Source organism: Blennius ocellaris (assembly GCF_963422515.1).
Source record: "Blennius ocellaris genome assembly, chromosome: 1".
Lineage (NCBI taxonomy): Eukaryota > Metazoa > Chordata > Actinopteri > Blenniiformes > Blenniidae > Blennius > Blennius ocellaris.
This window is the reverse complement of record NC_137650.1, coordinates 25,913,558-25,968,867: the sequence shown is the minus strand read 5'-3', so window position 1 is coordinate 25,968,867 and position 55,310 is coordinate 25,913,558. Positions and strand designations below refer to the sequence as shown.

The following is a 55,310-nucleotide window of genomic DNA, read 5'->3' as shown; positions in this document are numbered from 1 at the left end:
GTGCTGACACTCTTCTGGGGGTCATTACAGTGTGAGCAACAATTTACTGGCAAGCTGAGATAGCTGTTACTTCAACTTGCAATGCAATTTTGCTCTGAGTCTGACAAGCAATCCAGTAATTATGTACAAGAGGGTATTAGCCCAAAAAGTGACACCCAGTTCATGAGCTGCTCCAACAACTAGATTCGCAAAGAAATAAATTCATGTGCAACTTTTGAACAAATGTTGGAAAATTAAGCGGAAAAACACACAGAATAAAGGAGGTTTTGTGGGTGGACAGTATTCACAGTGCTCCCAGGTTTCCTGGCTGATAGTACCCAAAGGTTTCAGTGGCCATCACGTGTTTCACAATGACATGGAACGGACGCTTGACATGCAGGCTTGGGGACATTTGGCCCTCTCACTTCTTATTCCCGATTCCTCATTTTCTCTGGACTCCACAAGCCCCAACCATCAGACTGCGCTGAGTATTATTAGACCACTGTGAATCACAAGGCACAAGGACTTGTGTGCGCATGCACATGCACACACACACACACACACACACACACACACACACACCTCTGTGGTATTAAATATATTTCTTCGCCTCAACTTCATAAACTCCCCATTTCCCAAAATTACACCAAAGCATACATTTACCCAAACACGTATACCCAAATAAGGCGCTTTGAGCCTCGATCCCACCGAATAACCGAGTTCCTCTTTCTTTTTGTATTGCTCAAGTCAAGACAAGTATGACTCAGTGTAGATATTAATCATGTTTTTTTTTTTGTTATCTTCACATCTCACACTGCACAGTCGTCTTGTCCGGGCCACAGTTAGTCTATTTTTAAAAATACAAGAACTTAAGACTTTCAGTGTTGAAAAACATGCTGTTTTGTTTGACTCTGGCAACTTAAAGCTGATGGGACATATGATGGTTTATCATGTGTTTGTCCAGCTTTTAAACTTTACTGGTTGGTTGGAAATATATGTAAACATGTTGACAAATGTGTCCAAATGTAGTCTCTGGTGCTGAATGAAAAGGGGTGGCCGATTTGGCACAATTCGATTTGCTGCTACTCCGAAGAGCTGATTTGGCAAACTGAGCTAAAAAGCAGACAAAATGGCTACAAATGTTAATACTCTGTAGTGTTATACAGTATAAAGACATTTGTTACATGACTGCTTTCAGAGCAAATGCCCAAAACCATCATTTGTGGTATAAAGTGCTTTGACAGGCACCACCTGCTGGTCAAGCAGTTTATGGAGAAAGTGGTGTGACACAGTGGTACTTTGGATGTTTTGCTGGACATGAGGTAGAGAAACTGGCCACTCTGGAGTCCAACCATGAGAGGAAGTGTAAATAAACAACTCATCATGACCTTCAATTGTTTATTCAACCCGTGTGTGGATGTTTGTGTTCATGATTTTGTTAGGGGCCCATTTGGACCCACAGCATTAAAAATCAATACAGCAAGAGCAATTTACTGAACACTTGACATACATTCACCTTGGATTAGGTCATACATGCAATTTCAACCTTTAAAGTTCAATTTAGCTAAATATATTGTTTCTTAAGCTAAATACAGACACCTCAACCATTAAAAAAAAAAAATAATAAAATAAATCATCCGGGTTTATACTCACATGAAGGGGATTTCTCTGTGAATGGTATTTATTACAGTGAAAAATGAAATACTATATTATGACTTTTTACAGCCGTTTACACTTGGACAGGCCAACTCCATTGCAGAGAAACAAAACAGCCGACGTCAGGACAGTGAGGAATGAGCATGTTGCATGTCTTCCAGTTGTCTGACCCTCTGCCTAATGCTACTTATGAGCATATCCAATCTCAACCTGCATATTATGAGATCAGGATCTGGGCTGAATGTGAGCCTGGAGGCGAGTGCAGTGGAGACCGATAGAAGAAGCACTGTAAAAGGAAAAAATAGCCACAAAACTGGCCTGAAAGCTGAGCTGATGGAGGTCAGTTCCAACTTACTCTTTAAACTCCAAGCCTCCCTGTGAAATGCCAGAGATATGACCTGCATATTCTGAGAAATCTTACTGCTCATCATCGCCCAATTTTCTCTCAATCAAACTTATTTGTTGGGCCGTCTGAGCAAAGTACACCCTTGCTGTCTTAATTCATTTCAGTGACGTCAACCTCGGGTCAACTCAAATTTATTCCTGTAGCACTTTAAAAACCACCACAGCTGAAACAAGAGCAATTGGAGGTTACTGACATCCGCCAAAGGTTCATGTAGTTTTTACGTAATCCTTAAAACTCTATATAATTAAATCCTGATCCCGGCTCCAAATCTGGGTCATCTCCAAAATTAAATGGGATCTTCCATGGCCCAATGGAATGGCCTCCGGTTTCCTCCCGGATGCTTTAAAGTAAAAATAAATAAATAAAAAAATATTATCTATCTGTGGTGAAAATTTCAACAAAATCTGTGCAGGAGTTTTGACGTAATCTCGCCAATAGATGCACAAACGGATGGATACGCCGAGAATTTTATTATTACCTTGGCGGACGTAACGATACACTGTACATAAATAATCATAAAGCAACATCTTGTTTTACAGTGAATTTGAATCTGGGGTAGAGTCACAGAACAGGAATGTGAGAGCTTAGAGGTAGGAGTTAGTTGCAGTTGTGTTCATGAAGAGCAAATGCAGAAACAAAATAGTTCACAAAACTATCCATTAATAGGCTCCCTTACATTGACTGTTCCATCATAACCATAACAATTACTCTAACATAACTATAATCCCGTGCCCAAAACTTCAATGTTGATTCTTAATTCAATATGAAATGAAAAACACAGACACATAAAAACACACTTTCTTGTTGCCGTCTCATACCATCAGCAAAATATCACAGGGATTTACATCTATATACCTCGAAGGCGGCCATAACTAGACTTCCCTAAACCAGTTTATCCCTGAAACATGACAGACAGACACACACACACACACCCTGCAGGTTGCGATGAAGCCTGTTTCGTCATCTTAGATAAGATTAGCTAGTCAGTTGGGTCGGCTCAGTGGGTCCCACTTGAGAACCGACTCCTCAGTCAATCTGTTGACCTGTCGCTAATCAACATAATCAGTTTCCCAATTCCAAACTGATTTTATCAGTAACACACACTTTTCTAGCTTTCTGTTGGTCTCGCAAAGTCAATATAATCTTTGTTTAAATCGCAGTTCATAGGATTTTAGAATACCTGCATACGGTTTTTATTATCTAATAAAGTTGTGTCAAACTTTTTGAAGGCATTGAAATTATAAAGATGGCAACTACTTTTTTTGTGTTTTCATAAAACTTCAAGTGTCTCATTTATCTAAACATGTCCCTTTCTATTTTTTTTTCTGAATAATTAAACTCCATAGGGAAGTGTTAATGTTTTTTTTAATAGCTGTTCTATGACTTGAGCTTCAATTAGCTCATAAATTTCAACTAAGACCTAAAAGAATCAGCAATATATTGGATTTAATTCAGGTTGCTTTCCTTATTTCTTCATTAAGAATGTATTAAAAACATGGACAATCAGAGCAAATTATAAGATTAAATTATTTCATACAAAATATTATGTAAATTTAGTAAAACATTAATAGTTATTTAAGAAAACTGTCGCTTTTGTAAGTCATTATTTCCTGTAAACTAGGTTTTGGTTCAAGTATTGATGGGATGATTACATTGCAGGTTTTACTCTGCCTCCTTTATGTTTCCCAGTGTAGCCAATAACAGCACAATGTGCAATTTTACTGAATGTCTGCACTGCAGCAGAACGCTGACACGGAAGCTGTAAAGTAAATATTGACGATAAGGATTTCATTGATGTGTATCTTCAGTGTTTTGATGTGTTTATTAGAGGGAGAGCTGCTATTGTGTCATATCATAATATTTTTTACATTTTTGATTACAAGAGTTCAGTGTTCTACTGTAACACTGACAGAGATCCAGGACGTGATAGTTTACCTGTGGTTGATAAGAAGTTGTGCGCTCTTGTCATTTTTACTGTTTCAAATGAAGAAACATTGAACATTGAAAATACGAGAGCTGATTCTCTGATTCTAAAAGTCGAGATCAAACGAGAATGCCTACCCGCTAACCTTTTTATCCCCCGCCGTAGCCGATAGGCCCCGAAGGGGGATCTTGAAACAGTCTCCGTACGTCCGTACGTCCGTCCGTTCGAACGTTTCTACCTATATCTCGGCAACCCCTGGGCCCACAGTGACCAAACTTCACATGTGGATACATCTCAGAGGGGGAAGGGATACTATGGTGACCTTGACCTAATTTGCATATTATGTAGGTCACAGGGTCACGAAGTACTTAAAAACACATTTTGGGCTCTGGAGGCCTGGGTTTTTGAGCTAGGGCTCTGAATTTTTATACACACCTACTAGTACTCTGGGGACACCCTCCAGCATACCAAGTGACCTGACCTTGACCTTGACCTTGAAGATTGGTAGGGTCTGAAGTTTGCTCGTCATGGTTGCAAAATTACGGAGCCCCTCTGGTGACATTGGTGAAAAAAAAATTAGTGCAATACTAGGCATACTCCTTTGCTACTACAAGAAATATGAAAGAATATTACTGTAGGAATTTGGAGAAAAGTACTCTTAAACTTGAATCTGTTGGTTGAAAATAATGATCTCTCGCCTGTTTTCAAAATGCAATAAAAAGGAATCCTTCCTAGGTTTATGCCTGATTCCACTTCAAGGCAATACTAGACATACTCCTTTGTTACTGCAAGCAATATCGAAGAATATTACTCTAGGGATTTGGAGTAAAGTACTCTTAAACTTGGAGCAAATTAACGGAAATAATGATTTCTCACACCTGTTTTCAAATTCCAATTAAAAAAGATTCTTCATAGGTTTATGCCTGGTTTCACTTCAGTGCAATACTAGATATAGTCCTTTACCAGTACCAGTAAGATCAAAGAATATTACTGTAGAAATTTGGAGAAAAGTAATGTCAAACTTGGATCTGTTGGTCGAAAATAATGGTCTTGCCTTCACTAATTTGCTCCAAGTTTAAAAGTACTTTTCTCCAAATTCCTACAGTGACATTCTTTGATGCTGCTTGTAGTAGTAAAGGAGTATGTGTAGTACTGCCTGAAGTGGAATCAGTCACTATTAAGGATTCCATTTTACTGCAGTTTGAAATTAGATGAGACCATCATTTTCGATCAACACATCCAAGTTTAAGAGTACTTTTCTCCAAATTTCTACAGTAATATTCTTTCATATTTCTTGTAGTAACAAAGGAGTATGCCTAGTATTGCGCTGAAGTGAAATTGGGTGTAAACCTATGAAGGATTCCGTTTTATTGCATTTTGAAATCAGACCATCTGTCTTTCTGTCAGCATTGCGGCCGTGCGCTGACCTGTGTTTTACCGTAAAGTCGTTAATAAAAGCGCAGTTAAAATTGAGTGCCGGCTCACTTGACGGCAGTTTAATAACGCGTGGTCACGACTTACTTATCTCGTTCCCACGCCTTAATAACGCGTGGCCACGCGATTAAGCAATAATTTTTTTTTCACCAATGTCACCAGAGGGGCTCCGTAAAAAATACATGTATTTTCATATAAACATTTCTCCTCATTTCTCAGCAGTTCCTGGGCCCGCAGTCACCAAACTTCACACATGGACACTCCACCTGGGGAGAAGGGGCACCATGGTGACCATGACCTAATTTGCATATCAGGTCACAGGGTCACTAAGTGCATAAAAACACCTTTTGGGCTCTGGAGACATATTTTGACATAGCTTATGAAGAAGACCTTTCAGATTCTACATAATTATCTACTAGGACCCATGGAACACCCTCTAGTGTACCAAGTGTGCTGCCTTAGAGCTGGCTTTGTGAGAAAATATAAAGCCCTCCGGCGGGGGATTAGCCGAGCAACGGCCTTCTTGTTACTGGGGTCACCACAACAAGTTAACACGCACAGTGGAATTATATTTGAGATTGAATGAACTTCTTTCTGCAAACGAGACTCAAACCTGCCACAGTCAAGATTGATTCAACTTGAGGTGCCAAGCACCAGAGAAACAATATCTAAAAAATAACAAGACATTTTACGCTCAAGTTACTTTTATTGATCCCCTTCAAGACCCGATGTTTCTGTATTTTGCATTTTACCAATCCAATTTTTAGGTCAACTTAACCCTCTGATGCATGAACTATGACAATCTGAGTCAATATGTCCTTTGAGTTTCACTTCTGTTTTCAAAAATACATTTCTTTTTAGCACTGCCAAGTTTCTAACATTGCCTTTTGTTAAGGCCTGAATAAAAAAACAAACAAAGGATGCATGCAACTGTGAAACTTACACCTGAGGCAGAGCTGCAACTTAATAGCTCTTCATATTTCTTTAAAGTTACAGGACTGGTTTGTACATGTGATTGCGATGGCCTTAATACATTTGCAGTCACAAAAATAGATGTAATAGTCTCTGCATATCTGAACACCCATCTGAAGTATGCGCTACACGTCAGCTCATCAAATCTGTATGTATGAAGGTTGTCAAAGCACCCAGCATTAGGTGGCTCACAGCTTTGCATGCAGATGTTTTTCGGTCTTTTGAGTGCATGCAGCTCGTGACCGCATGTACATACGTATTTCACCTCTGAGTTGAGGTCAGCGATCTCTTCCCTCAACATTAACTTCTCGGTCTCTGAGAAAAAAAGGCAAGTCTCCCTCAATCATCGTATAGATTTTCCAGACATGTTTTGCAGGCTTGTGTGCAGTCATGTTCCATGTGCGCATTTTACACAGCTCCCCCATCAACTTGATAAGGGAGCTGTTGTCACTGAAATCATCCTCGTGTTTGAGATTGATTGGTGAATATAAATTTCACATAGACTGGCACCCTGTGCATAGCGCAGCTGCACCCTGCCGTCACCTAGAGCCTGCTGGGACTGGCTTCTGTGACCTTTGACCCAAACACTGATATATAGAAGATGCATGGATGGATTTAAAAAGATTTAAAAAGCCTATTGACTTATTCTTAAATCAATAGGCTAAAAACATAAATGAAGCAAAGATATCCTGATTTACAAAAATAAACTGTCAAAATAAAAGAAGATCTTTTTAAATCTAAGATTCTTCTGAAATGGATGGATTGCTTGGTGAGGCATGTGTCACATTCATGACCGAAATCGATGGTTTTCCTCACTTTTCACAGATACAATTTGTGTGGAGCCACAAAATAGGTTTAACCTTTAAAATGAAGATAACACTGCTCTTAAAGGAGTATATAGAGTTTTTCTTAAATGCCATTTTCCAGATTAAATTCATGAGGAATTTTCATGTACAGGCCCCTGTGGCTGAAGCCAAAGTGACACAAAGGTCCACTGCACCATTGGCAAGAATTTCAATGAGGGGAGATTTTCAAAATACTTGCACAAAAAATGGTCTTTGTCATCTGGGTAGAATAAGAGTAACATAAGAAATAGTTAATGAAATGTTTTTATTTCAGAGGCAGGGAATACCAATATGTTTGAGTAAAAAGGTGATTGATGATATATTCATTGGTTGACTGGCAATTTTGGAAGCCAAAACTTTAGCATTTTGTTTGTCTTGTGTTTTGGAGCCAGAAGTGATGGGGAGAGGTTTGAACTCTTAGAACTGAACCTGTAACCTTCCAGTCAAACTGCTCTACCAGCTGAGCCATATCCATGGACTTTACATTCCCTGTGTGACCCTGTGTGACCCGAAATTGCCTATAGGTGTGCATGTGTGTGTTTGTCCCGTGATGGACTGGTGACCTGTCCAGTTTGTATCCTGCCCTCGCCCATAGTTAACTGGGATTGGCTCCTGCATCTTATGACCCTGCACAGGATTAGTATTAAAACTCATTTTAAAAAAACGATTTGTATTCCTTGGCTTTTAACCCAGATTGAGACTCCGCTCCTGTTTTTATTATTTCCATTTTATAGTTGAGTTGTTTGCAATTCGTGTTTTTAGGTGGTCATGTCTATTTATGAGCGGCACTTTGGCTCAGTTGTAGCTTTAAAGTGCTTTTACAAATACATTTCAACTGAGTATAGACATTACATTGTATCCATTTTCAAGTGGCTATAGTTGTTTTTAACCAATTGAGTTGTTTCACCCTGTTTGAGATGTATTAAACATGTCTCTCTTTTTCGGGGGGCCCTGCTTGGTTGACTACATGTGTTGTTTTGTTTTGGGGGAATATTTCACCTCTCAGCTGGCCTGAAGCTCCTCCTGGAAGTTTCTGGATCTCCGGTCAGGTCTGGGTGGGGGAATACCATGGCTTCCTGAAAATCAGTGCGTGGCGGGGCGGGATCCTGAGCTGCCTGCGTGTTTTCCTCCAGGATCCTGATACGTGGCTGTTTGGGAAAGCCTCTATGACCGATAGTAACTTGTGCGGCTCCCCCCGCAGCAGCAGCAGCAGCAGCAGCGGCGGCCGTCGCAGCTGGAGTCCCGGAGCTCCGCAGCCTGCCTCCATCAAACCGGCCTGGATGGCAGGGACACACCGGTGCACACTCTCCCGACACCACCAGGCACGTATCCCTCTCCCTCCCCGGCCACGATGTGGCTCCTCTCCCCGGCGTGTGAGTGAGTTTGTCCGCAGTAAGTTTGTGAAAGTGTCGACTGGTTGTAGCCGGATAGCTTCTGTTAGCATCCGTCTGTGGTGACTGCGTGTCGGAGGAGGCTAATTCCCGGGAGCCTGCTAACTTTTTATCCGCTACTTTTCTGAGTAAAAAAAAATAAAACCCAACGTTTTCTTTGTCTCTTTCGCAGCATTTATCCTCTTTTTTTCCAGTCTGTGATTTTAGTGTCGCAGTTGAAATACTGACTCCATGCGTTTGTCTGCCCTGCCAACTTCCAGACAGCCAAGTGATGAACTGCGTGTTTATTTAATGCCTGTTTGTATTCATGCACGCCAAGATTAATATGGAGAAATTGTTAATTTAATAAAAACGGCGCCACAAAGTAAGTAGTAAGTAAGTTTCCGTTTTAAATGTGACACATTGGAATAAAATGCATTCAGGAGGAAGTCTGTCTGGAAATGAGCTAATTCTGGAATCCGCTTCCAACTCACATGGTGAGTCTGCAGCAACAGCCGAGAGGATGGAAAAGTTTACACTTTTACATTAACTTGAGAGGAAAAACAACCTGTATCCCATGGAGATTTGACTAAATGCAACATTTCAATGCACATAGCTGTGGCGATGGGCTGCAGGAATAGCGCATGAATGTTTATAGAGGATACATCAGACTTTGGTTTGGTCATCCTTTACCTTGAAAACAGCATCACTTCTGACGAACGGTTGTTTTGAAACATGTTGAACCTTGTGGGGATGGAGTCTGATTCAGATCTTTCTGTCTTATCCACACAGACAGATTTATGTTAAGCTCAGGAGTCTTTTTTTGGGGGGGCACACCATCACCCCCAGGACTGTCTTGATCTTTGTTATGAAAAACGGTAGTTCTGCATTTTTAGATTTATTTTCCAAGACACCTTCCTGCTGATATTTAAGCAGCCAAAACCTTCTGCACAGTACTGCATTATTTTCCATAATACACATTGAAAGTGTAAATGTGTGAGGAGTTGTTTACTTAAAACATATTGTTCAACGTATCAACTTATTCTAAAGCCGTCAGCCATTAATGACTTAAAATTCATTCTTCACCAGAGGACACCCAACCCCAAACATACAGCCAATGTCGACAAGAACAATCTGTGGTGTAAAGAAAGGCAGAGATTCCTCGGCGTGATAGTGTGGCCAGCACAGCCGGTCTATCTCAACAAGGTGGAGTGTGTCTGAGGTTACCGGATGAGACAGAGGTTTCATCAAGCCTGCATCCACAGAAGCTCTGTGTTTCATTCCCAGAGGACGTTTGGGACAAATATTCCAAATATTCCAACAGAAACTGAGAACAAATGCTGGGTCACAAAAAAAGTGATCTTTGTTGGGTTCATACATGCTGCATTTTGTTATTTTTGCACAGTGCTTTTATATTTAAAGAACTAGGAAACACAGTAGTGGTATTATTGACAAAAAATTAACTTCAAATGAAAAAGTGAGGATTTCTGCCCAGTTGATAGACTGCAAAAGACGTCTACAAGGTTTAAAATTGTCCCTGTTGATAACGTGCATGCAGTGCAAATCATAGTAATTTCTGTGTCTGTCATTCTGGACTAAATCTGCAACAGGAGAGACTTTATTTAATCTGAAAGAGAAACCTTGGAAAGAGTCGTGTTGCATCTGTTGGATTTGTCACTGACAGTTTGTCAAATTATTTGGACAATATACACATAATGGATGCTGGGAAGTACTCTCAGATTCCCATTGTTTTCTAAACAACACAACCAACAGCAATAATGCTGAACACAATTATTTTGACGAAAGCACCCAAGGTATCAATTTAAAGCAAACAGACCTCCAGTCAGATGTGTAGTGCAGTCAATGCATTACTGAAGAATACAATCTGTTCTGATTTCTGCTGCTAAAAGACAAACATTTCTTTTATGGACTAGTTTCTAACTTGATGCTTTCTCTCAAAAATTGTATTCAAACGGTACAATCCATGTTCGATGGCGGGAGTCTTTCAAGCTGCAGTGACGTATACGTACAAGCAAAGACAAATCCTCTGGCTTTATGGGAACGGTGACATCTGTCACTGATCTTTTAGTTTTATTCATGATGGTTTGCTTAAAGGGTGCAGGTGAGGTCTGTTTGTCTCACACTGTGCTCCTCTTACAGCTGCACATGCTATTTGGACCGTGGGACAGATGAGAGGTGGAAGCTGTGGGAGGCCCAGCTGGGCTGTCACTGCTCTGTTTATCCCCATTGCCCTGCTGATGCTGACCTCCAAGGGGGCCTCAAGCAGCCAGAAGATGACACAAACGGCTATGGCTCACGCCACGGCCACGGCTGCAGGACCTGGCTCCGGCCTGACAGATGACCTCCCGGGCCTCCGGGCGGTAGCAGATTTCTTATCCAGTGAACAAGCTCATGTGTGGCTCCTGTCCCTGGTGGGCTCCGTTGCTGTGGGCCTCAGCGGGATTTTCCCTCTGCTTGTCATTCCCATTGAAGCCGGAGCAGCCCTCAAAACAGAAGGTAAGAGAGCAGCGTAATCTCTTTGTTATCACAGTGCTATCACTTTATTTTAATAACTGTAATGACGCTGCGGGGTGATTTAAGCTCGGCACAGCCATGCCGTTTTATGTTGGCATTAAAACTTACTTTAGTATTTTCATTGCATATTCATCATTGAGCACAGATGGCTCCATGTAAATGTTAAGCAGCTTTCAAATTGTTGAAAGCAGGAGAGTTCAGGGTTCAAATGTCTCCAATAAAAGGGAAAAAAAATATCAGCCTCATTAACCCAACAGACTGTACCACAATCTCGGTTGATACTGTGTGCATCACAGGAACTACAAACAGGCCGTCCTTCTGCTCCGGCCTCCACCATCCTCACACTGATCACCATGCCTGTAAAACTCAAAGGCCCCATTGTAAATCTCAGCTCTCGGCAGGACAAAACAACCTTCAGTGGGATCAACAAGTTGCTCTGTTGAATCTTTCTCAGCCGGGCCTGAAATCAGCTGCAGTCTCCTTCAATGATGTTGAAGGTTGTTGAGATTTGGGCTGGTATTTATTGAGGTCGGATGCGTTTTTGACATTGTGTTTGGGGGGCGATTGTCAAGCTGATTTTCAGAGAGCATACATTCGCTAACAAGTGGAGCCAGTGAAACAGGCATTCTTCACTTCCGGGGCCTTATACTCAGCCCTTGGAGACACATATTACTGTTGGAAAACCATCACGATGTGAACTTTGCATAATATGGGACCTTTTAAGGAACTTCCACACTGGGGCTGGAATTTCCCCCTTTAGGCACAAACATGGTCAAACACTTTCAGACGTGTACATACTTCTCCCTTTTCAGCCAGTAATGAGATGAACACTTTTGTATGTTTTTTTTTTTTAATCTGTGAGCGATGAGCTGCAGAATTACAGGTATGAAGATGTGCGTTGGCTCCCTGCTCACAGGTACAAGGCTTTTATAGTTGTCTTACAAAGTGGGTTTTAAATTTCCAGCAAACTGTCTTTTTTTTATACTTAGATTTTTCAAAAAGTCCAAATAGACTCTCATTGTCATTGTATCCGACACAACCACTTGGGATGAGGCCCTGGAGTCTACCCAGAGCTTGTTGAAGAGATTTCATCTTTATTTTTTCTTTATTTGCTGGCTCCCCATAGAAGAGCTTGAAGAAGTTGCAGTGGTTGTGGATTTCTGGGCTTCTTTGCTCGCCATATTCCCAGCTGGGCAGGAGATGGATGGATAGTCCCAATAGATTTATATTAGTGAACAGGAGGCATGTCAGACTGTCGGTCTGACAAATAAACTTGAAGGTGAGCAGGGAACTATTCGCACATTCATGGTTTGGTTCTGCCACTTGCAGTCTGTGAAAGTTGGCTAAACTGGAGCTAAACTCGTGCTTAAGGCCCACAATACTTTTATACGTCTCAATTCTTCAACACACAAAGACAGGGTGGCTATGAAGCTTTATAGAAGCCTGGTAATGATCCATCCATCCATCCATTTTTTTCCCACCACTTTATCTAACCAGCGGCCTAGAGAAGTTTATGAGCAGACAGGTTAAGAAAACAAGACTATAAAGCAGACAAATAGTATTTTTAATCATCATAAAACTGAATTACTGTATATAGTTTCTTAAATTTTGTGAGTACTTCTAATGCCCAATCACACACGGGGATTGGGCCCCCACTGGTGAGGCCCCCAAGCCTCACCAGGAATATTGCAGAGGTGAGAGTGCTAACCATTGTACTATAGCATAGTACAATGAAAATCCTTTCGTGTGAATCAGGGGTGTTTAATTAGAAAGGTTTTTAACACATGTAAAGACACGGGTCCTTATTAGCCGTCTTAGAAGTGCCACAGTAGCCAACTTTCACCCTTTTCACTTGAGACCATGCCACTGTGAAGCAAATTAGCACTGCCCTTATGCCAGGGTTTAAAAGAACAGAGCTGAGGTGCCATGAAAGAGTTTGTTTTGTAATTTCCTACATATGGCTGGTTGATTGCAATAAAGGCGAGAAAACTCAACAACATGCACCTCATTTCACTCATTGGCACGCGTGTGTGTTTCTGCTGTGACAGCACAACTTCACATGCAGACATCATCTGACCGGCTTTTACACAGTGTGGCAGAATAGAGATGCCTATACAGTAACTGTACATTTTATAAAGCCCAGCAGAAAACTGCTGTCTGTTCACAAAAGCCAGATGAATTTATAGAGTGACTGTTACGTGGAGGCTTCAGGTTTGAGGATCGTTGGGTTATTGTAGTTTATGACATAGTGGCTCCATAAGTGATGCCACTGCAAACAAGCTGGTTAGCAAAGCTCGCAGATTGTGCTCGGTATTCACACTATGTCTCTGCTTATACCATCTCCGTGTCAGATCAGTTTATTTGTTTGATGTCTGTATAAAACCATGAATGAGCACAATGTGGAGCTTCCATGGCCAAACGCAAACATTGTGAGTTATTACTATAGTTTGATCTTGGTAGCATTGTCCTGTTTTATTAGACATTATGGCTACTGAGTTGAAGTAGTCGCACTCAGCCCGAGGTCCCTGCAGGGCCGCACCCACAGGAGCGTGGCACTCCTGATGTATTTTAGGCTGGCTGACGGTTGTCAAGTGCAGTCCTGGCCGAGGTTAGTCACCACCAAAGGAAAATCTTCAAACACTCACATTTCAATGGAGCATGAGTAATCGTGGTCAGTACAAGCAGGCTGAGTCAGACCCCCGTTTATGTCTCTTTGAATTGATGAGATTAATTAATCAGTGAAATAAGACGGGCAACAGTACTGAGAGTTTTAAATTATTTGTGGCTATAAAGTAGCATTTTTCATGTGAAACTACGGGGAAAGCTCACTCAAAGTTTCATTACAAATCGTGGTCGGTCCCATGTTTCATCTGTTTTTTTGTGTTTTGTCAGCTGGAAGCCAGAAACTGAAGCAGCTCTTAAGCTTTGCTATTGGTGGTCTCCTTGGTGATGTATTCCTCCATCTCCTTCCTGAGGCGTGGGCGCTCTCTGGCTCCTCAGGTGGGTTTCCCATCCATCTATGCCGTCACCTCCTTCGCAGTTATGTGAACGCTGTTTCCTCTCTAACAGACTGAAGATTTGGTATTTCTTCATGGACTTTACGTTCTGATTGGTCCCTTTCAGACGGGGAAACACTGGACATATGCCTTTATTCTGATAACTGTGCATCACATTTTATGTGACTGTTATTTGTGTCAGTCTGATTGCTTATTTTGCATCATCTGCATAAAGCTAGTGAAAAGTATGTATATATTTTCAGTCGAGCTTTGGGTATTTTTGTTTTAATTTCCTGTACAGTCCCACTGTATTAAGATTTCTCCTGGGATTAATGCAGTATTTCAGTTCTCTTACTGTGACACTGTTTCACCTTTTCTTTTGTGCTAAACCCATGTGTTATAAGCTTTAGCACTATTTAATACAGGGTATATTACTGTCGCCCACTCATACTACATTTCCTCCTCCCAGTTTTATTTACAATCTGTCTGCTTCTCTTCCAGCTGGTAAACAGAACCATTACATGGCCCCGGGCTTGTGGGTAATCATCGGCCTGCTGGCCTTCCTAATCCTGGAGAAAATGTTTCCAGACCAGGACAGCCTTGAGGATCCCACCTCAGATTCTGACCTGAATTTTAACTCTGCTGTGAGTGTGTGTGTTTGCTGAAATATAACTACTTCTCTCTTTTTTTTTCTTCTTTTTTTTTTAAAGGACGCTGCACCCTCATATTCCTTGGAAGTCTCAGCACACACACACACACACACACACACACACACACACACACACACACACACACACGTCAATACAAGCCTTCACATATTTCTGCTCCGCTCCGTGCAGAATGCGTTTATGCTTGGTCTGCATCTTTGTGTCAGTTGAGTTTTGATGACTGCTATAACCGAGAGTTCACGACAATAGTTGGACTCCAAGGGACAGGCGCTATTTTGCCTCCTCCGAGAAAGATGGTCAGACCTTCTACAGACTGTTTTCCTCAGGAAAGGTCTGTCATAACAACAATCAAAGTTGTGTTTTTATGTAAACACGATCTAAATAATCTAAATATCGACATCTTAATTAGCTTTCTCTTGCATTAATTACTACTACTTCTTTGTTACCATGAGGGAGGTTGTCTGAGTCTGGTTGTTTCAGTCTCTTAGTCTGGACTAAAGCAGAACTAGAAACATGGATTTAAATAGAATTTTAATCCATGATTGGAAAGACCGTGGATTGTTCTACCTTCTCGCTTGGAAAAAGTGTGGGGCCCACTTTAATCCAAGTCATGTTCGCTGGGCTTCAGCCCCTGACCAACCGAATCCAGAATAAACCAGGTGGAGACGATAGATGTTATGAAGTGTTTCGTCCTGAATCCCAGTATTCACTACATTTTCACCATTTATTTAAACAGTGTGTTGGAGTTTTTTTTAATGACACACTTTACGTCACACAACTTTTACGACTTCCACAACAAAGTCTTGTGCAGCGTTATTTTGCACTCGTGAAGTTATTTTAGTGGCTGAGAACACACAGGGAGCTTATAAAATGTAACCGGGAATCCAAACGAGGGCAGAAATTCTTCAGTTTCACACATAAACCGAGATTTTGTGGCTGTGAATCCGTCACACCCTGTGTTTGTGCCGTTTCTGTCTTTGGTCGGTGCGCCAGTTTGAATGGAGACGTGTTGTTTATTTGGGGAAATCATCTGTTGAGAGAGGTCATTTGTTTGACACTTGTTCGGATTAGCTGCAGTGACTTGATTCCCACTGTGGGGCCCCCGAGGAAGCCCCTCAACTCCAAACTGTTACACCTCAGCTCCTGAAATGTAGAGTTAAGGTTAGATATGAATAGGATGGGTTAAATATAGAAGGTTGATTTTCCCAAAGGGATGAAGTAACTTAATCCGAAAATATAAACAGCCTCTTATCAGTGAAGATGAACTAAACCGGTCTGTTTGTTGTTGGGTTTTTTTTTTTTTTTTATTGCACCCATAACTGATAATCAATAATAAATACTATTTATAAGAAAAGAAAAAAGTACAAGAGCTGTAAGAAATGTTGGAATAAGATAAGTTGTGATTTAATACCAGGCCGGCTGAGAATCTGTTTTGTCAATTTATTTTTTTGTTTTGTTTAGTTTTTCGAAAACGTAAGGAAATATGTACTTGGTCGTTTCCAAAAATATTAATCTACCGACGCCGTAGTACCGAACATTTATGCCAACTAACTCTAAACAACTTCTCCTTGTTGACGCTTGTTATGGTAAATATTGAATTTTCTGCTGATGTTTGATATGTCCGTGTCTTTTAGCAGGTAATATTTTCTGCATATCTGAAATTGTTATCTTTTAGCAGGTAATATTTTCTGCATATCTGAAATTGTTAGTAGTAGTGGGCATGAATAATACCTGCAAACATTTTCTGAGCAAAATGGGCAAAAGCAATCAAAGTGTCTCACTTTGATTTGGTTTCCAATATTTGGTTTTCAGTTCAGCGTTGTCTATGCCATTGTTATCAGATCATCAAGTCTGAACCTCAATATGAAGCCAATCAATAATAAAAATGTTAACCTACATGGGACTTTTTTTGGATTAGCTGTTCATGTTTTATTTAAATAACTCTGGCAACTACCGTAATATCACGATGGCGCTTGTTTGTCATTGTTTGAGATGAAGGTTAGTCTTCAAAATATGACTTCTAATGAAACAAAACAACATTGCTTCCTTGTTGAAAATGGCAGGCCGGCTGCGGTGTCTTTTTAAAGAAATCCCAGTCCTCCTCCCGTCTTTGTAATGCCGTTGAGGGAGAGCCTGGACTCCACGGCTCAGCTCCTCCACTTGTCTATTTTTAGTGCCGGGGTGAAGCAGCTGCTTTAGCCATTTTCAGTGTCCATTGGAGAACAAACACTCAGCTCGTAGACAGAAGCTTCAGCAGACAGGGAGCAGAGTGACAGAGCTACTTTCTCTTTGAATACTCCATGGTGAGGCTAATCCTCTCAAAAGATGCAAGGAGCTTAACAAGCTGCACTTATTCTCTTTTTATTATTATTATTATTGGATGGGGTTTGGTGTTTCTGATTGCAGCATCACACGTTTGGAGAGCTGCAGTGTTTAATGTGGAGGCCAGAGTTTATCGCTTTCTTGCTTTGTTTCGTCTCATTACACGGAAGTGGCATAGTTTAGCAGTAGAAATTCATCTGCACATCTCCATGGACGACTCGTCACACTTTATCGTGGCCTCGTGCCGCAGTCACAGACACAGAGCAAACATTTCCTGGCAGCAGCCGAAAAAGACGGCAGGCTATTTCCCCCTCGCTTAATTTGACGATCGGTTTAAATGGCAGCGTAAGTGGTTTCTGAATGATGGAACAGGGAAGTCAGCTGTTCTCGGAAAGCAGAAGCTACGGCCTGACATGAATGGGCCTCCTCTTTCACATTGGGAAAAGTGAACACATCGAGATTTAAGGGTCATCTGTTAGAGCTGAGAAACAAAGCCGTGAACAAGCGAGTGCTGATTGCTGCGCATAAAGGGAAGGTGGAGAAATAATGAGAAGGTTTTAACAGCTGCTCAGCGCACGGTGGGTGAACCCTTTGACTCGCAGCAGCACCAACGGTAAAATGCTTGTTTATTGCACTGTGGGATTCAGACATTACCATTACCATGCTGTTTTGAACACAGCTGGAGTTCATGGCCAAGATGGTCAATATGGTCGCAAAGGATACTCATTTCAACCGAATGGCACATTACTGATTGTAGAGCCAAAAGGATATGTTTACTTATTTAAAAGATGCTGAAATTGGGACTTCACCTTAATTTTCACTTTGTTTTTCTTCCCATGCATCTTCACAGAGGCAGACTAATTCAGTCTACAGTGGAAAAGCAGTGGCATCGCTTAGAAACGGGCACCATGCTGAGTCATGGAAATCCTCCAAGCAACAGAGTCTGCCGGAAAGATCAGAGAAAATCAAGGTAATGCTGCTGACAACCAAAACCTATCCCAGTTAAGCAAAAGACAGAAAATGAAGAAGCGCGTGCACCACTGGGGGTAAACATTTGACATAGATTGCTTATGGAAGACGAACATATTTTATTTCTTTTTGCTCGTTAAACGCTCCAGCCGGAGTCATAAACAGAAACTCTGCTGGCCTAATTGAAAGCAAAAAGATAAACTCAACAGCTTACTTTCTGTTTGAAAGTGCTCTTAGCCCCTTTTTTATACGACACAAACTTTTTCTTTTTTTTTTCTATCGGTGAAGGAAGCTACACAGTGAACCTGTTTAAATCACTATGAAAATCCAATCACTGCTACTAAGCAGATAATTGTAAAAATCAGATCTGTTGTTAACAAGCACTTCACAAAGCTGATGATCGCAAAACTACCATAGTTTGCACGTTTGATCGTTGGACGCTTTTGGAATATATATGCAATGAAATGCAAACTGAAAAAAGAGACCAAATTCATGTTGAATGGAATAAAAAATAAGACTGTATGCTGTTTGACTAATCAACTTGGTCAGTTGGGGAAATGACTGTAGATCAGGGTTCACTCAATATGTCTTTTTGATTTTGACATTTGTGTTTTGAACAGGCTGATAAATCAAGTGCTATATAAGTGAAACCCATTTTACTATTTGTGTATTTGCAACAATTAGTCTAAATTCAAATATGCTGGTGTGGAGTCAAAGCCTTCTGCACAACAGGAATGTATGTAGAACTGATTCTTTGTCTTTATTGGACTATCGAGACATTTAATGGGTTGGGAGACGAATGTTGATGCTATTTAAAAAAAAAAAAAAAATGTATTACAAATCCACTACTGTATTTGATTTTCTTCTTTTGTCCTACATAAAATCAAAGTTGAGTGCTTGATGAAGGAGAATATATTTAGTCACATTATCTCCTGAAGAATATATATTTTTTAAATTGGCAATGATTCAGGAAAAAGTCACATTTTGAAACATATATATATGTAATACGTTGTGTACAATGAGATCAGCGCATTTTACAGGATGAGTTCTTTGGTTGTCATTTAGATGACAACCAAAAATGGGAATTTCAACAAAGAACATGTTGCATTAACAAGAGCTTTTGTAAGTCCTTCACCTGCCTCTTGTTTAAACATGAGCAGTGATGGTGCTTACACAACCCACACAATTTAACAAATTATTACAGGAACAATAGCAACAGAATCGTCAGAGAGGTTCATGGATAGCCAGCAGAAAATGTTTGGAGTCGATTTTCGTTATCTTCTTTTCAGTACTCCTCTAAGGGAAACGGATCACATACTTTGAAGCATTTAGACAACAAAGCTTGCTGCAATCACAAGACTTTCCCTGTTTATATGTAAAGTAACACTTGTTGCTCAGAAGAAATTCAACTTTAGATCTGTACAGATTATGCTTGGACTCCTGTTGTTTTGTCAGCTCAGAACAACCTCATTAACATAAGGCTGGGGTCGTGTGTGTGTGTGTGTGTGTGTGTGTGTGTGTGTGTGTGTGTGTGTGTGTGTGTGTGTGTGTGTGTGTGTGTGTGTGTGTGTGTGTGTGTGTGTGTGTGTGTGTGTGTGTGTGTGTGTGTGTGTGTGTGTGTGTGTGTGTGTGTGTGTGTGTGTGTGTGTGTGTGTGTGTGTGTGTGTGTGTGTGTGTCACAGACAAGTGGATACCTGAACCTGCTGGCCAACTGCATTGACAACTTCACCCATGGACTGGCCGTGGCTGGGAGTTTCTTAGTCAGCAAAAAGGTGAGAAATTGTGGGGAAAAACCCATTCTTTAATAATAAAAACTAACATTCAGTCTGTATTTCTTATTCATGGTGCCTCAGCCACTTTGACTGATATGCAGCTGCGTTCCTCTCTCTGGCTCCGAAGCTTTGTGTTTGTTCGTCTCTGAGATAAATGTACAGTCTAGACTGAGAGTCCTGAAGGCCTGCAAAAACTCAATTGGAAAAACTGCTTTGTGTCACTTTATGAAAGCTACAATAAAGTATTGACAGTGTCTGAAGGCAGCATGTTGGATTCAAGTTATTTCAAGCAGTGAAGTCAGACGTCCATTTTGCAGTAAAAGTTTTTTTTGTATGCATGTTTTTAAAAATCTTTAAAAGCTAAAACTATGAGTGAAATGAAGCCTTGTCTTGAAGTGATGGATCAGAGGAGTTTGTGTTTGGGAAAAAGTGCACAGAGAGCTGCTCAGGTCTTATAAAAGCACAAGTGCGTTTGCATTCGCTTGTCTCCTCATGCATATTTATAGTAGATCCTCTGGTTTTCATACCCTGTAATTGCAGGTGCTCCCTGGGGTTTGAGACTAAATTGGTACATAATCATAAACTGACAATCACAGCTGATAAATACAGCACAAGAGCTGAGAGTAAATTGTGATACGAGAAGGAAGGGACTGAAATGTCAGTTTTTTGTAACCATTTGCAGAGTCAAACACGAGTAAAACTTATAAATGGAAGGCAACATAAAGCAAAGTGTGATTTTTATCTGTGAAAAGTACCACTGACCATTTGTGGGAAACGCAGACCCAGGTCTGAATAAAGCCACACGGTGAGGCGACGCCAAACTGAATAACACAATGTCCATTGAGGATGACTACGTGTGAATGCAAATGTGGTTGTTTGCACTTTAAAAGGTTGAATATTAAGAGGGGAGCTGCAGATGACCAAAGTGGTTGCTGTGATATTCAAATGAAAGTGAGGGACAAAGATGTATCCAGGGAGATTTTAGACATACATCATCTCACTCAAGAGTACAGTGTTTGGCAGCGCGTACCGGCTCGCTGGCACAGCCGCACACTCGTCGTGTACGCAGTCCCACCGCATTTTAAAAAAGACCACTCGGTGAGCGCCTATTAGGGATACAACAAACTCTTCCACCTTGAAACGTCTCTCTCGTCGTACTGCGTTTACGGCTGTATAAAGGTGCACTTTAAACTGCAGTAACACAGATTTGTACCGCTTCACTGGGTCACTGTATTTGTAGCTGTGGAAGCGGAGTCCAGCTGGAGAGACATAAGGCTAGCAGCGTGAACTATGGATCCATGTGCCAGAGAGGAAGTTAACTAGATGTCTCAAACGTGCACATACAAGACATCTCACCGGTGCTTTCTGTTTACTCGTTGTGCTTTTAACACTGTGTCGTTCTTGCGCAACGACACTGGAAAATGATTAACTGCAGTGTTTGGACATGTCTTGAGTTTGGTTCGATTTTTTTTTTTTTTTTTTTTCCCCCCCCATTGGTTCAAGGACCTAAAGCTTCAGTTTGGTTAATTGTGAGTAGAACACAGATTTTGGCACTAATCGAAAATGTGAATTTATGGCTTGCTCAACGAATTCAGATTCAATAAAACACATTTTTAATGGATATTTCATCAGATTGCTGTTATCGTGTGTTTGTTCCCGGAGTAGTTTAGTGTGAACGGACCTTTAGATATGTTTGACATCTAATTCTTTTAACATGAAGAAAAGGTGAGAATAGATTAGAAAGAAAGAAATTGCAACATTTCTGATTCTCGCATTCCACTTTCAAATAAGAAAATATAAAATGGCAATCTGTCCAGATTTTGTGACGTGCATAAATCCGGGACCTTTGCACTCCCCTCTCAGCTCTAAATGCATTTTAGAATGTTTTTGGTTCAGTTTGAGAGACTTTAATAGATGCTAGTGCTGCTTCTGAGGAATTTAATCAGCAGGTCCTCCTGCCGTCATCATTTTTCTCTTAGTCATCGTGAAAGTTATGGAAATAAAAATATTTTGATTAAAAAAAAAAGAAGAAGAAGAAGAAGGAAAAACCCAATGATATTGAAATTCTGCCTGCAGGTTGGATTTCTCACCACTTTTGCAATCCTACTTCACGAAATCCCTCACGAGGTGAGACGGCCAACTTCTTTCTCTTAATGTAGTCTTCATTGTTTACGTACCTGTAGTCGGTTTACGGTGAGACAGTGACGCGCCAGATGCTTAACCATGACAAATGTCGTGGTTTGCAGGTGGGAGACTTTGCCATTCTGCTGAGGGCGGGGTTCGATCGATGGAGCGCCGCTCGCCTGCAGCTGTCCACGGCGCTGGTTGGCATCTTGGGAGCTTGCTTCGCTTTATGTGCACAGTCGCCAAAGAGCACAGGTGAGATGGGCCCTTTTAATACGTATAATTCAATGGAAAAACACCACCAAATCTCAGTCTGTCGTCGTGTTGTTCATCAGTAAGCCTCAATCACATTGTTTTCTGGTCGTTGCAGTTTAATTTAGCACCGAGTTTTGCCATTTTAATGCCAGAATTAAACAGCCTCCTCACGAATGTTGCACCAGAACAAGTTCTCCCTCGACACTGTTGGCAAAGCAACTGTCGCTGCAGCCTGTTTATTGCTACACGAGCTGATGCTGCTTTGTTTGAGGGAGTAGAAATAAAGTAGGTTCTTCTTACTCTAGCAGCAACACGAAAAGAAAGGAAATACTGTGTTTGTATGGGTGTTACAGTCACCCTTTGCATTTTCCTTATAAAGGTTTTCCCTTATAAGAGGTAAATAAACAGACTGTCCTCCAGTACAATATTGATCCAGAAGGACTGTGACGGCAAAGAAACAATCCAGCAAACATACACTTTCTTTCTGTTTGTACACACCGTGGGCGCATTCAGGGTTTGATTCTCCAGTGGCGACATTGCATGGTGAAGACCAATCCATTCAAACCTGCAATAATATTAACTGTGGAGTGTCAGAAGCAGTCATCACTTTTTCCTGTTGTTTGTAGAAAGTGCCAGCACCTGGATACTACCTTTCACTTCTGGGGGTTTCCTCTACATCGCCCTCGTGAATGTGGTGCCCGACCTGCTCGAGGAGTCCAGTTTAAGGTGTGTTATTTCATTCATTCATTCATTCATTCCATTGTTATTGCCACACCTTTTTCACATTTAAAATTTGACGGGACTATATCCATGTCTGAACATCCATGTTTTTTTTTTGTTTTTTTAAATGTCACCTGTTTTTGTCATATTGATATTTTGTGTCGATTAGTTGTCGTCTTTAAGGTAAATTCCCCATTTCCCAACTGAAGAAGATATTTTTGATCTCATTCTATCTATGTATAATTGTCTATTTTGTTAGAATTTAATCTATTGAAGTGCCTTAAATTGTGCCAACCTGCATGAAAAGTGATATATGAACAGTATTAACCTGAAGTCACGGCTTAAAGGTCTTCAAGTCTTCAATCTTTTCTCAAACTGGGAGAAGCTTGATTCAAAATGCAAACCAAAACATATTCGTAACGAGATATGATCAAATCTCGTGGTGGTGACTCCGTCTGAAGACCTCAGCAGATTGAAACTCGATGAGAAATGTGTAATGACTTCTGTGGTGTGAAAATGGTTGGGTCTTTGTATCAGTCTGAATCTGTAACCTCTGCCGTTTGTGTTTTCTTTCAGACAGTCCCTGCAGCAGATACTGCTGATTTTCAGTGGTGTGGCCACCATGGCTCTGCTCTCTGCTATTACTGAGTGACTGTGGAGGAAACGGCCCCTCTTGCCTTACAAATAATACTAAAGTCGGCGGTGGAGAGAAATCCTTTTAAACCACTCTACCCCTCACATCTGTTTCCCCTCGATCATGGAAGCACCGTATTGATGAAGAAATCTTTTGATATCCTCATCGTCATGTTGAGATCATCTGACAGACGGCACTTGATGAGAAAGGAGGACCTTTGCTCTGGTGACATTTGTGTGGACACTTTTAATGACGTGCCGAACATGAACAATAATAGAGTATTGTGAGGATTCAGGTGGATCTTTGTTACCAAATGGTCCTTATTGATCAGACAATCCAGACATTTTGCACATGTATTTACACAGTTGAAAAAGGATTTATAATAGTACACAGGAGTACGCAGACCAGGTATTACTGGCCCCGTGCTTGGACCTCCCTCTTCACATTGTATTCAATCCTACATAGTTTAAACATGCGTGTCGTTATTGTTGCGCATCCAAAGATTCAGACGTAGCTGCTGCATATTTATTGAATCGTTTTGTCTGACTTCCACAGCCATGTTGTCATTTACTCATGATATGAAATAAGTGCCCAAAAGTCAGATTTCTTAGATTATTCTTTACACCAAAGTTTATTTTTGTGTCTCAGTCCGCCCTTTGAGCATTTGTTAGTGCTGACATGAGGCTCTTCTTGAACAAAAAGTTGTAGTGATGTTGAATACAAATAGATTGGTGCCATTTCAAAATGTCTTGTTTTAGGTTCACACTTTAAACATTTTTATCGAGAGTTGGGACTTTTAGAAAGTTGGTGATGTAAAGGTATTCCTGTCATGTTGTTTATACTCTGTCAGCATTTCACTCCCGCAGAAATAAATAAAAGAATTTAAGATGATACAATGAAATAAATAAAAGAATTTAAGATGATATATACAGAGATAGTTGCTTGGTTTGTCTGCAAATGTTGACACTGTTTGCTCCCCGAAACTTCAGTGATTTGATCTGCATCATCATTTTTATACGTTACTAACATGACGGTGTTGCTGTTGCTGCTACCTGTGAAAATCAAATTGTTAGAAAGCTGTAGTATTGCTCGCTGCGCTGCCAGTTACGTTATTCAAAGTTGTGGCTATTATACTAAACTCCTGTTTACTGTAGAAGGAGTGACTCAATCCTGAATTAACTCGGGATAGGCTAACCGGATGTGTAACACTCACCTGTATCCACATTAACTGACAAATTAACATAATTCCTGTACTTTTATTGGCCTTTTCTGCTGTTGTTTGCATGTTTTCTCTTGGTTTTAGTGATACATCCCTCCCTCATCAATCCACCCGTCTTTTATACTACTTTATACTACTTTATCCGACTCATTTATTATGGGTCGCTGGAGCCAATCCCAGTTCACTAGAGTTCAGTAGTGAATAGTAGTTTGCCTTTCTGTGTTCGCTCTGTAAAGGCCAAACTGTTGTACATGCTTACATTAAACATATGTGCAATTTAGATCCATTAACTTCAAATGTATGTTTTCATTTTCTATGTAAACACACAGAGAACATACCCCCAAACCCAGACTCTCACTGGGAATACTCTTGCCTGAAGGCGACCGTGTCAAACATAGTGCCACGCTGTTTCTCGTCGTCAATTTATAAATTACATATTAAGAACAGATAACTTGCAGATTATAGAGCCTCTACCTCCATTTAGCTTGGTAAATGAAGTGAATCGGATATTAGACAGGCCTATACGCCACTGATGCGTCAGCTGATGTCTCGTACTGTTTCAACACTATGAAAATACAATCAATACTTGGATTGATTCGGGCAGTTTGAGGATGTCCTCTTTTTAATGTGCTGACCTGTGTGAAGGTGCTGAGGCGGCTCAGCCTAGAGAACTGACCTTGCTGCAAACAAACAAACAAAAACCCCATCCTCTCCCAGTACAATTTCACCTCAAAGGTCCTATAATGTCATATGGGCGTGGGGGGGAGGGGAGCATCGATTGTATGTTCACACTTGTCCGATTTCAACAGTCTATTTGGCAAGTGTGTGTTGCCATAACGACTTCTCCACAGGTCGCCTTCCTTAGTCATCAGCCTGTGTGCGGCTTATTGTCTGTGGGAGCCTTCCTCAGTCGCAGCACAGAAGGCCAACAAACAGCCACTATTTACACTGTAGTGGAACACATTCAGGAGGAAACGGCACAAACACTCCAATGGCAAACCATCCCATTCCCACAACTTCAGAGTTTAATCCAAGCAATTCAATTCCTGCAGAGTGGAATTAAAATATCAGAGCAAACTATTTTGCTGGGAATGTGCTGCTGTAAATATTAGTCAGAAGCGGCTTTCAGTTTATGTGCAGTCAAGAAGTTTCATTTACGTTCAGGATGCTTTTGAAGTGATACTTTTATTTACTGTAGGCAGATACTGTAAATCCAAACATGTTGTCTCAGTATTTAGATATAATGCAAGATTTTACACACCACAGATGTCACATTTCCTTTTCTAAGCCCTACACAGTATCTGAGAGTACAAACAAACTTCACAGGTGGCTTTTCTTTTTTTTTTAACCATCACATAAAAGTTTACATAAGAAATTAAGGCAAGCAATTTTGTTTCATTTCACATCATGCTACAGTACTAAAAATATAATCATTGTATTATTGCACATTGTTTGTGCCTTGAATGTCTTATTGTACAAAGTGCACTTTCTTTTTTGTTTGATCCTGCTATCGCTTATATTCGTTATTCCTTTTGTGTATTTTGATTTGCTACCTTAACCTCTTATGATATTAAATCTATATTTAGTTAATTGAAATGTGCTCTGAATGCGGGGTGTCTCATACTATTACTACTAATAATAATACGAATTTTCACATCAAGTAGTGTGTGCAGATGCAAATCTCCTACAAACGAGATCCAATGCATTTTATTATTTATTGAGTTAAAAATGGATACTGCAACATGGCGTTCAATCATGGTGGAGCAAAGCTGTGACCTCACAACAAAAAGGTTCATGGTTTGAAGCTGCCAGCCTGTTGGGCCTTTTACTGTGGCTCCTAACTGGGTAAAGTGTCTGTCTTGTAAACAGGAGATCCTGGGTTCAAATCCCAGCAGTGCCTCTGCAGACCTTTAATTGTGTGTTTAATGGCTGATGAGTGTAGCTGCTCTTCATTAAAGATTCATTACACATAATGATATTAAAGCTTTCAAGTATCTGTGTGCACTTTGCATGATCTCCCAGTGACTATCTGGGGTTTCTTCGGGTGCTCTGGCTGTCTCCAACAACTCAAGTACAAACTCTTGAGGTAAAAAAAAAAAGTAAATTGAATGCCTTGTGTTAACTCCTTGATTCACTAGTCGAGGATGTCTGCCTCCTTTTGCCTTGTCTTGACTACCTTCAACCACTCGGATATAGAATATGAACAGGGTTTTATTTCAAGTCAAACCGTGAAAATATATCAATTATGTTCAGATTCATAAATAAACCCTGTGAAGAGTCCTTGTAATTCTTCATTCTAATTAACTGGAATAACAATTCAAAGAGCATACTGTTTCCAACATTCTTTATCAAACATGTATTCACAACAGTTACTCTTGTATTCACCCCTTTCATTGATGTCATCTTGTTGTAGTATTGTCTGTTTGTATATGATTTTTTTAATAATTGATTTTTCTTAAAACTTTGTACATAACATGTTTAATTTTTGCAAAAGGAAAGGAGGGTGAATATCTCTTAAATGAAAGAATATAATACAGGTTAATGCAAATTATTTTGTTGTAACTTGTACTCATAAGCAAATATGTTAAGACAACTGAAAGCTTGTACAAACTTAATGTTGTATCGCTTTGATTGCATACAATTAATTATAAAATTATGCATGTTAAAACATTTTGAAGCCGGTACATGAATTGACTTTTTTTTTTTTTTTACTGTTTTCAATTATTTCGTCTGTGGCAGGCATTTGATTTCATTTAATTACAAGATTTCTTTTATAGTCTATAACAAAGGACACCGATTCATGTGGTGTGAATGTCTTTGCAAGAAAGGAAACCAGAAAGTGCGGATACAACGCACAAGGAAGCACAAGGACATCCAAAACAGACACAATTGCTTAGTTAGTTCTTTTATATATTCTTATTTTGGAAACATGAATTGTCATTGTCTACATTCTTGTTGTGATGAGTGGCCCTTCTCATGAAGGAAGTTTGATCTCATCCTAAATGCTCCTAAATGGGTTGTGTTACTGTGAGTCGAGGAAAGTGAAGTGATTGAATGAAATGTATTGACCACAAAAAATGCAGATCAAGTACCGGTACTTGGTGATAACCCACGAGTTTGGAACAAGTAAATTTGATTACGTGATATAATTTGTGATTCACTTCATTGTGAGTAAAATTAGGTTACCCAGAATATTCTATATACACCAACAACATGGACCACAGCAGTCCTGCCCTCAGGTCTCACTGGCTTCCTTTTATATAAAGCATACACGTTTAAACTGGTCTACAAAGCTACGTATGTTTTAGGCCCAAAATACATTTCATATCTTCTGTTATGTCACAGGCCATGGAGACCTTCCAGATCATCTGGATGTAACCTGTTTTTTGTTCCCAGAGTCAGAATCAAACATGCAGAAGCTGCTTTTACTTTTCATGTGCTAATTATTTGGAACGCATTTCCAGAAACCTGCAGGTTGAGTTCTTTTAAAACAAGACTGAAAGCCTCTCTGTAGATTGCTGCCTTTCAGCTAGGCAATTATGTATTTCCTGTTGCACTTCATCCTCAACGCTCATGGTTTAATGATTTTTTAATTGTGTTGATGTTTTATTTAATTTATGCTTATTTTCCTTTTTCTTAAATTTGATTTCAATTCTTTAATGTTTCCATCTTTCACTGTGTTTAATCTGTTTACTCTATCTGTGCGTATTTGTTCAACAAGACAAATGTATCTATAGAACTCCAGTCAGACACAAGGCAATTCAAGGCACAGCTAAAGAAATAAAAGAAATACATGACAGCTTTCCAAAGAAATACATTAAAACAAGCAATTAAGAATCTTAATCTTAAGTAATTGAAAGTCGACAATACTTTAAAACCTCGCACATTCTCTACTCACACACTCTCATCCTTTTCATACAATCAACTCTGCTTTGTGATTTGGGACCAAAATGGGAAAAGCATACACAAATACTCCGTCCTCTCGTCAGAGATCCACACGCCTCCCGAAGTTCCAGGTACCTTCACAAACAACTGACTCACTTGACGCATCCAACAAAGAAGTAATACATTTCTAACGGTTGCAGAGCTTCACTGCATCACTTCAAAAATGAATTCACAAATAATTTCCAGGAGCAATTATCAACTCAATCTCTGTTCAAAATGTAAGGTGAAGGAATTAAACGCAACATGAAAATGATAAGAAATAAGAGATTTATTTGGATAAATGTAATAAAGTAAATTAAGTCCATTGTTTATACAAAAGTCTCTGCAAATAATAATGTTTTCAGGCCTGATTAAATAGAAGCGAGTGTCTCAGAAGTCCTCAGGTGTTCAGGAAGTTTGTTCCAGAAGTGAGGAACATAGGAACTAAAAACTGCTTCCCGATTCCTTAGTATATACTTCACCTAGTAGGTCTCTTCATGGAGACCTCAGGGGTCTGGAGTTTTCATATTTTGATAGTAAATCTGAGATGTATTGAAGCTGGAGACCATTTCAAGCTTTATAGACCAGTAGTAAGATTTTGAATTCAGTGGTTTGACACACAGGCAAAAGTAAAGTTGCCTTGTAAAGCTCAGTATTTGTAATTTGTGACATTTATCCCTGCTCAATCTCATATTAACACGTGGGGAAAATAGACTATAAAATCGAGTTTTTACAATACATTATTCATTAGTCTGTTATCTGCCACTCGTTTAATGACCACGTGATTCACTGTATACCTGCAAAACAACCACTTTTTCTGATGGCGTTAAAGAACTAGAAACGGACACAAACAAGGAACGAGAATTGTTGTTGATTATGAATTACTTGTATATGATTTATTACAGATATGTTGTTTAAATCCAAAGAGTGACCATTCAGGCATCACGTTTCTTCCCCCAGTCTGCTCTCCATCCATCCCTCAAACAACCTGGAGGAGAGCGCGTGAACTACATCCCATCATCCTCCCCCCCTCTCCTCATCCTCTTCCTCCTCCTCCTCCTCCTCTTCTCAGCGTTGGTCGCCATCCATCCCCTCTCCTCTCCTCCTGTACCATAACAGATGGTGGGAACAACATTGCATCCACCGGGTACCATAACAATAGAGCGCAGCATCCCGTGCAGACGCCGCCGGCCTTGCAGCATCATGCTCCCGGTGCAGAGGCAGTGAGTGCCGTGGTGATTGATTTCACGCGGTACCACCACCACGACCACCAGCACCAGCACCGCCACCGCCACGGCCACGGAGGAAGCGTCTTGCGTCTGTTCGGGCTCTCTCTCCATCGAGCGGGGAAGATGGCCGCGATGAAAATATTAACGGGCACCGGGCTCTTCTTGGCGTTCTGCGCGCTGGGGCTGCTCGCCATGGCGATCTGCACCGACTACTGGTACGAGACCGACGCCAGGCGGCACCGGGAGAGGTGCAAGACGTACGGCAACAAGCGGAACATCTACATTTCCAACCACAACCTGCCGCTCCAGATGCCTCCGAAGAGCCTGGAGAGGAGAGGCAGCGGCGGCCCGGAGGCTGCGCCGCTCGTCCGGGGCAAGCGCCACTTTCTGACCGCCGCGGCTGCCATGGAGTCCCACTGCAGTCGCCAGTTTAACTCCACCGTGTCGGGGCTGTGGAGGAAATGTCACCGGGAGGGATTCGACCTGGAGACCGACGGCCTCATTGACAAAGGTAAACAGGGGCAGCGGGCCGTGATGCTGAGCGATGAGCTCACACCTTCACGACACAAACACTGGAGCACCACAGGCCTCCCTCATCCACATTGCATGTCGACAAAAAAATCCCCCCTCAAATCTACATTTTTTTCCCCTCATTTTTTACATTTTTTTTTTTTTTTTTTTTACTGCTCATCTCCTCTTAATCCCTCCCTGACACAACGATGCCTCATCTTCTTATTTCTACCAGCAGTCGGGCCTCATGTATAGTCGACATGCCATCATCATTGGAGGTATTTTCATTATGGAGGATGTGGTTTGAATGCTGGGCCACATATGCACAGGCATCCATCCTCAGCAACAATGAGAAACCATATTCCAGGCCTCACTCACTGATGCTGTACCTGATCCAGGCTGAGCTCATGGAGCTGAGCAGATGTACGACAAAAGAGGTGTAATTCCTGAGAAAACATGGCTTGTATTTCAACGTACGAATCCTGTGTGTTAAAACATCCCAAATGGCACATAGATGAACGTTATCTTCCAAGAACAGACCCCGTGAATTGTCAAATAGAACACGGAGATGTTATTGTATTCATCTATGTGTGATCTCGCATGCTGTTGTCTTCCAATGATTCTGGTTTCTATGTGCCATACGGCTCACCACTGAAATCTGTCGAAAACCTTATTGACTGTAGGTAAAGTCTAACACTTTGACAACAATGCTCTGTTTTTGTTTCACCGACTGTACCTCTGAGTCCTGCACGAGCTCGCCTTAATCCCCAAACACCCCACTCCTATGCTATAACTGCACCTCACATAACCTTTCTATATGCACTGCGAGATTTTGTTTCAGTCACGTGCCACCATCCAAACTGCATGTCATTATTTATACATATAGATAGGATTCACACTTACACATGCTTCTCAAATAGTATTGTGATGATTTTTTATTTTTTTTGGAAAGGCTACTGTTTTTTAATATGAACTGTGCAAGCATAATATCACATCTACAAAAACCCACTTGCAATAACCCTTGCAACAATCTGCACTCTGTTTTTAGTCAAATATTATATGATCTATCTATCTATCTATCTATCTATCTATCTATCTATCTATCTATCTATCTATCTATCTATCTATCTATCTATCTATCTATCTATCTATCTATCTATCTATCTATCTATCTATCTATCTATCTTTATCACTATGAAATGAATAATCAGATTTTCATGCTTTTTGACACTTAAATTGACTCAGTTGGATCTGGTTTTATTACTCATTATGACCACGTTAAATGCTCAGTTTCTTTTCACAAATGCTGCAGGATAACTCTGGCAGTAGGAAAGCAGCAACTGGACTTTATTGAAGATTTAGAAACGGTCTCACTTCTTATCTGAAAGGCTTGATCAGTTCTATTTAGTATTGACTTCAGTATTTATGCGAGTTTGTCAGAATCAAACCATCAAAAGTGGAGCCGCAGAATAAGAATAAGAAAAATATCGGCGGTGCACTTCTCATTCAGAAACCTCAACATGCTCCAGCAGTAAACCAATATATCGTCTTTAAACATGATCAAGCCCACTCCAAAACATAAAGGCATACAATACTTGCGATGTCAACTATTATTCAAGACTTAAAGTTACCTTAACTAAACCCTGTCAGTGTAAACAGTGAAGTAGGAGCTCTTATGTAATATAATTCACAAAACTTGGATAAAATGAGAGATAAATGCTGCAAACGGTTAGATTTGTCTCCTAAGGGAATGCGCAGGTTACGAAATTCTGTGTTTGGTTCCAAATTCTAACTAGGGTTTGACCTCCGTGTTAACTGGTTTGGTGCCAAATGAACGGTTCTGAACACATTTCTTCGGAGTTGCACAGTATGTCAAGTCTCATTGAGTGTCAATCTTTGAGTAGTGTTCTGCTCAAGAGCGCTGCTTTTTTTGTTTCTGCGCAAATTCTTTTTGCGTGTGGGAACACACAATTATCTCCAGCGGTTCGTTTAACAGTGACAAGCCCACAAAAGGTTTTAATACCTGATTCAGATGAGTAGACCTTTGCTCGGTTTAGAGGTGAGCTGAGATATGCTGGGTGACAAAGGTCTGATTTGTCCCACTACAGCAGAAAGCCGAGAGGAGAGGCAGCGAGACGTCAGTCAGTCACAGACAGTAGATTCCCATAACGTCCTAATGGGAGCTCTAATCATGCGGGATCATTAAAATAAACTCTGTGACTCTACCACAGGTGCATGAGCCATTCAGAGGTTTGCCAAGCAGCTACCAGCCTCTACTGAAACTAAATACGTGCAACATCAAATCTAATTGAACATACATTTAAAGCAGGCATGGTATGGCAAGCTGGAGTTCCAATAAACATCTCTGTGGGTGCAGTTTATACAGTGACACGTAACGGAGCCTGTTGGAAGATCATATACAGTACCTACAAAAAAAAAAAATACATCTTGATGTGAAACCAAGTCTGTTTAGTTGTAACCTTGGATGTTGTTAACAAAGCACATTCAAATCAAAGTCTAGGACATCAAAAATATGAGCAAAACAACTTTAAATTCAACAAAAAGGTAACAAAGACAGAGGAACCCTCGGAAGTTAAAAGAATTGTCAGCACATGTAGTGTCAACTTTTATGAAATTTGGCCATAATGAGAAAATGGGATTTGTTGGCTGCAGTGAGAGATCCCCAACACGGTTAAATGCTCCCTGCTGTAATGAATCATTTTGATTCCTTACCCTTCCTTGATGACAAATGCTTTGGGAAAACAGAGCTAATGAGGTTAGTGTGGAAAATGTATTTTCATGAAACTAAATCTGAGTTGGGGGTTTTTTTTGCCACTGAATGTTTAACAGTCGTCAGTTCTGACTTCAGGTCTTCGCCGGTTCTCTCTTTTTGTTTTGATCATAACTGTCGACCACTTGCTTTCTCCAGGTGTGATCGACAGATGTACCCCAGTCAAGTATCACTACTCTTCGTCCATCCTACCACGGAATTTACCCGTCAACATCACGAAGACTATACGCCAAGACGAGTGGCACGCACTCCGTAAGTCTGAACGTGTTTGTGGTGCACGTCCGTCGTCCTGCTGTTGGCGTGTGTTAATCCTGCTTTGGTTTTGATGTTTCCAACCAGCAGATGCACTGCACAGCGATGCAGAAAAATGGAAGAGAGTATAAGTGATGGTCTTTTTTTTTTTTCAAAACCAGACGTTGCATGTGAAAGTGGCATTGGCAGTTGTTTCACTATTCCCATGTTATATTTTGAACAGGACATTCAGAGCAGCAACTGGTCAAGGCTTTAGGTTCTCTCTCAGAAAGGTGGACCCTCTTTCCAATGTTGCCAAATCATTACAGTGAAGCTAAAAAAAAACAAACAAACTGGTGGACACAAACCAATCTACCATTCAAGATCCTTCAAAACATGCTGGTTCAGAGCCTCGGTTGCTGTCTGAGGAAGTCGTTACGATCTGGTGCAGCAGACTGGTCAGGCGGGGCAGTGATGTTTGTTGAGCTGGAACTGAGGTCTGTGGCTTCAGTTTCAGATAGGAGCAGCTTCAACTCATCACTTCCAACTGTACCACAGAGCGCCACAGGAAGTCATTCCTGACTGGTTCCATCAGTCTTTATCAGTCTGAGTATCATTTGTTCACAGGAAGATCACTTTATTCTATTATCCTAACCGTGACTGTCTGCTGGAAACGGCACTGTGAGAGACCCATGACCAGAATCATCAACACAATCACAATACTTGAATAACCTCTGGGGACAAGCAAGTTGCAATGAAGACCATTAATTCAAAATAACAATTAGAATATACAAGAGTATAAACATAGGGTTTTAGCAGATAAAGAGCCACTTTTCTTCTAAAACGGATGGAAAACAAAAGCAGAGCTAAAATGCAGGGGCTATGGAATTCATAGAAATGAAAACGTATTTGTCGTCGCTGTTTTCTCTGCAAGTCGCACTGGAGCTGAAGCTCTAAATGAGCTGACATCCTTTAGTCAATATGTTTGGAGTTTGTTTTCTTTTCTGACTCGTGTGAATCCTTCTGGAGTTTGTTTTGGTCATGATTCGTCCACCGGAAACCCGTCACACCTTGTACCAAGTTGCAAACTGGTAAAAAAAATTTTTTAAAGAACACATTTTAAAGAATTGAAGCAGTATAGTTCCCTGAGAATAAATGAAACTTATGTTTGATAAGAACTGCTGATCTGTTTTAGAGAATATTGTCAAAACCTTCTCTCCTCTCAGTACATCCTAAATATTCCAATATTTTGAGTTCTGATATGTATAATTACCGTTCAGTTAGGTTCATTATGGTTTTAGTTTTTCTCATATACATATTTCTGCTTTTATCTGTTCAGACGAGAAGGTTTTTAAATATATATTGACATGTTTCGACCTCCGTCTTCATCAGAAATATCATCTGGTGGTGTTGTGTTCTGGTATGATGTGTCTTTTTATCAGCTGCTGTTACTGAGGCGTGACCCATCTGTCACTTTTAACACACATATGTATATTTACAATCGCAAATAACGAGTAATCTAAAAATTATTCGTCAGTTCTCTCTAGTAATAAGCTGCAAACACTAAGAGCTGTAAGGATCATTACCTGTATATAAACTCCACCTTTAGAATTTCACAAAATCTGTGTATATTGAGAGATTAAATTATTGTTATTATTAAGTATTATGATTCTGATCTAGAATGGTCTGTAAAATAAGTATAGATAGATAGATAGATAGATTACACTAATAACTGCATACACAAAATAACACCATATTCATATATATAGAAAAATGTCCTGTACAACTCCTTGTGAATCGCCAGTTCACCATTTTTCAAAGTTTCAAAGACATTTGTTTTTCATCGCCAGTAAAACATTTTAATGAGATTATCTCCTTCTTCCATCTTTCCTTTCAGTCCTCTATGAGCTGGAGTCTTTCATCTGCTGTCACAGCAGCAAAGAAGTCTATTATCATATTAGTCGCCCGGCTCTGCTGGTTACCTGCTGATTGCTCAATTGTTTCAAAGGTTTCGCCACTTTTGAGGCCCGGCCGCTCCTCATGTTTGAATCCGTGGCTGACCTCAGAAGCCCCTCTCTCCCCTCCCTCCTCTGCGCTGATGACCGCGGGTTATTGGGTCATCACTGCTGAGAAGCCGCTGAGTTTTATAATGGTTCATCTGAGAACTTGAGGTCAGACGGATCAGCGTCGTCCTTTAAAATGCTGCTTTTAAAGACTTGGACAGGCTTGCTTTCTTTCTCAATGTCTGTGTGCAGAGAGAGAGTCGGCGACTTGTCCGGCCTTGGATTGCATCAGTCGTCATGTTCAGTATGATGCACGAGTTCCCTTTAATCCCACTGCCTCTCGGTGCGATGATATATAGTCAATACAAGTGATATAACTTGTTGACGGCACTGTTCTGTTCAGTGCAGACATGTTAATTCATTGCTGTTACAGATTCTGCTTTTGAATAATTTTGGTCCCCATTTATCCTTTACATATATAATTACCATCAATGTTCTCCATTACAGCTTCCTTCTTCACTGAGAATTATCGGATGTTGTCTATTTTTATGGTTGAGGAGTGTGATTGGAATGATTGTTCCTCCTCTTAGTGAGTACACAGCTGGCTTTCACAACATAAATAATCTTTACAATTTGATATTACAGTACCGTTTAAAAAGTGAATTTACAGATATTGCAAAAAAAAAAAAAATGTCAGGCCTTATTAAGAGTTAACCTAGTGTCTTTTTAAAAACATAATTAGGAATAATGTTGCTTGTACAGACTGTTGACAATAGGCAGCACACATTCAGCCACAAGTTTCACTTTGTTGGATCAACTTAAAACAATGTCTATAAATAACCGTCATGCGAAGGAAGGTCATACGAAATACAAAATCATACTATGTATGATGCACATATCAGTTAAATAAACTTTAGGGTGAATAATTACTAACATGTAATACGTAATTCACTGATATACAGTTAATTGTTTGACAAACTGAGGTGCTCGCTCATAATTGTGCTCTCTAGTGCTGAGGATGAAAGTGAACGTCACTGTTAACTCTAAGATGACATGCAACGTAGACTTAGTTTGGTGCTTGGTAGCACATTTTGGTTGATGTCAGATTTGGATGTCAGGAATTCCAAATAAAAAGATTTGGATTTTCAGGGGCATTAAAAAAACATTATAGCAATGCTGTTACTTTGAGGGTGGAAGTCGGGTACAAAGGTCCTTTAATGTAGGCTTGGAACTGTTGTGCTTCTTACACTGATGGTGTTCAGCTTACTCCTTAAATTTGATCCTTAAATATTTATTTTAATACAGTAGATGTCAGTTCTAAACTACAACTATCTTTTTTTTCAATCATGTTTTTTCTTCCACAGTAATAAGGCCTGTTGGGAAAAGAATCATCCTCCTCCAATTTCCTCACACATTACTCTCTAAATATCTACAGTACGTAGTTTAGCATGGCACAGACATGAGGAGCGTGGGTACGACTGTAAAAAAAAAAAAAAAGACTAGATTTAAAAAAAAAAATTCATATTAAATCTTTCTTTGCCAGGTAGGTTATTTAGGACCGATTCTTATTTGCAATGACAACATGGCCAAAACGTTATTAATTCTACTGAAATACAAAGGTAAAAGGTGGAAATTAATACAGATTGCCTTCATTATTGTTGTTATAGTGATATCAGCATCAGCATGGATACTCCAGCATATTCATTAGTGATGACACAAACCCTGAATGGAATTGTATTATAGTATGAAGTCAAAAGAAAATAATTTTCTATTAAATAGATGTCGTAACACCATGAACTTGCTTCAACATTTTCATTCTTTTTCAGCTTTAAATGTAATGATGTGACCTGAAGTTTGTTGCACAGATAAACAATACAAATGCAAATATTGTGGCATATTTGGTCATATAACACAAAATGTGCTTCATATGTGAACTAATCGACACTGCAAACTCGTGTTGAAGGTTATATTGTGTTTGTGGAAATTCACACGGACATATGTTTAGTCAGGCAGGCTTTGATTTCCACATTAAAGGCATTCATCACCAGTTTAAGTGATGTTTTTTTTTTGTATTGTTGGGCGCCTGCTGGTCTCTGTTCCCTCTCTGATGTTTTCGCCTCTGTTTGCAGATTTAAGAAGAATGACGGCTGGCTTTGTGGGCATGGCCGTGTCCATCATTCTTTTTGGATGGATCATTGGAGTGCTGGGATGCTGCCAGCAGCATGACCTCATGCAATATGTAGCTGGGCTACTCTTTCTCATGGGAGGTACTGTGAGCACACATATGCCTACACACACGCACACACACACACACACACACACACACACACACACACACACACACACACACACACACACACACACACACACACACACACACACACACACACACACACACACACAATCTTTTGGTTAACAGTGCGAGCAGATCAATGTCCTGCAGTAACACGATTCCAGTCTCCAGTCTGATGCACGGCCCATGTAGGAATTTAATAATCGATCAGGCACCATTTTAAATGACTGCTACTCTCTCATCCTCTCACCAGGAACATGCTGCATCATCTCCTTGTGCACATGTGTGGCAGGAATCAACTTCGAGTTGTCCCGCTACCCCCGCTACATGTACGGCCTCCCCGAAGACATTAGCCATGGCTATGGCTGGTCCATGTTTTGTGCCTGGGGGGGCCTTGGCCTCACGTTGCTGGCTGGCTTCCTCTGCACCTTGGCCCCCTCCCTGAGCACGCCCACTCGCACGACGCCCCACAAGCCCAGGCAGGAGAACGGCACCGTGTGACAGAGGCGTCGTGACACGACTGACCCACCGGACGCACAAGCCACACCCTTCCAACCTTGATGTTTGACTCTGAAACAGTTTTTGTCTGATCACCATCTCACAACACCTTCAGCATCCCTATCCTCCTCTTCAGTGTTCAGTGTGCCTGAGTTGTGGCAGGGGGGGGGGGCGAGAAAAAGCAACACCACCTTATCTTGAACATCTCTGAGGGACCTCCAGAGCCACCGAGTTTACCACCCACAGTACCGTCTGACTGGGCCATGGCTCTCATAGCACAAATAAGACATTCGTTTTTATTTGGTTTCTGATTTTTGACATCTAATGGTGACTGTTGTCTCTGCAGAGAATTTGTCTTCAAATGGTGCTCTCTTCACACACACACACACACACACACACACACACACACACACACACACACACACACACACACACACACACACACACACACACACACACACACACACACACACACACCAACCATCCTCCCCACACATGCCCAGTTACTCCGGATGAATCATGGGCGAAATCATCCGAAAGGAACAAACACACAAACATCAGGCCAGAGCATCCTGTCAGCATTCCTCTTTCAGTCAAGTGATGTGTGCTGTGTTATTGTTTGTAATGAAAAAAAAAAAAAGAAGAAGAAGAAAATATTCTGGCGCTGACTGCCCATTGCTTATCTTTAGTGTAGCACACTAACTGATATCAAACCTCCGGGGTTAGACGACTGCAGCCTATAATGGATCTCGCAGTGTGGTCAGTACGATAAAACACAGAGAAGTAAATTTGCTTTAAAAAGCAAATTGTCTGATGCTTCTTTAAAGATTTTAATATGTACAAAATGCATCTCTCTGTAGATCCAGATCATCTTGTTTGTGTGAAGTAGACTTTGAATAAGAATGTTTGTTTTCTCTTTGTTCAGAGGTAATGAAGGCTGACAGTATGGAGAGGATAAAGACTTGAATTAACAACCTGAAGGGATTTCTGTGGTATCAAACAAAACAAAACAAAACAAAAAAAAGTCAAAAGAAAGGATAAAAACACAGCCGCTGCTGAGCAGCCGCTTCACGCGGCTCTGACTGAACCAGTTGTTTGCACACGGTTGAATCATAACCTGACCGGAGCAAAACGTGGAACCACACTGAAGAGGAAGTATTTGATCACTCTATTGTTTACCCTTAATATTGGTCAGCCTTTCTTTGTGTAATACTCTGAATACAAGTAGGTTAAGCAATTTTCAGGAGGTATTAAGATACAACAAAACAAAGCAATTTCAGTGAACCAACGATAAAACACAAGCACAAGCTGTGCTACAAATCCTCATGTGCACAGTGGCAGTGACATAGCGACATCAAATTCTGGCTGCGAGCCAGCGTATCACCATATCATGTCCTAAAATGTGACTTTGTAAACGAGCAAATAAACAGAATGCGGAGTAAAAATCTATGTGACACACACTGTTCACACAATCTCCTGAATATTCTAACTGCAGGAGCTCATCACTCTCAATACTTTTATATTATAATTTTTTTTTTTAACTGTTAGTGAAGGGTCATCGTAGAAAGCAAAACCAAAAATTGGTCAGTAAAACACATATTCACACTGTCTTAAAAAACAGTGTAAAAAAAAAGAGGAACACGGCAATTATTTAATGGTTTCTTACTTTAGTGATTCAAATTTTGGATCAAAAATGCCTCCAAAACTATAGTGCACAAAAAAAAGCACAAAGGGCAATTTGATATTGGTTATTGAGCTGTATTACAGATACAAACTGTTTACTTATTTTGTAGTTTGATTGTTCTGATTCACACAAGTATGACAAAACAAACTTAAAAAGATAAATCTGTGTCAAATGGTGTTTTAATGGATGTCAATGTATGACAGTTATGACACTTTTTCCCCACAGAGATGTTTTTAAAAGCAACAAGCTAACAGAAAACCCCCCAAAAACAAACAAACAAACAAAAAGGAACTTCTACAGCAATTTTGTGCTGGGTTACAAAATGGTGTTTCACAGGATGTAATATTGAAATGTAAGTAAAGGGTTGTGAAAAAGGATTGCAGGATTTCAATTTGTTTGTGTGAAAATGACTCACAACAGCCAGTTGTTTTTGTTTTGAAGTGTGATTTTTATTCTCAGTCACTAGGGTAAATTTCTTTGAAATGATGAAATTCACAACAAGTTCATGATACAAGAATATTACAGCCATGTGTGATGAACTTTTTATAAGTGTTGATTGCCTGAGATGAATCATGAGATACTCTATCAACTATGTCAATTAACTTTCTTAGAGAAAAAAAAGGTGTTATAATGTGTTAACAACACTGTGTGTGACGTTCAGTCCTTTCACCATCACCATTGATGAGGAATTTAACTGAGGCATGATTGAAAACTGTATAATCAGTGTCTTGTTGAATCTTTGCACTTTGCTGCATCTCATAAAAAATCAGTGAAGTCAGAAGCAGGTGGCGTTAATACATTCGTATGTTTGCGAGGTCACGCGTGGGAGCTTAAGATGATCGGAGTAGGTAATAAGCGCCTTGCTGTGTCTTTTACAAAGAGACTTGGGTTTTATCCCACATCATGTGTTCAGGGTCAGTCGGTCTGGGCTCTTATTTTGACAATATCTACAGGAGACATGAAAGTATTCATATCGACAGTCTCTGATGAGTGGCAGAACGGAAAGCTGTTTGGTGTTTTGGTTTTTAAGTTTCACCTTTAAACTGATACACAGTAATATAAAGTATTACTGTGACTGATAAACCTTAATGTATAAGTACATTGTGCAAGTATAATGTGTTGTTGGTACTGAAGCACAATTGCACACAACTACCAAGTTTGTTTGTGTACTATCAGTGGGAAAATCCGACTTTTCTAATACTGGCACAGCTACTACTGCACATGAGCAGTCAAAAACTTTTACAAGGTCAATTTTAAAGCACATATTTACACCCCCACCCCATATCTCTACTTGTAAATTTCAACAACACCCAACACGTATCATTGTCTTGTACTTTACAGATTGAAGTGGTACAGTACAGAACAGTAGCACACAGAAGCAAGATCTACGAAACATTAAAGATAAAGAGAACAGTTGAGGTCAGCACAGTGTAAGAGTGTATTCAACAACCCCCCCACCCCCAGGTGAAAACTCCCTGTGTTTCATGAGGAACCTAGAAGTGGACTCTGTGCAATGGGAGATGCCCTGTTGAGAGAAAAAAAAAAAAAGACAACGCCACCTTTTGGAGTGGCACATGTTTCAGTAGCACAGCTTTTATTTTCTACAAGTCATTTATACTGGTTCCATCCACTGCAGATGTTATGTGGGGATAAAAAAAAAAAAAAAAACAAGCAGAAAAAAGACATTACAGTCTTGCATGATCTCATTACAGTTAGTTTCTTTCAATATATTAACAACTTGTGTCCATTTTTCAATTAATTTATTTTACTGAAATAAAATATGTACTTATTAATAACGTCGTGATCCTCCCGTCTTTGTGGATTCAGCCGCACACTTTGTTTGCGAATCATCCCTGTTAAAAGATTTAATGACCGTGCTTCTCTGTCTGACGAGGCGTCTCGGCGTCTCATGCTGTCAAACCTCTCAGGGATGATGTAATTTGTGGCGTTGAAAGTGAAAAGAGATTTCCAGTTGAACTAGGAGATGGAGGGTCACAGCAGCAGTGGTGACAGCAGCCTCCTCTGAAACGTGAGAGCGGGCGAGGCCAGGCCTCTTGTCACTTAGGACATGGTGCCACCTAGAGGGGGGACTGGAAGCTTCCTGTTCATGGCTGCAGTCATCCAATCTCTCTGACAGGCTCACTGTGTACAATCCTGTGCTATAGAAGTACACCCACCCATGTGAGGTACAGTCTAGAACAAAATATGACAAGCTACAGCGTATGTGTCAGAATGTTCCTCTTAAATGTTGCTCTTATTTATACCTATGAACAGATAAGTCCGTTAAGTACCTCACGTTAAAAAAACAAAAGTTAATTTCAGTGGAGTAAAAACTTGCAGGTCCAAAACATCAGATCTTTATAGCTATATAACAGATAAACTAATAGGTGCTTTACAACAATGTGCAGTAAAGTTGATATTTTTTTTTATGTCCAGTAACTTTATTATAATAAATTAGCACTTGTAAATAACATCATTCTTAACAGAGGATGTGATGATGACATGACTGTTCAAACTGATGATTTCTTTAGTTTATCATAAAAAGTGATTGGTCAATCAGTGGTGAAAAGAGAAAAAAGAGGTTTCCAGGTATTTGTTAATCCAGTGGTTTCTAAACATTCTCTAAAATACCTTATTCTTTTATACATTTGAATCCAATTTTGAGAGATCAGGCACTTTAATCTCGGGGAGCGCCCCAAAAGGTCTATGATTACAACAGTCTATGTTTCAATTCAATTCAATTCTTGCTGTTGTTTCCTTTCGTATAGGTTCTAATATAATGAATATAGTACATTCCAGTTGACATATTTAGGCCCCAAGACAGTCACCACTGTGTTAAACGACAAATAATTGCATTCATACAATTATAAAAATAGATATTTATAGGCCATTGGATAATACAGATACAGGGTACAACATAATAGTCATATCTACCATGCAGACAGAAAATATTTTGTTTTATATAAAAGGTGTAAAGGTTTAGAATTGATGCAGAATTGTGCAGTTTAGTCTGATTAAGTGTTTCCTGCCATCTGAAGTGGATTTACTTTTTGCTTCGGTAATGGGCGCCGACCACCATGTAACTGTCAGGTGAGATGTTCAAGCTGGGCCTCTTTGCTTTGTCCCGACAGGCCCTAACCTCGGATTTGCCTCCCAGCCTTCCTCCTCCTCCTCTGCAGGGGTCGTGTTTCTGCAGGTAACCTATAAAGGTCTCCCAGCCTCCACCCACTCGCACCATCACATGACGCTCGTTCAGCATCTGTAAATGTGACATAAGAGAGTGCAATCAGGCAGAGGATTCTGGGTAAGAAAGTGTGCATACATGGTCGAGGTGATGTATGTTTATGAATTCTAAATTTAATAAAAACCAGAGCCTTCCTCCACACACACACAGACACACACACACACACACACACACACTCACACACACACACACACACACACACACACACACACACACACACACACACACACACACACACACACACACACACACACACCACTCAATTTTTCCAGGATTCATATACATGTGCAGCTCGGGGTATGAATGGCAAATGATCTCTCGGATAGCTTTGTCAAAATCTCATTAAAACAAATGAAACAGCAACTCATGGCACCAGCTGAGCTCACACAAGACACTAATCCATGTATAAGCACACACACACACACACACACACACACACACACACACACACACACACACACACACACACACACACACACACACATGCAGTGACGCACAAAGGCACACCCACACAGCTACGCGACCCAAGCCACCTAATGAGCACTATTTTAAATATGTCGACTGCTACATAGCCGGTGCATTATAGCAGTTTCATTAAGGTCTGGTGCATCCGCATCAACAAAAATAATTTACAGACGGCCGTCCTTACGGCTGAAAACCATTGGCTGCCATGGCAACCACTGCCACAATATAAAGCCTGGGAAAAAGAGGAAAAATTGAGATGGGTTCAGCACAGACCCTTAACTCCCAGAAGGCATCAACATTCCCAGGAGGCCTTGCAAAGCCATCCATTGTTCTGTCAGCACCCCCCCCCCCCCCCCGCCTGCCCTATCACCAATGAACCCTTCATTACAGAGCCATTAACAATGTGATAATACAAGTAGATCTGCTCCTTTTATGTGGGGAGGTGTATGTCACGTGCTTAAGATGAAAAAAATTAAATCAATGGTACAAGCACAGACACATGCACTGAGGCGGGAGGCACATGCAGCTATGGCGGAAACCCAAGATGTGGTCCGTCTCAGCTGTCATCCTGCAGATTAAAATGTTAAGGTTGACAGAGGTCAAGTCTGACAACCTGAAAAGACAAAAAAAAAAAAATCTCTCCCGTCGGATGTGGATGGAATATCAATCTGACAGGTCTCCTTTATAAAAAGTCACCATTCAAAGTTTGTTTTATAGGCTCTTGCTTAGAGACTATCCCTCAAGATAAGGTATTACTATCCTGCAGAACATTACTATACTGCAATGTTAAAATCATCAGGACGACTTACCATCTAATTATCCAAATACTATCAAATATATGTCTGGAAATTCTGTATTTTTATTTTCTCTCGATTCTACTTCATATTATGTACCAGTACACAAGTGAAGCCTGAAGTAAAGCCTATTCTATTATGCGAATTTGACTGTCAAAGAAAAACACAGTCAGCATCTTTCCGTGGTGAGTATATTCACACAAGTCCTCTTTGTCAGGCAGCAGACTCTTTTATTTGTGTATCTATACCCTCCCATCGTGGTCTCCGTACAAAGTGTGCTACGTCTGCAGCCCATAAACCAGCGTCTGGATTCCCTAGTGTCCTCCCTGGCAGCTCCATTGATCCCCTCTCCCCTCTGCTGTTGAAATATACATGAGTGTACTCAAGGAGGAGGAGTCGTACTGACATCCACCAGTAGGAGGCAGGCTTTAGCCACATGCACTGCTTCTAATGTAGTTGAGTACACTCAGTTCCTCAATTTTACTGTAGAGGCTCAAACAGAGGGCTGCACAGTGGAGCAGTGGTTAGTACTCTTGCTCTTGCTTTGTGTGTGTGTGTGTGTGTGTGTGTGTGTGTGTGTGTGTGTGTGTGTGTGTGTGTGTGTGTGTGTGTGTGTGTGCGCGCGCAACATTTGAAACCATCGCTACTCTAAAAGAAGCGTTTCACAAACCTGCAGCTCTAAAAGATACAATAAACCTTCTGTAACTATTCCTTTCCCAGAGTTTTATGTTTTTAAAGTGTAACAAACAGAATTTTGTTCATTTAAACCAGACTGGATTGGCACACAATCTGAACTGTTTCGTCTCTGCAGGATGATGCTTGGTTTTGTACATTTTTCTTTAGAGAGTAAACAAAGATCATTCAAACTTATGGTTTTAGAGCATCTGATTTTGAGTCGACTCCTGTCAAGAGAACTTAAGAGAAGATGAGCATGCCTAGAACAAATTGAGTATCCCATGGTATAAATCATACAGAGGAAAGCCAGGACTTCATTGCTCGGGTCTGAGTTGAAGACAGAAAATTGCTAAAGGTCAAAAAAAGAATGTCAGGGTAAGTAAATTATAGGATGATTAAAGTCACACATAACCTCCAAAATATGATTAATAAGTTCCTCTCTTCAATACTTTTGGTAATGACAGGATGTGACGACAAGCGTTTTCAAGCTGTTTGCTTAATATACCTTTATTTCAGCCCACAGACAGCCATGTACAGCGGATTTGTTTTGTTTTCACATGAAGATTTTAGAGAGGCTTCAATGACCAAGTTATCAATTTGACAGTATTCAGTCTGTAGGCTCGTTTTTCCCTTATGCTGTGAGGTCAGAGATCGAGGTTGAGTCAGTCTCTAATGAGCAAATGCCTTCTTCAAGGGCACTTAAGAAAGAAAGATGATGAAGTGTTTTTCTATCAAAATGCCAAACTGAACGAAGAACTTCATCATCCTCATTTTGACGATCTTTGCTCAAAATGAAAGTACTTGTTATGTGAGTCTTTTATTCTGACAGCATGATAAACACAGGACTAACGTGGCAGGATATTGTGAGGTGTTTGAATCTCTTTTGCTTCCACTGACACAGTCAGACAGTGTCCCTGCTCTAAAGCTGAAGGAGAGCCTAATTGGTTGCAGAGAAGAAAGAGAAGCCTTCCTCTTTTTTATACACCAAAGAATGGCAAAGCACTCCAAGGCCAGCATGACTGAAGACTGAATAGTCTCCAGAGGGAGATGGGGGGGGGCTGTTAACATGTGAGGGGAGGCGGTCATGCTCAGTCGCTCATTAACAAGCTGTCTGATTAAACCCCACCGTTAATGACCTTGTCTAAGGTAATCAATAGTATCTGCTCTTTAAAAAGGTCTGTACACATTGAATGGGATGCTCTCCGAGGAGCGGCACAGAGGTTATCATGGTATACGGTAATGGAGGTTTATGGCTCGTTTCTCTGCACACATGCAGGCAGCTGTAGGCTTTGGGGTAATGGATGGCGTGAGGGTCGATGGGCTTGCGTTGCCCTATTCAAACAGCTGAGGTGCGTTCGCTTGTCAGCAAATAGATGTTAAGGAAAGAGAGCAGCGCAAGTTGTGTAGCAGGTAATCAAAGCAAATAAACTGATGAATGGAGAGCTATAGAGAAAGTAGAAAGTGCCCGCAAGATAACAGATGGAAGATAAGCAACAAGATGAGAAAAATGTGCAAAAATCTAGACATTAAAAAAATTATATTTGTCTTTTACAAATTTTCTCAACAGATATGTATTTTTTGTTTTAGCTAAATCTTTGATGAATACATAAAACATTTTGGTCGTACTTTGACAATCACATCACCTTGGTGCAGGTTTCTTTGATGTGATGTTCAAACGTGTGCTCCTGTGTTATTGACAGCTCTGCACTGGAGAAACAGGTGTTCCGTGACTCCAAGGGGAGCATTACTTTCTAAATGGGCAGTACAAATGTGTTATCTGTCATCCAGGTGAAATGTAGCCGGACCTGCTCTGACAGCACTGATCAGCAGTTTGCAGTTCGTTTCAATTAGCGAAGCACTTTCTGATGCACGTCTGTTTGACTCTGAGGGGTGAATGAACGCTATGTAGTCTTTGATATCTTTTGAGTTGTTCTGATGGAGAATGTACAGATATAAGTTTAGCCCCATTTATTCAAGCCTTCCCAAAATGTTTCCAAAAAGTAATTTTCTTTAGATGTAAAACATTTCATTCACTAAAATGCCCTATGATTACACCTATGATTGATCACTGATTCTCCGAGAGCTTGGCACAATGGAAATGTGAAACTGAGGTGTTTAAAAAAAAAAAAAGATGTAAAAGATTTTTTCCTCAGACTATGAATGGCAAGCAGTGCGCACTGAATATACAAAAGGTGTTATATTTCTTTCCTAGCATAGATGGACAGATGCATAAAGAGGGTGAAGTAAAACCCACCTCTCATATTCACAAACCCCCCCATGCACACAGAGACGGAGCTCAACTCCCTTGTGGGCTGCCATTTAAACCACACACCAGGGTCACACCTTCACATATTCATCCTGAAAGAGATGTATTTGTTTTTCCTCCAGGTTTGAACTCTCCGCTGAAGGTCTATGTTCTGAATACAATCATTGTCAGACCGGTCTTATCCTGACCACTGGTTGCCAAGCAACCCTGCCTCCCGCTCCTTGGGCCTTCACACAGATGAATACGGGTGGAGGATGACTCAGGGAGGCTGAAAGACACCAACACCTCCATCCCGAGTGATGCAAATCACTCACTGTAACACCCTGCACTTGTTGCTGACTCAACTGTTGATTAATGACCCGATGGCCTTCCTAACTCTTGTATCATTATGCGCTGTAGCCTCTGTGACGCACCGTCATTGAGTGAGTCATTAGGCTTAGCTTATAATTCACAAATCATGGAGCACACCCCCACATTTAGTATGACATTATATCACCAGTGGATTCAAACATTGTCAGCCCAAGTGAGACAGAAGTGAACATACCCATTTTTCTGGGTTATGGTTGGTGAGGACAAACTGAACCAACTGGTTTCAAAGGTCACATTAATGTCGAACTCTAACAGTCGGGATAACTGATGGAAGAAATGGAAGCACATGGGAGATGAACTATAAAATGTGTGAACTATAAAGAGAATTGAGGTACAGGACTAAGGCCAAAACTTTAACTCAAGCTACTAGTATAAAAAGACAAAACTATTTTTTTTCCAAGGTGAATACATTTTTAAAGAAATATTTCTCATTGATTAAATGTCATTTTCAATAAGTGTCCAATGTGTTGTTTCCATGATGATGAAGGTCAGGTACTCTCCTGTGTTCTTATATGATATTGATCCAATGAGAAAGAACACATTTTATATCAATAATAATGCCATATTAATGAAACTGACAAGAATATAGAATATTAAACTTACTGGCTGTACCTCACAGACTAGTAAAGCATGAAACCATCTTGTATCAAGACAAAGGTCACATTGTTCAAATGTATATATTTGTTGTAGGGAATTAAATAGAAAAAGATACCAAATGCTTTTGTCTGCAATGTTTGCTCATGTAAAGGTAATGCTTCAATTGAACAATGTTCTACCAAACATTAGTTTTGGGGCATAGGTTCGGTGGGCCACGGACGAACAACGTGCAGGCCATAAACCAGCATTGGCCTTCATTGAATATAAAAGAGATTACTGGCTTTGCGATTGCATACTTACACGTATATATAAAACTTTATCCCCAATGCGGTAGCAGCCTTTGGGTTGCTTCTCAACCACAAACCTGGCAGGACAGCTGCAGGAAGGATTTTCAATAATATTTCGCACCTGGAATAAAAAGTCATAGAAGACAAGTTAGTTACAAATATACATTTTTGATATGCATATATAGAAAGAAATTGATTCCACTACAGATGAAAGGCCTACAATGTCATCCAAAATGTTGGTGCCCGTGGTCCTCCGGCTTGAGGAGTTCGTGGATGAACGAGGAGTCGGGGCTGCAGGTGGGGAAGTAGCGGGAGGTGTTGTTGTTGTGGAAGGTCGGGTGATTAGAGTGGCTGTGCAGACTTTGGTTGTAGATATTGAGGTTTGTCTCGGTGCAGATGCTGATTGAGGAGCTGATGGAGATGTGCTGGCGGTGCAGGAAGGAGAGAACAAAGGTGTTTGTGTTGAGACTGTGGTTGTGCAAGGGTTAGAGGCTGAGAGGGCGGACTGAGGAGGGGATAAACATGGAGGTACTGGGTTTGTTGTGGCTGATGGAAGATCAGAGGCACGGGAGGCAGCAAGGGGTTCAGACGCAGAGGTTGTGCTCAGAGTGAGGGCAGCAGGGGGAGTAGGGGGGGGAGAAGGAGGGGGAGGGGGTTCTTCTGGTGGTGAATACAGTGATGCGGGAGGGAAAAATGAGAGAGGGGATGATGGAGATAAGCACTCTGCCTCTGCCCTTTCTATTTCTCTCTCCAACTTCACCAACCCTGGTGGTTCCACTCCATATCTGAAAGCAAAGTTTGACAATATATATCACCAATCCTATAGAGAAATGTGATTCTCAAATAGGGGAACCTAAATTACAAAGGACAGCTGGGTTCATACCATTATGAGTGAACATTCAGTGGATAGAAAGTGTGCGTCAACGTAGCAATTAAGTATAGAAATTCCCCAAAATATGGAGAAAATCTTTGCTCTCTATTGAAAGAAATGTTGAAATGCCAGCAAAAACATGAGTAAAAAATTGCTTGTGCATGAGTTTATTAAAATTAATAGAAGGAAAAAAAATACACTGAATAAGAGTAAGATAAATCAACATTGTTTCCACCCAGAGGATGGGTGTCAAACATATAGCCCATGGGCCAAACTAGCCTGCCAGACAGTCCATTTCAGTCTGCTCGATGACTTAGTAAAGTGTAGAAAATACAAACAAAACCTCAAACTAACTGCTGTTTCTAATTCACTCATAAGTACAGTTTTTATACGAGTTCCCACAGAGTAGAGTAGACATAGATAGCATAATACTTAAATCTGCAAGCTCATTGATGCTCGTGATATCTAATGGAATGAAATAATGAAGAAATGTTAGTATAAAACTAGTCTGACCCTCTCAGGATCAAATTGGGGTATACGTGATCCTTGAGCTAATATAAATTTGACACTTCTGGTGTTGAGACTCACTCACTGGATATTTTAAATTGTGTTCCCAGATAAAAAAAAATTCAGTCCAATTCAAATAAACTCTCTTGAACTTGATTCATGTAGTTATGGAGTCAGTCTAAATTTAATGCAAACCAAACCAAACCTATGAAAGAAATAAACACAGGGTGTGACAATTTTCAGAAACATCCCCATAGCAGATTACAAACATTTTGTGCAAGAGAGCAACTCCCACAATTCCTGTTTGCAGCTGGTTAAATGCCACATCCATCCAGCATGCATTGTGTTGACCCAGCATTGTTGTAGAACTTAAAGCTATCTTGCACAATATGCCTCACGACAGCTGTTTGTTTTGTTAGCAATTATTGTCCCAATAGAAGACTGCAACTTTTTAGTTCTCAATTTACTGTTGCATCTCTGAGGAGAAACAAATTACTTCAACCAACATATAGCATTAGTTTTAGGGCATAGAGTATTGAGTGTGTATACACAGTATACAGGCGTTTGATTATTATTCACCTGGCTGCAATGCGTCCCAGTTCCATCAGGCACAGGCACACCTCCCGAGGTTGCTTGTGGAGGACTTCATGAAACACACGACGTACACACAAAGAGAAAGACAAAGTTTCTCATGAAAGAAGAGATATTTCTTGAGATAAACTTCCGCCTTTGTCAAAATATAATGGGAGCTGTAGCTATTGTGCATCTCTTTCTTTGAAGAGGAATAATTCCTGAGGGTTCTGTATGTGCAGATGTGGGCATGAGGGAATGACAGCTTCCTCCAAAACTCTCCTGCCTCCAGTTCACTATTCATGCATGAGGAAATGAAGTGAAATGAATCACTCAGGTTGGATGAGAAAAAGTCACACATATGTTAGAATTGTGACTAGGTGATCATAATAGCTTGCACAACTCCAGGTTTCAGCTTATTATCCATCAAATCATGCATCGACACACACTTTCATTTTTTTCATTTCATTGCCTTCGTTTATTTTTGTTCCTTTCATGAAAGCAAAACATTTCTACAACAGTACATCCTGAATGATAAGATAAACACCTCCATGATTGGATGGGAAGAGCCAGAAGAAAAATATCCTTATATTTAGCTGCTAAATATAAGATTATTTTTCTTCTGGCTGTTCCCTTCCAATCATGGAGGTGTTTATGTGATAACTTAGGGAGGTAGAGAGAGAGAGTTAGAGCGGAAGTGGCCAAAAGCAAAGCAAGGTACACTCTCAATAATTAGTCATAGAAATATTACAAATCAGACAACAAAGAAAAACCAATATCAATATCATCCATTTGTAAACGGGATCCATTAGATAAAAGAAAAGCATGTCATATGTGCCTGTGAGACTGCAAACTGACTCCTATCGAAGTACAGAGAGGTTACTCTACTCATCATTCACTGAGTTAGGTGAAGTTCCTGGCCTGAAGGGGGGCTTATTGTTGGTGGGGATTAACCTGCACATTATCATTCTCACGCATGCGACGCCTTGCATTGACATGCCCAAGTAAGACTACAGACCAGAGTACTGTAGGTTTAATGATAGAGCATGTTAAATGCAAGCTCGCAGGCTGCTGTAACTCATGCAAATATAACACATGTGGAAAAGATGTGTGAAATGATACTGATTCTGAAAGGTGAAGGTTATATATATAATGAGTGGCACAAACACATTTAGTGTCAATCACAAGTGCAGCTTCCCATCAAGGAATATAATGTTCAATTTCAAATATTGCACTTAAGAGAAATTATTCAAACTTTATGTAATCAATCCAAGGCAAAAATAAATTACATACTGAATAATTAATTTCATTTTCAATTTAATGGTAGAATAGAATACAAGTTTTGGAAATAAGACTAATCTATTTTAAGTAATCAATAAAACAGGTTAACCAAGCATGACACACTTAACAGAAGTGATGTAGCTGATAAGGATTATTTGCTATTCGGAAAAATCAGAATGCATACACACTTTATTTTGAACAGGCCACATATACATTCTGCAGAATACTTTTCAGTCTTTAAAAGGGGTGGTATGGTGGTGCAGTGGTTTGCACCATTGCTAAACTCTGCTAAACCAAACATCTACATGTCCAGTTAATCAATGATATTAATATCCCAAACTTTGCTAAATGAAGTGTGACTGCTGGCCTGTTTATGGCCGATACTCCAGTTTGTCTTGTGTTGACTGGAACAGGCTGCAGACCTCTTTCATCCTGGTTTGCATAAAGCAGATGCGGATGAGTTAATAGATGAACTTAGTAAGAGGTTACAAAAAAAAAGATTAATTGTGATTTAAGAGCAGTTAATAGATTTAAACTGATGTGATATTCTCCTGAAAGCAATGGAGTACTAAATGCAGACATAAGTGCTTGCCTGAAAACAGTGTTAACTTAAGTAATTAAATCAGGAGCATGATAAAGGTGCAATTCACTGAAAGCATTTCATTGTTCAAAAAGAAAAAAAAAGTCAGCTCCATGACATTAGGAATCCATCTCCAGTCTTCACTTACCCAAATCCTCAGACTCAAAAAGATAAGCCTCATCAATGCCAATCTTTCGACACCAGTAGAGAAAGTTGGCAGTGTTGTCTCGAGCGAAGAATGATCCAGAAGTTGCATCAGATCGCCAGCGGATCACTCTCCTTACAAAGGGCTGTAGACACACACACACACACACACACACACACACACACACACACACACACACACACACACACACACACACACACACACACACACACACACACACACACACACACACACACACACACACACACACACACACACACACACACACACACACACACACACACACACACAGAGAACCAGAGGCCCTTAGTCTGCTGTAGAAACATGTTCCCTTATTACTCAATGGCCCATATGTTAATAACCGTTTCTGGGTACACAGACACATTATAGTAATAACCATCCCACAGACCTTCTCCAACATTAAATCAGAGTATAAACACACTCACTGTTACAAAGAAATCCTCCCAAGTTTTTGTTATGCATGAAAGACAATTAAAAGAAACACTTGTCAAAACATAAGTGTAACAAGATGTGTTTCATTGAAATATGCAGGTGCAGACTCAGACAGCTCCTCGGTGGTCTCACTGCCTCCCTCAGGTCTGACCTGATTTCACAGTTGGAGCTCCGGAGGTTTTGTCTCTGCTCTTAAAGAAAGATTTAGACACAACAGCTTTCCTGCAATTCAACATATCTGCATAACTGGCAAAAACAGGTCACTGAACAGCATAAAATTGACATTTTTATGAACTATTTTCTCTCTGCTTGGCTTATTTTAAGTGATGACAGATTATTTATTTTGATGTGCTGGTAAAATAAGTTTTTTGCATGTTCTTGTGTGGCTGCAGCACCTTTCCATTGCTCGATTGAATCATCTGTTCTTGGAGCAGCTGTGCCAGGCGACAGAGGAGAACGCCATTATCCAGCCTCTCTATCAGGTTGTCTGCTGTGAGCTCCACCCCTGAGAGCACACATCAAACACAATACAAGCAGTTATTGCATTGTAATTTAGTTTTGTTTTTTAATAATAAAAAAAAACAACATTATAATTATGGCACATTGTTGTTTTTTTTATCATTTTTATTTGTGAACCGCATTAGGAGTCATGCATTGAGGTCCATGACATGGAATTAAGAAAGATCCACTTTTTTTTTACATTTCCTCTTGAATTCATCCATCAGCTCCTTCAAACAAGATACAAACACCTCTAATAATGAGGCGTCTACAATGAGATGGTACGATTCGGCCTTTACAATATTTCTCATTCTGAAAATGAACATAAACTAATCTACCAATAACAATTAAAAGTTTGTAATACAAATATTCTCCAGTGAACAAAACCTTGATATACAGTAAATGGACCACACTCCCTCATGTGTGTTTCTGATTAACAGGTTGACAAAATACCACTCTCGACCACAGGAATGTTTCGTCTGAGAAAATCTTTGAAGCTTCAAGCAACAGCAATTAGTTTTGGTCCAAAAACACGATACTTGTGTCTAATTATATAATTTTCTTTCCGCTTCAAAGGACGTCATGCTCACTGGCCTAAAATCTGTTTTGACATACTTTCTACCTCTCCTGTGTGTTGTGTCAGTCAGAAGTTTATCATGTTTGACTCACTTTCCAGACTTCTGCCGACAGGTTGTGGCATGTACACGGCCCTTATGTATGTTTTTCACAATGAGGAAATGAGGGAAGAAACATCCCTTTCCCCGAAGTCTCTGTGACACTTGCCCTCATCGAGAGCCACTGTCGGGATTCATGAAAACAAATGGGTCAATGGCTCTTTTTTTTATCAAACTTGACTGCAGCCTTCTTTCTCTCATCAATTTCATTCAGATGCTGAAAATCTGGATTTCCGTTTCACGTTTTGTACGATGGTATTGCTGATTTCTGCAGACGGTTGGAAGATGTTACTGGTTTACAGTACAGATGAAGTTCCTCACCTATCATGGTGTTGAGCCAGAAAGCCAGATCTTCCTTCATGGGGAGCAAGGTTGCATCGTGGCGGTAAGGCAGCCACTGGTTGTATTCCTGAGGACTGGCAAGGCCCGGCCCCGGGTGTCTGTACTTTGGGGAAAGAAGACAACTCATCCCCAGTCCGGTTAGCTGCCTGGGGCTCAGAGGACTGTCCAGGCCGCTGTCCATCACTCCCCCTTCACTATCCATGCTTCAGTTCCAGGTTGCCTGAAGGAAGAGATGATTATTATTATTGTTTAAATTTTTTTTTATTTATCGTTAGATTCAGTCCATGATGTATGGGTAAAAGACAAAAGATCAGACCCGCTTATCTGTTCTTCATTTATCTTCTCTTTCATGGATAACTGCTTTTACTTGCAAAGTTTTACAGTTTAACATTTTACTACAAATCACAAGATGAGCTTGATTTAGTTTTTCTTGCTGCCGCTGTGAACACTTTCATCTATTTATTGTTTGTAGGTGGCTATATGGGGTGGTTCAAATAAATAAGATAAAAAAACAGAAGGGATAAAAGGCAACCATCACATATAGAATAAATGGAGATCACTTATATAACAATTTTCCACTAATTTAACCGCCCACAAAGTGCTTTTCAATCACTTTCACACACCAGTGGAGGCGGCTGCCATGCAAGGCACTGAGTCCATTCATTGTTGGCAATTTGGGGTTCAGCGTTTTGCTCAAGGACACATTGT

General features: G+C 40.4%; 3 protein-coding genes across 4 annotated transcripts; 2 read left to right on the top strand and 1 right to left on the bottom strand.

Annotated features, from left to right (window-relative positions):
- The first annotated feature begins 8,279 nt into the window (after positions 1-8,279).
- slc39a13 (solute carrier family 39 member 13) lies at positions 8,280-26,400 on the top strand. Of its 2 annotated transcripts, none has more exons than XM_080495723.1 (10): positions 8,280-8,608; positions 10,747-11,103; positions 14,014-14,121; positions 14,619-14,761; positions 17,958-18,077; positions 19,759-19,848; positions 21,925-21,975; positions 22,095-22,227; positions 22,854-22,953; positions 23,524-26,400. In XM_080495723.1, the coding sequence occupies exons 1-10, from the start codon at positions 8,383-8,385 to the stop codon at positions 23,597-23,599; spliced, it is 1,404 nt and encodes a 467-aa protein (XP_080351849.1). In that variant the 5' UTR covers positions 8,280-8,382; the 3' UTR covers positions 23,600-26,400. The 2 variants fall into 2 exon arrangements, with proteins under 2 accessions (XP_080351849.1, XP_080351850.1); XM_080495724.1 differs by having other exon boundaries at positions 8,417-8,538.
- Positions 26,401-30,076: 3,676 nt separating this feature from the next.
- Positions 30,077-38,282, top strand: tmem276b (transmembrane protein 276b; the record flags this gene model as incomplete). The annotated part of the gene is made up of 4 exons (XM_080497244.1): positions 30,077-30,464; positions 33,393-33,506; positions 37,618-37,755; positions 38,035-38,282. The coding sequence occupies 4 exons, from the start codon at positions 30,077-30,079 to the stop codon at positions 38,280-38,282; spliced, it is 888 nt and encodes a 295-aa protein (XP_080353370.1).
- Positions 38,283-43,006: 4,724 nt separating this feature from the next.
- gas2b (growth arrest-specific 2b) lies at positions 43,007-54,804 on the bottom strand (the record flags this gene model as incomplete). Its single annotated transcript, XM_080497819.1, has 7 exons — positions 43,007-43,222; positions 48,674-48,781; positions 48,881-49,445; positions 50,618-50,681; positions 52,618-52,759; positions 53,484-53,593; positions 54,582-54,804. The coding sequence occupies 7 exons, from the start codon at positions 54,802-54,804 to the stop codon at positions 43,007-43,009; spliced, it is 1,428 nt and encodes a 475-aa protein (XP_080353945.1).
- Between the last annotated feature and the right edge of the window lie 506 nt (positions 54,805-55,310).

Excerpts from the sequence above, each read along its gene's own strand:
- slc39a13 (XM_080495723.1), top strand. The coding sequence starts at position 8,383 with ATGACCGATAGTAACTTGTGCGGCTCCCCCCGCAGCAGCAGCAGCAGC. Across the intron at positions 8,609-10,746 it reads TGTGAGTGAGTTTGTCCGCA|CTGCACATGCTATTTGGACC; the intron begins GTAAGTTTGTGA and ends CTCCTCTTACAG. Across the intron at positions 14,762-17,957 it reads ACCTGAATTTTAACTCTGCT|AGGCAGACTAATTCAGTCTA; the intron begins GTGAGTGTGTGT and ends GCATCTTCACAG.